This window comes from Ursus arctos, unplaced genomic scaffold, assembly GCF_023065955.2.
Source record: "Ursus arctos isolate Adak ecotype North America unplaced genomic scaffold, UrsArc2.0 scaffold_26, whole genome shotgun sequence".
Lineage (NCBI taxonomy): Eukaryota > Metazoa > Chordata > Mammalia > Carnivora > Ursidae > Ursus > Ursus arctos.
This window is the reverse complement of record NW_026622941.1, coordinates 11039906-11092993: the sequence shown is the minus strand read 5'-3', so window position 1 is coordinate 11092993 and position 53088 is coordinate 11039906. Positions and strand designations below refer to the sequence as shown.

The window sequence follows — 53088 nt, the reverse complement described above, 5'->3', positions numbered from 1 at the left end:
AGTAAAATTTTTTAATTGAAGTATAGTTGACATTAATATAAAATTAGTTTCAGGTGTACAACATAGTGATTCAACAATTATATACAATAGAAAATGCTCATCACTAAAAGTGTATTACAGTACTATGGACTGTATTCATTATGCTGTACTTTACATCCAGTGATTTATTTATTTTCTAACTGGGAGTTTGTACCTTCAAACCCCTTCACCCACATTGCCCTCCCCTTTGGCAACCACCAGTTGGTTCTCTATACTTATGAGTCTGTTTCTCTCTTTGTTGTTGTTGTGTACTGACTCGTGATTATGACTCTTGGTCGTCCTGTATTTTGTGATTCTATTTTGAACTTAGTTTCTTTTTTTTTTAAAAGATTTTTTTTTCCATTTTGAGTGAGAGAGAGAGAGCATGAGCAAGGGGGAGAGGGAGAGGGAGAAGCATACTCTCCGCTGAGCCGGAAGCCCAACTTGGGGCTTGATCCCAGAACATGGGGCTCCATCACAGGACCCCAGATCATGACCTGAGCTGAAGGCAGATGCTTAACCATCTGAGCCACCCAGACATGCCTGAACTTAGTTTCATTAGAACTTTAGCTGTGGCCTTATGGCACATTCTGCCAGAAAGGATTTAACTTTGCTTTGAGGCTGACAGGCACTACCACCTGCCTTGTACTTCTTCAAATTAAAATTTCAGTTTGTAATTTTTTAGGCTATATAGTTAGTACAAGTTCTGGTTGCAAATATATGTATGTGCAAATCTTTTTTTGGAAATTCTCAGAATAACAAATCTTTTAAATTCTCCCTTTAATTCAGTGTGGTTGACAAGTAAATACCCCTAATTTTAACCTTTTGCTGGACATACAGTATTTTTTCATTCACTTTTAAGGAACTGCCTCTCAGGGGGTCTTGGTTTATTGATAGCTCTTGATCTCACTTCTTTTTTTTTTTTTTTTAAGTATTTGGGAGAGAGAGATACAGAGACAGAGATAGGGAGAGAGAGCATGAGCTGGGAGGAGAGGGAGAAGCAAGCTCCCCACTGAGCAGGGAGCCCAACTCGGGGCTTGATTCTGGGACTCCAGGATCACGACTTGAGCCGAAGGCAGACACTTAACCAACTGAGCCACCCAGGCGCCCCAGTCTTTCAGTTCTTAAGTTCCATTCCTTTGAGGGTGCACGCACGAGATTCTCCAGTTTCATTTTAGATTGGGACCCTTCCACATGTGTGATGTAAGCGGATAACGTCAGGGGAGACTGAACTGGCCGAGGGGTATACAGGAAGTCTCTGTACTATTTTCACAAATTCTCTCTAAATCTAAAATTATTCCAAATCACAGTATTATTAAAAATAATGTGCCTAGGAGATTATTGATTCAGTACACAGGGAGATTTCCCATTTGTTCTTATCACAGCGTCGTACTTCATCATATGGTTTTACTATTCAGGCATACCTCATTTTACTGCACTGCACTTTCTTGTGCTTCACAGATACCGTTTTGTTGTGTTTTGTTTTTATAAATTGAAAGTTTGTGGCAAGCACCTGTCAAGCAAGTATATCACCCAGTGCTCGATCTCACTTCTAATCTTGGAGACGCCCAAGCTAGGCACCTCATCCTACATGCGTATGGTCCTTTAACATGTATGCTCTAGTTTAAAGGAAGTTGAAAATGCCCCCAAAACTCTACTTTCAGCATTACTTCAATAGTGAATGAAAGAATGAAAAACTGCATATGATGGAAACTTACTCCATTGTTAGTTCATACATCTTTAGTAAATAATAAAAAAATAAGTTGTTGAACCATCACTATTATATTGCCATATTTTATGATTTCATGTAACTATCACGAAGCTTGGAATTTGTACAAACATAGGGAATTGTAATTAAGATGCATCAAGAAAGGCTCTATAGCAAAACAATTTGATCAAAGTGTCATGATTTTTTGACTTGAGTGCCAGGAAATTCAGTAATCTAGTACAAGACTTCATTAATCACAACAATTCTATGAGGTAGATATTATTTTTAGCAATGTTTTACACAGGAAAAAAGTTAAATACAAATATCATCAAGATTTTATATCAACTCAGTGGTACTTGTGAACTACTTTGCTCAGAAAATTAGTTACAGAAACCATTTCTTGACATTAATAACTACCCTTTAACAAGTATGCAAAAGACAATAATTCACAAAATTTTTTATTTTAACTATTATTTTAGTTCATAAACTCTTGAAAAACTTTGACTAGTCAATGCCTTTCAATATGAAACAGCAATAGATGATATTCTGATCCAACTATTTTGAACAAAGGTGAAACAAATGAGACTCTTTTGACTTTTTTTCCCATTCTGTTCTGTTTATGTTCTGTTCTTAGAACATACATTAAGCTTCACTTTAGAAAAGTTTTTCAATGAATAAAAATCTATAGTATTTAATTTTAGTTTTTCCCAAATTCTTGGTATAAAATCTTTGGTTAACTCTACTCTTTTCAGCCACAGTACACAAATTTATGATGTTTCCATAATATCTTATATTTCCTAAAATATTTCTGAGAGACTGACTCCTTCATCTGTATTTGATAACTTTTTTGAGAATTAACAAATATATTTGTCTAAGCTTTTTTCCTCAAAGTTCCAATTAATACTATCAACTAAGCTCCTTTTTTCAGCATCTCTGTATTTATTGATTTGAAATAAAAATTTTATTTAGTAATCTTCTGTGTTGTCATAGGTCATCAACATTTCTATTAATAATATTATTTGAAATTAGCATTTCCTTTGCTTCTGTCATCCTAAACATAGTAATGACAATTTCCATGCACATTCATAGAATGAATGTTCCTGCAATTTTATGTGGCATTCTTCACTTTAGCTATTGTGTAATTTTAATTAGTTTTTTTTTTTACAATCAATCTCATTCTTTTGTAGAAATGTTCATAAGAGAACTTTATTTTATTTTATTTTATTTTTGGATGAATAATGGTTTTATTTATTTATTTATTTATTTATTTATTTATTTATTTATTTATTTTTGATGTAAAGCTCCATGATTCATTACTTGCGTATAACACCCAGTGCACCATGCAATACGTGCCTTCCTTAATACCCATCACCAGCCTATCCCATTCCCCCACCCCCCTCCCCTCTGAAGCCCTCAGTTTGTTTCCCAGAGTCCATAGTCTCTCACGGTTCATTCCCCCTTCTGTTTACCCCCTCTTTCTTCTTCCCTTTCTTCTCTTACCGATCTTCCTACTTCTTATGTTCCATAAATGAGTGAAACCATATGATAATTGTCTTTTGTGTTTGCATATTATTCAACATTTTCAAACATTCTCCACATACAAATTTTACTTTTTGTTGCAGATAACTACAAAAAGCTGTCTTGATAAACTTTGTACTAACTGAAATTGCAACAATAACTCAATCCAGAAAAAAAAAATATTACTAGAGCCTTACAGTTACAGGAAACTGAAAATAAAATCCATTTATATATTTTTTATTATAGAAATATAGAATAATTAATAAATGGCTTTCTAGAATAACAATAGGATTCATTCTGTCGGAGAAGTAAAATGAAAATAAACCTTTAAATAAATAGTAATTATGTACAGTTTCTGACATAAATGATAGCTTCTTCATATATTTTAAGAGGACAATTGTGTATATTAAATTGTTATTGTATTTTGGTACTAGAGATCTATGTTTATAAGAGGGATGTGAGTTTTCTAGTTCTTCTAAGACAATGATGGCTACTTAGATGTGATCTCTTAGTATTTCCTTTTAGAAACCTCTTTTTAGATGCACCTGGGTGGTTCAGTCAGTTAAACGTCTGCCTTCAGCTCAGGTCATGATCCCAGGGTCCTGGGAGAGAGCCCTGCATTGGGTTTTGCGCTTAGCGCAGAGTCTGCTTAAGACTCTCTCTCCCTCTCCATCTGCCTGTAGCCCTACTTGCTCATTTTCTTTCTCTCAAATAAGTAAATAAATCTTTTTTTAAAAAGCAACCTCTTTTTAAAAACATTAAGAAGACCAGGAAAATAAAAATAATCATAACCTAAATCTTTAGTGTGACCATAATGTGTAGAAAACCTACTCATTACAGTTTCAGTGTAAATGGGTGGAGAACACCTGAGGTGAACACAGTGAGCCAAAGAGCTCATGCTGATGTCAGAATTCCAGTTGATCTTTTCAGAGAAGCAGAGGATTTGGAAGGACCCTAGAAGTGGCAGAACTCAGATGCCATCCATAAGGTCCACACCCTAAGAAAAGACGAGTTACACTGTTTGTGAACTTCACTTATCTACAGAAGAGGATCAGTGAAGTAGCAATGCAAAATGCGTGGGGCAAGAGGATATATTCAGGAAGGCAGTGCCTCTCAGGGAGAGAGAGGAAGACACCACAGAAAGCTGAAGCAGTATCAAGAATTCTTGAGAGATAAGCCAAGACCAAGCAAGACAGAAACAAGATAAAACTGGAAAATAACAGGAAGTCTGTACGCAGAACAATGACATATAATAATGAAAATGTCGAAACTGTGGTAATCAAGAAGATCCCAGCACTGAGAAATAAATAAAACAACATAACTTCAACTTTAGCTCCCCAACTGTTAAAAAATCATCTTTCTAGTAGTTGGTGAAGGAATATCCATAAGATTTAAAGAACCACCACCAGAAAAATCACAACAGCAAAAATAAAATATCTGCATACATACATGGCTACACTCACTCACGCGCGCGCACACACACACACACACACACACACACACAAACACACAAAAGGAAAACCAACCTTTTCGGCATTTTCAGTATGTGAATATATCCTAGAAAAGTAACAACGACAAAACAAAGGAAGATTGATACAACATGCTAGGATGAATTAAAGAGAATTAAACAAGCGAAAAACACCATGAAGCATAAATGAAACTCTCATACAAGATATGATCAAACAATAGAAAGATAGGACACAAAAGCTGATAGAAATCAAGAAAAAAATTTAAAGAGTTAAAATCACCTTAGAAATGGAGAGAAATTTCAATGTGTATTAGAGCACACAGATCAATCAAAGGTATTGATAAAGGAGATAAAAGAAATGAGAAAGAAGAAAGTAACACAGAAATCATAAAAGACAATAATATTAAAGAGAAAAAGACAAATACAAAAAGCAGGCCATGATAAAGAGACACATGAAAAAGTGCTCAACATCACTCAACATCAGGGAAATACAAATCAAAACCACAATGAAATACCACCTCACAGCTGTCAGGAGGCTAAAATTAACAACTCAGGAAACAACAGATGTTGGCAAGAATGAGGAGCAAGGAGAACCATCTTACACTGTTGACGGGCATGCAAACTGGTACAACCACTCTGGAAGACAGTATGGAGGTTCCTCAAAAAGCTAAAAATAGAACTACCCTATGACCCAGCAATTGTGCTACTAAGTATTTATCCAAAGGATACAAACAATGATTCGAAGAGGCACATGCACCTCAATGTTTATAGCAGCAATGTCCACAATAGCCAAAATTTGCAAAAAGCCCACATGTCTATCAACGGAAGAATGGATAAAGAAGTGGTGGTATAGGTGGTATAGGTATATATATACACTCATATATACATACATACATGCTGGTGTGTATATATCTATCTATATCTATCTATCTATCTATCTACATACTCAGTCATCAAAAAAAGAAATCTTGCCATTCACAAGGATATGGATAGAACTAGAGGGTATTATGCTAAGTGAAATAAGTCAGAGAAAGACAAATACCATATGATTCCACTCATATGTGGAATTTAAGAAACAAAACATAGGGGAAGGGAAGGAAAAACAAAATAAGGTACAAAAGAGAGGGAGACAAACTGCAAGAGACTCTTAACCATAAGAAATAAATTGAGGGTTGTTGGAGAGGAGGGGGCTGGGGGGATGGGGTAACTGGGTGATGGACATTAAGGAGGGCACTTGAGGTAATAAGCACTGGGTTTTGTATGCAACTGATGAATCACTGGATTCTACCTCTTAAACCAATAATACAGTATGTGTTAATTAAATTGATCTTAAATAAAAAAAATCTTAAAAAGCAGGCCATGATAAACAAATAATTGGATCTCTGAAGAGAAAAAACAAAGTAAGGAAATGAACTAATACTTAAAAAGAGGATTCAAGAAAGCTTTTTAAAAATAAATTACTTGAGAGACACCTCAAATAGTCAGTTAAGCATCTGCCTTCAGCTCAGGTCATGATCCTAGGGTCCTGGGATTGAGTCCCACATCGGGCTCCTTGCTTAGCAGGGAGCCTGCTTCTCTTTCTGCCTGCCATTCTCCCTGTTTGTGTGCTCTCTCTCTAACAAATAAATAAATAAAATCTTAAAAAAATAAATTACTTGAAAAAAATAAGATAACAAAAGTAAATTACTTGAAGTCATATGTTGGAATGACAACATACATGGGAAGACTGATCCAGAAAGTTCAGCTCAGAGACATATTCCACTAATCACGTTAGACTTTAAATGTGAAGATTAATTTCTCTGAGTTAACAGGCCAATAGGACAAGTCACTTGAAAAGGAAAGAAAAAAACCTGATACCAAACTTCTCAACATTTGTCAACAACATGAAAAAGAAAGCAAAATTAACACTAAGCTTAAGGAAAAAAGTGTGAGCCAATAATTTTTTATCTAGGCACACTGTCTTTCAAGTACCAAGGTGGTTGGGGGAAGGGAGAATGTTTTTAACACAAGAACTTAGGAAATACTGTATCTACCAGCCATTCACAAAAAATAGATTAGAGGCTGACATCAAATAATTAAGAGATATCCGGGAGAACTTTGGCAAAAAGAATGGTGGTGGCATTTAATATATTTAACTATAGATAGAAGCTTAAATAAAAGAAGGAGGGCTAGTGAATGATTGCAACCTTACATTGCAATAATATATAGACAGATGACAGGAGATTCCGTCTCCTGGGTGTCTTGTGAGGAAGTAGGGAGAATGAGCTGAAAGTTACAAACACCTCCCTTCGCTTCACTTCAGTGGGTGATGGAGTGTGAGAGAGATAAGTGTTGCCTCTTGAAAGGCTGCAGGGAAAGCAATGTCCTTAGAGTCAGGATTTAGTTGTGAGGTTGTAAAATAAGGAGTCTATGGATAGAATTGAGGGCTCTATGAACTTGTAGGGCCACCAAATTGTATCTTTCTTCCTATTAACCTTTAATTTAACCCTAGCATTCCTCCTAGGTATGAAGGTCAGTAACAATCACAGAAACATCAGCAGTACCTATAATTTTTCATCTTTAGAAATCACAGATCACTACTGTTACAGATACCTCAAATTATCTTTACCTTTCTCACTGCTCTTTCTGCCAGATATTATTATTGAAAAGAGAAGCACAGGGAATACCAAATCACATTAAAAATATGTTTTAATTGTGGCTCCTGGCTCACTCAGTTGGAAGAGCATGTGACTTTTGATTTCAGAGTCATGGGTTCAAGCCCCATGCTGGGTGTGGAGATTACTTAAATAAATAAGCCTTAAATACATATATATATATATACACATACACTTTAATCTATCTGGATTCCTTTAAAATTCCATGTATTTTCATTTTATTCACTTAAAAAAACATTCTTCTGAGGACAACATAGTCTTCACCAGTCTGCCAAAATAAGTGAATCTTTCAGACCCACCATAGATCTCTGGTTTTCAGATTGTCATGAGTCTGAAATCTCAAGTTGTCATCAGTTCTCCTTATGCTGTTAGAAATAGCCATGCCACTCACAGTCCTTTTAGTCATTACTAATGCATTAGAAGTCAAGAGCAGTAGCCGCTTGATCTGTAAATACAGAAGGGAAATTATCATTTAAATTAAAGTGACCTCTCACGCAGGAGTGCAAGATGGATTACCAAATCAATATTATTGAAACAAGTGGATACCCATCTTGAATCCATAAATCAAGTTGGATCCACACTTGACAATATAGCCAAATATATATGCACATATATATTGCCAAATTACTTAAAATGTTTTTTTTATTGTGGAAAAAAAAGCAAACCATGAAAGTAATAGAGAAAAATATCAGAAAATTTCAATGGAGAAATTTTCTTTTTTTATTAATATTTTTTATTATATTATGTTAGTCACCATACAGTATATCCCTAGTTTTTGATGTAAAGTTCCATGATTCATTACTTGCGTATAACACCCAGTGCACCATGCAATACATGCCCTCCTTAATACCCATCACCAGCCTATCCCATTCCCCCACCCCCACCCCTGAAGCCCTCAGTTTGTTTCCCAGAGTCCATAGTCTCTCATGAATCAATGGAGAAATTTTCTAACAATAACTCAAAATCCAGAACTTATAAAGACTGATAAATATAACTATATGAAATTTGAAAACTTCTGCTTGCATTTAAAAAATACAAGAAAAGGCTAAGGACAAATGACAAAGTGGGGAAATATTGTCGATACAAATATGCTAATTTCTGTAATATATAAACACCATAGAAATTCATAAAAAGGTAGAAAAATGAGCAAAAATATAAACAGTCCACAAAAAAATTCAAATGGCTTTTAAATATACAAAATGATACTTGACTCCCAACCCACCTAATGGGTGGGATTCTTCGTCTCCAGTACCTATACTCAGCGTCTGTTGTCACCAATACTCTTAAAACACTTGTGCAAATGATGTTGGGCATTTGGTTGAGATAATTACCTCAAGTCCTTTTCCTCTGACAGAGCAGCTCCTCCAGTTACAGCAAAGCCTAGAAACTTCCAGTTTACATGTTAAGTTGGCGAACTATTAAAGTCAATGTGGGAGAACATTAATATGGCTTGGTTTATTGTTTTCTGGATTTAGATGCTATGTGTTTTAAATCATGAAACAACCGAAAAAGTATACAAATAGTAAAAATATGATCCAATATGTTTTGTCTTTGAAATCGGTATCCATTATTATAAAAACATGATAAAGAAGATTGCACTCAGGTTTTAATATAGGCTGCCTACAAATACAGGTTCTGAGGTCAAATTCTGAGTAATAGGCACACTGGTATATCTTCAGTGCTCAGGGCGGAAGAGCTGGTAATGCAAGTAACCGTCTCTACAAGAAAATTGAAAACCACTGCTGCTCTACCTGAGTTACCCTAATTAATGAAGTGAATACGTTGCTCTAAGGCTGAAATTAGTTGTGTTAACTGTCTACACTCTAAATCCACAATTATTTTTAAGTTCCAAAACATGAATTTGCACTATATGAGCCATAATTTGGGGCTACTTTGTAAGTCATCAGAGATGGTAATGCTGCCACATCTCCAAATTAAATTGGATCCATATTTTCCAAGTATTTAGCTTTTTCTTGAAGTTTCTGGTCAAAAGCTTAAATCCAATGACTCTAAAATACACAGCGCTTAAAATGAGAAAGAGTGTGCAAATCCAAGAAATCAGATCCATTCCTATTTGCATCTTGGAGGCTTTCAATCATCACTGCACATGAAAGACATTACTGGCCAGTCAGTGAAGTCTTTAGGTAGTTCTCACCGGAGCAGAACTGGCTCTCTCACTGACCTGGATCAAAGCCAACAAAGAGGACAGAAAAAGACAACTGCAGCAAGACCTAAGTGACCGACATATACACCATTCTTCACTGGTCAGTTGAAAGCCAATTCATCGTCAGTAATATCCCAAATCAGAACTCTCTGCTGACATGCTAAGTACAATGGAGGTAATATACATGATCTTGATCGCTGGTGAATTGACTATGGGAATTTGGGGAAATGGATTTATTGTACTGGTTAACTGCACTGGCTGGCTCAAAAGAAGAGATGTCTCCGTGATTGACATCATCCTGGTGAGCTTAGCCATCTCCAGAATTTGTTTGTTGTTTGTGATATCTTTAGATGGCTTTGTTATATGTATTTCTGGAGATACATATGCTGGTAGCAAGCTAATGAGCATTGTGGATGTTTTCTGGACACTTAGCAATCATTCAAGTGTCTGGTTTACTTCTTGCCTCAGCATCTTCTATTTACTGAAGATAGCCAATATATCCCACCCATTTTTCATCTGGTTGAAACTAAAGATAAACAGAGTCGTCCTGGGAATTTTTCTGATGTCCTTCCTTACCTGTGTAATTATTAGTGTTTCATTGAATGAGGACTTCTGGGATCCCTTCCAAGTCAGTCATAAGGAAAACATAACTTGGGAATTCAAAGTGAGTAAAATCCCCAATGGTTTCAAACTGGTTATCCTGAACCTAGGGGCTATCATTCCTTTTGGTCTTTGCCTAACTTCATTTCTCTTGTTACTTTTCTCCCTATTTAGACACACCAGGCAGATGAAACTTTATGCCATCGGGTCCAGAGACCCCAGCACAGAGGCTCACATGAGGGCCATAAAGGCAGTGATCATCTTTCTGCTTCTCTTCGTTATGTACTATGCAGTCTTTCTTGTAGTAACCTCTAGCTTACTGATTCCTCAGGGAAAATTAGTGGTGATGTTTGGTGGCATGATAGCCGTCATTTTCCCATCAAGCCATTCGTTCATCCTGATAATGGGGAACAGCAAACTGAGGGAGGCTTTTCTGAAAGTGCTAAGGATTGTGAAGGGTTTCTGCAAAAGAAGGAAACCTTTTGTTCCACAGAGAATCCTGAGTACAAGGAGAAAGAAATCAACAAAAGACCCTCTCCCTTGTCCCAATTGATTACATTCATTTTTTAATACATGCTATTAGAAATCATTAATATCTATCATTATCCTAAATTTTCCTTTGTGTTCCTTCACATTTCTGGCCTGTTCAACTTTAAATGAAATGTTATCGAACCACATATATTTCTTTGTCTTTACAGGAAAAAATGAATCCAAATCCCACGTTAACATTTCATATCATTGCCTAAATGCAGAGAGATTCTACTTTCTGTTGTATCTGGTAAAGGCCTTGAACTCAAAAAGTAGAAGAATTTTAGGCAAACAGACTGTGGGGAAAAGATTTTAAAACATATCTGTCCTTCCTATAAAGTCAATCATGTAAAAAACTGTCTACCTTGAGCTGGAAGTCAGTACTTTTCTGCCCTATCCTCTCCATTTCTAGAATGGTTCATCCTCATAAGAAGTGAGAAAGAACACTAGTGAGATCCTCCCTAGGGTGAAATATAATGTAAGAAAACAGGGGTGATTTCAAGAAAAGGTTTGACCAGGAAAGGGGACAGGGGTGTACAGTTAGAAATATGTGTATCAAAACCACCCTACCTGGTGATGCCAGTTTTAGGAGTCAGTTCTCAAAGAGTCTTTGGAATGTTTTCCTACCCTTTTAGATTAAAGCATTTTTGACATTTCCCCCCCCCTTAACATCATTCTCTTTTCTATTCTGTTTCTGGTAATGTTTTACAGATAACTAGGTTTCCTTAAATTTTCAATTTCATACTTTCCTATTACACACTAGCAAGCATAAGAAATAGGAAAAATACTAGATATGTTTCTTGCAGTATAGAAGTACTTAAATACAATTAGAAGAACCCTAGTTTATGTGATTTGTATTACCTAGATTTAAATTTATTGTGGGCTAGCTCTCCAAAGAAAGAATAAATCAATTTAATAGTAGAATTACTCCTATTCCCTGGAAATATAATTCAGTAAATATTTTCTTAAAAATAAAGAAATGACTACAATGTAGAATATGAGATTATAAATCGTATAAAAGGAGCTGATTGCAAAAAGAATAATTTAAAGTGTGTTTTCTTAATTTTATGTGAAAATGTTCCTTATTCAAGAGATGACATTTCAGGAAGTGAATTGTCATGGACAGCATTTCCCATATTAAATAAAACTAAACATAGCAAATCTTTATCTAGCATCTTTCACTTCTGTTAAAAAAACTCCAGAGAAAAGATGTTTAGTAAATATTGCCATGTGCCTGCCTAATTCACATTATGTCATTTATAATTAGATTTGTATCATACCCTTCTCTAATTAACCATTTATATGAAAAAAATTATTATCCTCTGACTGAAAGTTTATTTTCTACAACTGACTGTACTGATCATTTCCAAAATTAAAATTCGTTTCCACTAGGAAACCTGACATTTGATTAATTGATAATATATGGTAAAGAAAATGGACTTTCATTTACACATTGTGATTTTTATGGAATACACGTTTTTGTGTGCTTTCTGGGGCTCCATATTTGAAATTCGATTTGACAGGTCAAAATACACAGAACTTAACAGCAAGAAGCCTGTAGCAAATTCGTGAAATATAACCTCTTTTAATTTGTATAAGAGCAGTTTCAACTGAACAGTTCCCTTATCACTCACTAAAGGGTCATGATTATAATTTGCCCTGGCTCAAAGCTAGTCAAACTGTTTGGAGCAACCAGTTGGTTTAGTCCTCGTGAATGGAGAAGAAATTCTATTTCAAAAGAGAGCTGGGTACTTCTGGAATTATACCAAAGTCAAAATAGTGGAGGAGATGAAAATATTATCCCGTGATTTGAAGAACTCATTTACCAGGCTCCAACTGAGAGTCTGTAAATTAGCCCAACCGCAGTGATACTGGAGATCAGGGTGTTCTTCCTACCAACATGCTCAGTATGGAAGACAACATCTTTGTGATCATTTTAACTGGAGAATTCATAATAGGAATGTTGGGGAATGTATATATTGGACTAGTAAACTGGATTGACTGGATTAAGAAGAAAAAGATCTCCTCAGTTGACTATATCCTCACCAGTCTAGCCATCTCCAGAATTTGTTTGCTCTGTATATTGATACTAAATGGCATCATAATGGTATGCTACCCAGATTTTTATGAAAATGGTAAACTACAGGCGGTCATTAATATCTTCTGGACACTCACCAACTACTTAAGTACATGGTTTGCCACCTGCTTCAATGTCTTCTATTTGCTCAAGATAGCCAATTTCTCCCATCCGCTTTTTCTCTGGCTAAAGAGAAGAATTGACAGAGTGATTCACTGGGTTCTGCTGGGTTGTTTGGCCATTTCCTCTTTGATCAGCCTTATACTAGCAACGGCACCAAATTATGATTTTGAATTTCAGAAAATTATAAATCATAAAAGAAACTGCACTGAAATGTTCTATGTGAGTAAAAGTCAATACTTCAGCCTGTTGACTCTCTTTAACCTGTTGGCAATTGTCCCATGTGCTGTGTCATTGATCTCATTTTTCCTTTTAATTATGTCCCTAAGGAGACATATCAAGCAAATGAAAGTCAGTGTTACAGGCTGTGGAGACCCCAGCACAGAGGCCCATGTGGGAGCCATGAAAACTATGACTTCATTTCTCTTCCTCCTTTTTGTATACTATGGGGCTTCTCTTTTGGCGACTTTTCACTACCTTATGAAAGAAAGCAAGTTAGCTGTGATGTTAGGAGAAATTATAGCAATTCTTTATCCTTCTGGTCATTCACTTATTTTGATTATTAGAAATAACAAGCTGAGGCAGGCATCTATCAGGGTGCTGAGATTTGGAAGAACAGTCTGCATGATGTAAAATCTTAGCTCTATAAATGGATTTTGCTAATAAAAAATACATTCTCATTTTTCCAGTTATCCTGTTTATCTTGGGTAACATCTTTAACTGTTCTTGAGACCTAGTAGCACGTGCATGTATAAATCCCCTTAGTCTGTGTACACTCCAGATTCTCATCTTCACGTGCCCTTTCCTCCAAGAGTTTGAGAGCTCACACTTCCCTTTTTGCCGCCTTACTGCAGATGTTAAACACGTACTGCCTAGTTAAGTTCCTTTAAGATTTTTTTAGGCCCATGATAAAGAGCACTGAGCTGCACTAACTGTTTTTTCATTTTTTTCCTATATACATTTTTTCTTTTTTTTTTTTTTAATTTATTTATTTGACAGAGACAGCCAGCGAGAGAGGGAACACAAGCAGGGGGAGTGGGAGAGGAAGAGGCAGGCTCCTAACGGAGGAGCCTGATGCAGGGCTCGATCCCAGAAGGCAAACGCTTAACGACTGCGCCACCCAGGCGCCCCCTTATATACATTTTTTCATTACTGGCCCTTAATTTTGCTTCCTTCATGTCTCTGTCGGGTCACTCCCATTTGGCTTATTAACTACAAACTCAGATCTCCCCTGTCCCATTTCTGGTTCAGTGTCCCAGTTATGTAACTGTCTCCTCCCAAGTGAGTGATGCTTTAGGTGGTCTCCTAGATAATATTTTCTGGTTGACCTTATTCTGGCTACTCATTCATTTTCCTTGAAATTAAATTTCCTTACAAACAACTTGCTGTTCAGGCAGCAATAGGATGGGAATAGCTCCCGTTCAAGAATCTCTCTCTACGGACATTCTTACGTGTTCTTCACAATCTGGATAAAAGGATGGGACAATTAATTTCAATCAGACTTGCTTTACTCAGGGTCCTTTCTTAATACAACCTGCAGGAGTTCTTTTCACTCAGGACTTGAGAAAAACAATTAAGAAGAAATTAAGACACATTATGGAATAACTACATGCTATCACTAGAAAAGCAATAAGTTATAACACATACAGAGTAAATTACAAAAAATAATAAAAAATAAGAGTCACTACTAAAATGTTGTTCTACTGTGAACATCAAATCCTTCCTCACTAGAGTAGTGTTGAAACACTTGATCTGGCATGTCTAAGTCCATGTATGTTCTGATATGGCTGTGCATTTCAGGTCCCACCATTGCTATGTCAAATTCAGGTCTATTTCAATCTACCCATTTTGTTTTGTTATAACTAAAATATTAATTACCTGAAGATAAGCAATTTTTCTGCATATGATGATACAAAATTCACTCTGGAAAGTCCCAATATTTACAGTCTTAAGTACATAAACTTGATCAACTGTATTTCTAATATCTTAGCAATTAAGTTGCTATTTGTTGTACAAGATAGGAGAATTGATAGTCTTTTGATGGAATATATTAGTATATTCTGCAAAAGACCTGTTAATCCTACGCTGGAATGAACTTTACATTCTTCTGCAAGTTTAGATGAAATAAGTGTTTTGTAAGATTAGTACTTCTGGGAAGGTTTCCCTCCATTAGTGTGAAATCCTTTTTTCCATGTTTAGTTTTCTGTATCTTCAGTGTTTGAAGTACCTCCACTGACCACCAAAGTTCAAAGTAGTTCAAAATAGTGAGGGTTCAAAGTAGTAAGTTCAAAGTAGTAAGGTGACAAAACGCTCTCTTGCAAACTTTTTTCTCTTTTCTTTTCTATTTTTTTTATTGTAGTAGGGCATTTAATATGAGATCTATGCTTTTAACAAATTTTTAAGTGTACAGCACGGTGTTGTTAACTACTGGCATAATATCATAGTGCATATCTCTAGAATTTTTCATCTTGCGTAACTGAAACTTAATATTCATTGAATAGCAATTCTGTATTCTTATCTCCCCTCAGGTCCTGGCAACTGCTATTTTACTTTTTGCTTTTATGACCTGACTATTCTAGATACCTGTATAAGTGGAATCGGGCAATATTTGTCCTTCTGTAACTAGCTTATTTAACTTAGCATAATGTCCTCCAAGTCCACGTAGGCTTTTGTACATTGCAAAATTTTCTTTGCTTTAAGACTGAATGATGTCCCATTGTCTGTATGTAACACATTTTCTTTATTCACTCATATGCCAATGGGCAGTTAGGGCTTTTCTACATTTAGCTGCTGTTCATAACACTGCAATAAACATCAGTGCTAATATCACTTTGGTATCCTGATTTCAATTCTTTTTGATAAACACCCAGGTTTGGGGATGCTGGATCATGTGGTAGTTGCATTTTTAATCTTTTGAGGAACTTTCATTCTGTTTCCATAGTAGCTGCACCATAACTTACATGCTATACAACACAAGTATACAGAAAATCTATACTTAGCTGCAAAAAAAACAAAAAACAAAAACATATCCTAAGATTTATTCGGGTAAAGGTATTATCATAGTTACTGAAGCCCTTTATTTACCAGGGCACTATGGAGAAGAAAATGATGTGCTTGGGTCAGGGATAATTTCTAAGATCAGAGGAAAGCAGTTATCTGTGAACATAGCTACATAATGAGATAGTTTGTCCAAAAGTCAGAGCTGCATTTTAGGAATGAAGGTTTGTCCTTTAAGGAAGGATGGGAAGATATGTGTTCCCAAAGAAAGTATCATCACCCCAGAATTATTCCATGGAAATACTATATAGCAAAGTATTTCTCAGTAAGTCTAAATTAGAGAAGCTACTTCAAAATAAGAGTAGTTTGTAAGCGTGAGGTAAACTTAATCGTTAGTCTCTTGCCTGATAGTCTGGAAGGGCCAAGGATCTAGATTCTCAGATGCAATTTGGCATGGTGGAGGGTGGGGAGTAGATCAAAACACAGGATTTTAATCTCTTCTCTTGTATGTGCAACAGCTCTTGAGAACATTTTAAATGAAAAGGGAAAATATAAAGGTAATCAATACTCCATTAGGGCTCCTTCATCTTATTATATATATCATCACAAACTAAATTACCATTAAATTGAGTTGACTACGAAGTCAATGAATTATTTTAACAGACCTTGTGCATGTAACTGTTCATCTGAACAACCAAGATAAATGAGCTAAGATGTCTTTTTAGACCTGTACAAGCTATATTTAGTGCTAACTTTTTAAATTCCCTGAAAATGTACAGTTCTCAATGTTAACCCAAACTTTGGATTTTTAGCAAAAATCAATATTATCATTTAGCAAAATAAAGATTCCTCTACAAATTTCAATTTTGGCCTGTTTTCTAATTGCTAGAAAATCCTTGGAGTTTAGATTTGCCAGATAAAATACAGGACACCCAATTAAATGTGAATTTTAGTACTTCTTGGAAGTACTAATCTCATGCAATTTAGGACATAGACAAAAAAAAAATCATTCATTGTTTATTTGAAATTCAAGTTTAACTAAGTGTCCTGTATTTTTATTTGTTAAATCTAGCAGCCCTATTGAGGTTACTAGTATATGTTGTAGATTAATGAATCCAAAACTTGCAAAACATAGCCTTGCAACACATACACAGTGCAGGACCATGAAAGGGAACAGGTCTAATTTGCATCCTAAAATGTAGCTCAGCCTAAATTAACCATATGTGGAAAAGTAAAGCCTGCTGGTACAGGTTTTACATACAGGTGATACATGCAGTGGCCAGGCCAGGGACTGCCAACCACATTTGCTTCTCAAGACTAATTAGGATTTAATGATGATAGCTACAGTCTTCATTTCTCACTCCAGTCTCTACCATAAGACAGACTACAATAAGAGAGGCAAAGAAAATTACAACAAAATCTAAGAAGTAGGTGTACCTATCAAATTACATCAGTTCAACTAGAAACGAATTGGATACTTCTGTATTTTAACATGCCGGATAAAGTGGAGACCACCTTAATGCTGATAGCAGCTGGAGAGTTTTCAGTGGGGATTTTAGGGAATGCATTCATTGGATTGGTAAACTGCATGGGCTGGATCAAGAATAGGAAGATCGCCTCTATTGATTTAATCCTCACAAGTCTGGCCATATCCAGAATTTGTCTATTATGTATAATATTATTAGATTGTTTTATATTGGTGCTGTATCCAGATGTGTATACCACGGGTAAACAAATGAGAATCATTGACTTCTTCTGGACACTAACCAACCATTTAAGTGTCTGGTTTGCCACCTGTCTCAGCATTTTCTATTTCTTCAAGATCGCAAATTTTTTCCATCCCCTTTTCCTCTGGATGAAGTGGAGAATTGACAGTGTGATTCCGAGGATCCTGCTGGGGTGCTTGGTCCTCTCTGTGTTTATTAGCCTTCTTGTCACTGAGAATTTGAATGATGACTTCAGGTATTGTGTTAAGACAAAGAAGAAAACAAACCTAACTGTGAGATGCAGAGTAAATAAAGCTCAATATGCTTCCATCAAGATTTTCCTCAACCTGTTAACGCTATTCCCTTTTTCTGTGTCCCTGATCTCATTTCTCCTCTTGATCCTCTCCCTCTGGAGACATACCAGGCAGATGAAGCTCAATGCCACAGGGTGCAGAGACTTCAGCATAGAAGCCCACATGGGAGCCATGAAAGCTGTCATCTCGTTTCTCCTCCTTTTCATTGTCTACTGTTTGGCCTTTCTTGTAGCCACTTCTAGCTACTTTATGCCAGAGACTGAATTAGCTGTGATCATTGGTGAGTTGATAGCTTTAATCTATCCCTCAAGCCATTCATTTATCCTAATTCTGGGGAGCAATAAATTAAGACAGGAATGCTTAAGGGTGCTTTGGAAAGTAAAGTATATCCTAAACAGAAAAAATTTCTAACACCATAAGCAGATCTAAAGGCTAACTATCATTTACTAGGACAAAGTAAGACATGATGTTTCTTAGTTGTCTTCAGTTCTTCCATTAATGTTGTTTTCATATGGTTAATTACTCTTAAATGTATTTAGTATATCTATAATTGTAACTTAAGAAATCTCATGTAGAGCTGATTTTGCCTCTTTGTCTCTGACTCTCCCTCTCTCTCTACCCCTCCCTTCAGAGTTTTTAAAAACATGTTTCAGAACATATAAAAGTTAATATCTTAATATTAACTATCAGAAGAGAATTTTCATAGTTCTAAATCATTTCTCTAGATGCAAAATTTTATGAATAATTCAGAACAACTGTAATAGTATCTAGTTGTTATTTGCATTCCTATGAAAAGTAGTTCACTCATCCCCACAGTCCCAGTTAGATTTTTTTCTCAGATCATCCATCTTTGGAAAAAGCTCAGTATGGTGACAGTTCTTAATCAAATGTTATGCAATTCTGTGAATGCAGCAGAAATTAATACTGATTATAATCACAGTTAAGATACATATTGTGATTAAAGTAAATATTGTCACAACAAGTTCAAAAATTACTTTAGGACTATAGATCAATGAAAGAAAGACACTTTGTAAGTGTGAGAGGAGAGTTTATATAGAAATTTTCTATAAAACAAAGTTGGCTAAAAAAGGAATGATTGATTGCTTATTGAAGTACATTTCTTCACAAAAGACACTTGTAAGTTTGCTTTTAGCACACTAGGACTGTACCAGGCACTGATTGTCAAGATACCCTTATAAGATGAGACCTTCAATCAAAAACTTATGTACTGAGATGTTAAAACTTCAAAACTGTTAAAGGAGACATTGATTCAATACAGATCATCGCTACATGCCAGGAGAATACTATTTGGATTATACATATGTTATCTATGAAATATCTCTTTGGGAAATTCCAACAAAAGCAAATCATTTATGTTGCAGAAAGGATATTTTGGAGTGATTGACTCTGTTACTAACCAGCCTAGAATAGCCATAAACTTTGTGTGTAGAAAAGAAAATGTTTGTAAATATTCTCCTCAATATGTGGCAAAAATAAAAATTACGGGTGCCTGGGTGGCTCAGTCGTTAAGCGTCTGCCTTCAGCTCAGGGCGTGATCCTGGCATTCTGGGATCTAGCCCCACATCGGACTCCTCCACTGGGAGCCTGCTTCTTCCTTTCCAACTCCCCCTGCTTGTGTTCCCTCTCTCGCTGTTTCTTTCAAACAAATAAAATAAAATCTTTAAAAAAATAAAAAAAATACAAATTAATTCTACATTAGTTTCATATGTTAATTTTTCTTCTCTGAATCTGACAGTGCAACATACACATTGATTAAATTGATAAATTTAAGAAGATTTATATTGAGTGCCTTGTAAGTTAAAGAAACAAAAGAAAATTAGGTGCAGACACTGAAGCTTACATTCTTTTTAATATGGTCTTAAAGAATATCTGTCCCCACCTCCCACCTATGTGGAGACCAATATATTTGAATTTATTAAGCATGGAAAAAAAAACCCGGAGAGTTAAGGGAAATCTTGGAAACTCCATATTTGATGTCTTCATGTTGTGGACCTGAGAAATTTGATCATCTACTTATATGAGAAACATTAACATCTCAACATTCAATCTCTCTGTGAACAGTAGCCAGGCAAAGGATATTAATGTGGAAACAGAAGGCATACTAGAAATCTCTTACTGTACATTATTCTACTTACTGGCATATCTAGGATGAAAGTGATGTAACCAAAGCAAGTAGTTTATCTTCTGAGATTATATTAGTTCTGAGAAATAAGGCAACAATGATAATACCTCAGGGTTGAAAGAAGACTTGTACTATTTCTTTTACTCCCAGTGTTTGGAGTAGAGTTTTTCAGGCTTACTCTAAGAGAATGAAGCAAACAGTTTACAGAGAATGCAGGCAAATTCCTTCTTATTTTTATCCCTTGTTTAGAAAGTACATATCCACTCACACATTGAATATCTGAGCATTATACACAATCCTGTATGCTGTAAATACAGATGAAATGTGACAAAGTCTGTGCTCTCATGTAATGCACAGTCATGGAAAACATCATGGAAGACAGATAATGATCAAGTAAACAAACTCAGAGTTACAAGTGCTGATTGATTGAGAATAACTGGAGAAGAGGAAGAGCTTTATAGAGTGTGGTCAGAATAGACCTTCCTGAGAAACTTAGATTTCAAACTGAAACAAGAATCACAAATATAATCCAGCCATGTGCCATCCTGGACAAATAATCTTCCAATAAGATGGCACTGCAAGTGCCAGTACCCCAAGGAACAAGTGTTTGAGAAGAGCAATAAGATCTGAGTGATCAGAGAGCATGGTGAGCAAGGGGTGACTGGCAAAATCATGGAAAAGCATTTTATTTTTATTTTATTTTTTTAAAGATTTTATTTATTTATTTGACAGAGAGAGAGACAGCCAGCGAGAGAGGGAACACAAGCAGGGAGAGTGGGAGAGGAAGAAGCAGGCTCATAGCGGAAGAGCCTGATGTGGGGCTCGATCCCAGAACGCTGGGATCACGCCCTGAGCTGAAGGCAGACGCTTAACCGCTGTGCCACCCAGGCGCCCCTGGAAAAGCATTTTAAGTCATGAGAGGGAATTTAGATTTAAGTGCAGTGGGAAGACATCAAAAGAATTGAAACCACATGTAACATAATTTGATTTGTATGTAGATTTGTTTACTTTGATTATAAGAACAATGGATATACTATGTAGTATGTGTTGGAATGGGCAGGAGTACAATTAAGGGGACAAGCTAATATGTTATGGTATAGTAAGTGGTCCCTATGAGAAATCATAGCAGCTCAGATTTGGATGGTGGTAATAGAGTTAAGACAGTTTTTTTTAAAGATTTATTTATTTACTAGGAAGTGGGAGCAGAGGGAGAGAATATCCAAGCAGATTTCTACTAAGCATAGAGCATGTAAAAGGTCTCTATCACACAACCATGAGATCATGACCTGAGCCGAAACCAAGAATCAGACAATTAATCCACTGAGCCACCCAGGCACCCCTAGATTTCTGACATTTTTAAAAAGATGTGTTCTATTCTTGTTGATATGATCTATCATACTGATCAATTTGCGAATGTTGAGCCACCCTTGCATCCCAGCGATGAATCCCACTTGGTCATGATGGATAATCCTTTTAATGTACTGCTGGATCCTATTAGCTAGTATCTTGTTAGAATTTTGGCATCCATATTCATCAGGGATATCGGTCTGTAATTCTCCTTTTTGATGGGGTCCTTTCCTGGTTTGGGGATCAAGGTAATACTGGCCTCATAGAATGAGTTTGGTACTTTTCCTTCTGTTTCTATTTTTTGAAACAGCTTCAGGAGAATAAGTATTATTTCTTCTTTGGATGTTTGGTAGAATTCCCCGGGGAATCTGTCAGACCTTGGACTCTTGTTTTTAGGGAGGTTTTTGATCACTGCTTCAATCTCTTCATAATTAATCTGTCTGTTTAATCAATTTCTTCCTGTTTCAGTCTTGGTAGTTTATAAGTTTCCAGGAAGGCATCCATTTCTTCCAGGTTGTTGAATTTATTGGCATAAAGTTGTTGATAAAAGTTTCTAATGATCCTTCCTATTTCATTGGTGTTGGTTGTGACCTCTCCCTTTTCATTCATAATTTTATTAATTTGGGTCCTTTCTCTATTCTTTTGAATAAGTCTTGCCAGTGGATTATCGATCTTATATATTCTTTCAAAGAACCAGCTTCTAGTTTTGTTGATCTGCTCTACTGTTTTCCTGGTTTCTAATTCATTGATCTCTGCTCTAATCTTTATCAACTGCCTTCTTGTGCACGGAATCCTCTCAATTGATGCAGAAAAAGCATTTGACAAAATACAGCATCCTTTCCTGATTAAAACCCTTCAGAGTGTAGGGATAGCGGGTACATTCCTCAATTTCATAAAAACCATCTATGAAAAGCCTACAGCGAATATCATTCTCAGTGGGAAAAAGCTGAAAGCCTTTCCCTTAAGATCAGGAACACAACAAGGATGCCCATTCTCGCCATTATTATTCAACATAGTACTAGAAGTCCTTGCAACAGCAATCAGACAACAAAAAGGGATAAAATTATCCAAATCAGCAAAGAAGAAGTCAAACTGTCTCTCTTCGCAGATGACATGATACTCTATATGGAAAATCCAAAAGACTCCACTCCCAAATTACTAGATGTTACAGAACAATTTAGTAATGTGGCCAGATACAAAACGGATGCTCAGAAATCAGTTGCATTTCTATACGCGAACAATGAGACAGAAGAAAGAGGAATTAGGGAATCTATTCCATTTACAATAGCACCAAAAATCATACGTTATCTCGGAATTAACTTAACTAGAGAGGTAAAGGATCTATATTCTAGAAACTACAAATCACTCTTGAAGGACATTAAAGAAGACACAAAAAGATGGAAAAATATTCCATGCTCATGGATTGTAAGAATAAACATAGTTAAAATGTCTACACTACCCAGAGCAATCTACACTTTTCAATGCCAACCCGATCAAAATACCAACGACATTTTTCAAAGAACTGGAACAAACAGCCCTTAAATTTGTGTGGAACCAGAAAAGGCCCTGAATTGCCAAGGAATTGTTGAAAAGGAAAAACAAACCTGGGTGCATCGTGTTGCCGGGTTTCAAGCTGTACTACAAAGCTGTGATCACAAAGACAGCATTGTATTGGCATAAAAACAGACACATAGACCAATGGAACAGAATAGAGAACCCAGAAATGGACCCTCAGCTCTTTGGGCAACTAACCTTTGACAAAGCAGGAAAAAACATCCAGTGGAAAAAAAGACAGTCTGTTCAGTAAATGGTGCTGGGAAAATTGAACAGCTGTATGCAAAAGAATGAAACTTGACCACTCTCTCACACCATACACAAAGATAAACTCCAAATGGATGAAAGAACTCGATGTGAGACGGGAATCCATCAAAATCCTAGAGGAGAACATAGGCAGCAACCTCTTTGACATCAGCCACAGCAACTTTTTTCATGACACATCTCCAAAGGCAAGAGAAAAAAAAGATAAAATGAACTTGTGGGACGTCATCAAGATAAAAAGCTTCTGTGCAGCCAAGGAAACAGTCAGAAAAACTAAGAGGCAGCCCACGGAATGGGAGAATATATTTGCAAATAACACTACAGATAAAAGAGTGGTATCCAAGATCTACAAAGAACTTCTCAAACTCAATACACGAGAAACAAACAAATCATAAAATGGGCAGAAGATATGAACAGACATTTTTCCAATGAAGACATACAAATGGCTAACAGACACATGAAAAAATGTTCAAAATCATTAGCCACCAGGGAAATTCAAATCAAAACCACACTGAGATACAACCTTACGCCAGTTAGAATGGCAAAATAGAAAAGGCAAGAAACAACAATTGTTGGAGAGGATGTGGAGAAAGGGGATCCCTCCTACCTTGTTGGTGGGAATGCAAGTTGGTACAGCCACTCTGGAAAACAGTGTGGAGGTCCCTTAAAAAGTTAAAAATTGAACTACCCTATGACCCAGCCATTGCACTACTGGGTGTTTACCCCAAAGATAGAGACGTAGTGAAGAGAAGGGCCATATGCACCCCAATGTTCATAGCAGCATTGTCCACAATAGCCAAAGCGTGGAAGGAACCGAGATGCCCTTCAACAGATGACTGGATTAAGAAGTTGTGGTCCATATATACAATGGAATATTACTCAGCTATCAGAAAGAACGAATTCTCAACATTTGCTGCAACATGATGGCACTGGAGGAGATAATGCTAAGTGAAATAAGTCAAGCAGAGAAAGACAAATATCATATGATTTCTCTCATCTATGGAACATAAGAACTAGGATGATCAGTAGGGGAAGAAAGGGATAAAGAAAGGGGGGTAATCAGAAGGGGGAATGAAGCATGAGAGACTATGGACTATGAGAAAAAAACTGAGGGCCTCAGAGGGGAGGGAGGTGGGGGAATGGGGTAGACCGGTGATGGGTAGTAAGGAGGGCACGTATTGCATGGTGCACTGGGTGTTATACGCAACTAATGAGTCATCGAACTTTATATCGGAAACCGGGGATGTACTGTATGGTGACTAACATAATATAATAAAAAATCATTAAAAAAAAAAGAAACTATTGTAATAGAAAAACGCTATTGCTTCTCAAGCTCTCAAATTTTAGTCACGTCGATTCATTGACGGAAGAGGAAGCTGGGTCCCTTTGAAGAGCGACCTTGCTAACTTCTCATGGTACATGTTTTCCCAAATTCAGGCCTCCCCCAAGTAATTGCACTCAACTGACAGAGTAACGGTGAACTGGAGAAAGAGATAATTAGATACTTTGAGAGTTTGTCAGGGGCAGATATGACTGAACGGTAACAGCAAAGCAACAATAATGTCACCATGATCTTCCAGGGACAGTGGATGTTGAGGTGTGACAAATCCTTCAGTTAATCCAGAGGGCCCAAACACCCACCCTGTGGTTACCTACCTCCTTCTATGTATAAAATTGGGATAGATGTGCTTAGCATCTGTCAGAATGCAGTACTGACATTTTTAAAGTTTTGGTTAACTAGAAAGTGTCATCTACTGGATATCAACCAGCTTTGACTTTCTTAATACCGTATTTATCTGTCTGCACTCTGTGAAATTCTGAGCCAACCACATTCCTCAGGCTGCCGGGATAAGTATAGGAAAAGGAATATACAGGGCAGAGGAGACCTGGAAGAAAGACCCATGGGAGGTAGAGACAGCTCCTTTCCATGACACAGAGGAAGAGAGAAGCCACCAGAGACAAGGCAAAGGAGCCCCTTGGCCTCTGAAAGCATAAAGTCCAGAACGGTGTAGGAGAGAACCTTTGCTTCAGAGACCGGTTCCTGGCATAGCCAGTGATGAGGCTCCCAAACACAGCCCCAAGCATAGCCCGAGAGCCAGATGCCCCCACTGTGGCACTGATGTAGGCCCACGGAACTTGGATGCTCTGTCAATGTCCCTTGAAATGGCCATGGTTCAGCAGCTAGGATTGGGACTCAGTGAGGTCAGGGGACATGGGGCTGCCAAGCTGCTGAGGCTCTCATCTCTCAGTGTCTCTGGTGCATTTAGCACCGTTGCAGAAGCGATCGCCCCAAGAGCTGAGAGGTGCTCCTGACCAAGAAGGGTGTACAGACCAACTTTGCACAGGCCAACACATCCAGGGAAAGCGGGGTAGGAGAGCAGCTCTGAGTGCAGAGAAGACAGAGCTCCAAGCTTCTGTCTTAAGCCACTCAAAGACAGGTACTAACTGGGTGCCAAAGAGGTCGAAATACACATAGGTTTGGGTTCTGCTAAAAGCAGTTCTTGCCTAGTGAGGTGTACATGGTCAAGTTTGGGATCAGTCTTCTTCTTGGCTCCCTGGGAAGACACTTGTGAACACCATAGTCGCCCTGCCTACCTTGGAACCAATGATCTAAGTTCATTTCAGAAGACAAAATATGGACAGATAACACATCGTGAGTCTCATTCAGGCCCATCATCATTGCATGTGAGGAAAATTCTTCCCCAACTCGAATCAGGATTTCTAAATTTCTAAGTATCTAGGAAAGAATAAGATAATTTGGTATTTAACTTTTGTATGGTAAAATTTGAAACACGTGATAAAAAGTTGCATGCAAATACCGACTTCTATCTTTCAAATCTGCCTGGGTAGTAAGAATCCTCTCTGTGACTTGCATTGAAGAGGTACTGGATAAAAAGGCTCTTCCCAATCTGCTAGAAATGTGTTGCTTGGTATGGCAGAAGAAATTCATCCTTAGGGACCATTTCTCTGCTCTGGTAGAATTATATAATTAAGCCCCAAAATCAAAAGCATGCAAAACAACAACTTTGGCATTGTCTTCTCCATTGTCCTTAAATAGCACTATTGTTCACACGGAGGACATGGAGGTACATGAAACATCGTTCCTGTCCTTAAGGCATGTAAGATCTAATGGAAGATTTAGCTTTGACATAATGACGAGCACTATCAGAAAAGTGGCAAAAGAAGGAATTACGGAAGTGCAGAGCATGGGAGAGGAGGAGGGCGTCCTACAGGAGGTGCCATGGGATGTGGACTCTGCAGAGCAGTGAGGAAGAAAGCAGAGTAGAAGGCATGGCTCAATCTATGCATGTAGCATTGTATTTTCAACGGTCTAGGAACAGGAATGGTCCAGTGAGATTGAGGAGAAGATCGGAAGATAAAGCTGGAGTTGTGGGCTAGTTCCAGATTACGAAGAATGTTGTGAATGTCAAAGTGAATCTGTGATCGATTCTGTGGGCAACCAAGAAATTTTTGGAGAGTGGGAGTCACATGATCATTTCTTTGCAAATACCTCAGACCGGGATAAAACTTTGACGTAACGTTGTGTTTTAGGTGGAGGACTACCTCCTTGATATATTGTCATGTGAATAAACTGGAAGTTCCTACTGCTGGGCTGGAAAAGAGTTCTCTTGAAGGATATTAGGGGTGAAGAATTGGGGAGGAGAGCTCTCAACGGAAGATAATATTGCTAGGCACGCAGGTTTTAACAAGGAGACCCAAGTTTGGGGGTGCGTGGGTGGCATAGTCGTTGGGCGTCTGCCTTTGGCAAGGGCGTGATCCCGGAGTGCTGGGATCCAACCTGCATCGGGATCCTCCTCTGGGAGCCTGCTTCTTCCTCTCCCATTCCCCCTGCTTGTGTTCCTTCTCTCGCTCGCTGTCTCTCTCTCTCTCTGTCAAATAAATAAATAAAATCTTTTTTTTTTTTAAAAAAAAAGGAAGACAAGTTTGTGGATCTCTTTCTGAAAACAAAGCATGCCATTAAATGGGACACTGGTAAATGTCCCTACCTGCTCACTAGTCTTGTATTATGCAATAGCGTATTGATTTGGCTACAAGACTGTGAGCTTTGCTGCCCAGTATTTGGATCGAAATGAGAGTAACCCATTATCTAGTAAGTTATTGTCAATTATCTTTAGTACCTTGTGTTATTAGGAGGCCTGTTTGTTTTTGTCTTTTACATTTTTCCCCCCTATGCTTTCAGTAAAGGGTGGAAAATGGGTAAAGATCACAGCTGGGCCTCCTCACCTGCTTGATGGTGAAGAGAAAGCTGCTAAGTTTTCCTTGAGTCCTCACCCAAGTCACTTTCAAATATTTCCAGTGTCAGGTTGATATGTCTTAAAACATTTTGCGTTGTGAAATGTACACACCTCCATCTACAGAATGGTCATGTCCCTTCAGAAATTGTAAGCCAAGTCTAAGGGTTTCCTTAGAATGCCAGCAACCAGAGATGAATTTGGCTTCCAAAGAGAAGGTCAGCTCTAGGTCTGATTTCTGAACTGAACATGGCAGGGAGTGTGGGAATAAACAGAATTATACATGTTTCCATCATGTCTCTTATCCTGAACTCTAAATTCTCCATTAGTGCTAATACTAAGAGCAAACTTCTCATATTTTTAATAGAAATGTCCACTAGAACTTTTCTTCTTTATCCTCACCTTATTTTGTAATCAGCCTTTTGGGGCCGCCTGCATTTACATGCATGAGTTTCTGCAGGTGTAATCCAATTTGGACACTCAGAGAAACAAAAGCGTCAAGGTGAAGCACAGTTCCTAGGGCCACCACCTGAGGGGTGCTCCCCTGTAAAACCTCTTTCTGTTGCTCTCCACTCAGAAGCTTCTGAGGTCGATGGAACAGGTCTGTTGTCATTGGTCCAAGTGTTGCCCTTCACTGAAATATTCTGGTAATTAGATTTTCTCACTGGGTTACTTGGATAGGGTGGCTGTAACAATATCCTACAAAGCAAGTGGCCTAAAGGACAGAAGTGTATGCCCTCACAGTTCCAGAGACTCAAAGTCCAAGACAAAGGTGTTGGTGCCGTCTGACAGCTCTCAGGAAGAATCTGTTCCAGGTCCTTCACCCAGCTTCTCCTGGTTTGCTGGCAATCTTTGGTGTTCCTTAGCTTCTGCCATATCACCCCAATCTCTGGCTCGATGTCACACGGCATTCACCCTTTGTACATTCGTGTGTCCTAATTTTCCCTATTCATTTTCGTTTCTTTTCCAGTTAATTTTCTCTTTTGAAAAATACTGCCGTGTAGTTAACACACCATATTACGTGAACTTCATGTATGCAAGGTAGTGATTCAACATTTATACAGCAAAACACCAGCTGCCGTCTATCGACATAGAAAATTCATAGATATTACTAACTGCAGTCCTGTGTTCCTTGAGTGTAGGTAGTATCCTTGTATTTTATTGATTTATACATATATGTTTGTACCTTTTCATCTGCATTTTCATCACTTTTTGCACATCCTCCCACCCCCTGCCTTCCAGTACCACTGTGTAATTAGTTCTCTGTATCTATGAGTCTGTGTCTGTTTTGTTTTCTTGGCTCATTTGTTTTGGTTTTTAGCTTCCACATGTGCATCAAATCACATGGTATTTGTCTTTCTCGGACTCACATCTTTCACTTAGTACTATACTCTCTAGATCCATCTCTGTTGTCACACAGGGCAAGATTCCTTCCTTTTCCTCACTGAGTAATGTTCCATTGTGTCTACATACCACATCGTCTTTAGCCATTCACGTATCCATGGATACTTAGGCTGCCTCCATATCTTGGTTATGGTAAATAATGCTGCAGTGAATATGAGGGGCGCATGTATCTTTTCAAAATACTGTTTTCCTTTTCTTTGGAGACATACCCAGAAGTAGACCTGCTGGACTGTATTGTCATTCTAGTGTTCAGTTTTTGAGGAACATCCATACAGTTGCTTATAGTGGCTGCACCAGTTTGCTCTCCTACCAACAGTGCACAGTGTTCCCTTTTCTACACACCCCCACCTCGTAATATAACAGACATACACTGAACGACTACCAGAAATAAAAGGACTTCACAAGGTAATTTTCTCTCTGTTTAAGCTAAGAAGAGGGTGTCCATATTGGTTATCGGAACGTGGCCAACTCCCTTACTGGTCTCAAAAATACAATTATTTTGCTTGGTAATATTGGTGGTAGCTCAGTCACTCACAAAATAATGAAAATCTGAGCTATGTAAAGCTGCCCAATGCACAACATTTGGAGTTCACTCAGGGCTTTGGATCTCCCAACCTGTCCTTCCTGTCCCAGAGACTAGGAACAATGGCCCTAGAAGGAAAACAAGAGCCGGGCTTTAATGCTGATGACTTTATTGATGATTTGATGTCAGAGAAATCAAAGGCCAAATTTCCACCACTGAAAACTCCATGGTCACCAGTTGATCTCTATCCATTTCTAAACAAAGAGAAAAATTTAAGGCAGAAATATTAATTGGGCTTGGACATGATCTCTGTCTGTATTTTTACTAGTAGGTAGTAGAAGACATCATAAAACATCATGTTAAGAGAGAGAGAAGAGGCAGCAGATGTGAGAGGAGGAGGCCAAGAGAGAGTAAAGAGAAGGGAAGAGAGGAGAGGAGAGGAAAGGCTTGGGGAGGTAGAAATTGGGAAGGCTGTAGGCTAATATAAGAATGAGGGAGCCAAGAAAAAAAGAAAAAAGAAAAGAAAAGAAAGAAAGGGAAAGCTCAGGGTGGAAAGAACACTGGCCTTGATAATGGAGCAGACTTTTCTATGGGGAAGGCTGATGCAAGGAGAATCACAAGGACAAGAAGTTTAGGAGTGATTAAAGCCAAGGCTTAAATGAGACCAGAGAACAGAAATAGGAGAGAATGAGGAAACTGAAAACTAGAAATTCACTAGATCAGTGGATAAGAATACACTTAATACCTAGAGAATCACTGGCAGGCTTCCTTGGTTTTTTTTGTTTTTTATCACTGGCCTTCAGGTTGACCACGCTGCTCATTGCTTCCCTTCTGATCTCCCTGGTCACCAGGGCCACCAGGACCACCTGGACCACCTTGGCCGCCTGGTCCTTGTTGGCCAGGTGGTCCTTGTGGGCCAGCTGGTCCTTGTGGGCCCCCTGGACCACCTGGGCCACCTGGTCCTTCTGGGCCACCTGGACCACCTGGGCCACCTGGTCCTTGTGGGCCACCTGGACCACCTGGGCCAGCTGGTCCTTGTGGGCCACCTGGACCACCTGGGCCACCTGGACCCTGTTGACCACCTTGTGGACGACGTTGGCCACCTGGTCCTTGCGGGCCACCAGGTCCTCGTGGGCCACCTGGTCCTTGTGGGCCACCTGGACGACCTTGGCCATGTGGGCCACCTGGGCCACCTCTGCCTGGTCTTTCCGGACGTCCGTGAACACCCTGGTCATGAGTCTTGTTTGGGTGACCATGGCCTTTATCTTCCGTTTTGTTTTTGTGATGCCCATTTTCTTCTTGAGGTTTGACTTGTGACTTCTCCGGCTTTTCCTTCAATAATTCATCATCTACTTAGGAGCAAGGGAGCACAGATTCAGAAATGAACAAACAAAAAGAAAGGTTAGCCACCAACTGAAATGAGGACGTATGGAATGAACAATAGCCTAAATGTAGTTTAAATTGCAAATTCACTTTGCCATTTATAACATCCTACACAATATGAAACAAAGCCACATTTCCAGCTCTATCTTCCTAGATTCACTTCAACCTTACTGATCACTTAGTGTTCTTAGATTAGTGAAGACAGTGTATGGATAGATTTATCCTTGCATTTCACTCTGCTCTCTCCCACGCCTCCACTCTCCAGGGTCCAGATCACATGGCATCTCCTGTATGAGGCTTCCCCTATTCTCCCCTGTCCTGAGCTTCTGTAATCCCTTATTTTGCCACCTTTTGGACAGTGATCATTCTTATGCCCACGTCAAATCTTCCATTAGATCCCGTGTTCCTTAAAGACAGGAATAATGTTTCACTTACTTTTGAAGCCTTGATACCAAGTACAGGATCCTGCCATGGTTTCTGTGAAGTATAGGATTTTATTGAACCAATGATGGGGTAGAGCATGAGGATGATCAAACCACTCTTCTTTTGCCACTTCTTCGGTGGTGTGACTTACAATTCATTAGCTTCCCCATGGACTCTTGACCTTTCTACACACATTCCTACCCACATCATTAAGACTGACTTCAGTTTTTTCTCATTTGAAGGTTGTCCAACTAAACCTGGCTTCACATTTCACTTGCTCTGAGAAAATTTACCCTCTCCACAGGTATCAAGGCTAAATACCAAAGGAATTAAGCATTAGTGCTGAAAATGAGGAAGGTTTAGAATGGTAAGCTTACCGATTGAACAACTAAGTACTTGAGTTATATTACATAGTATCTTTATGATTCAAACTAGTTAAATGTCAATAGAGATAATTCCCTTACAAATGTGAGGATTTGTGTCAGTCAATCATTAGCCATTGGCTGTAGAAGGATTTAGAGAAAAACATTTACAAATGAGTAGGGTGTCTAAGAGAAGCCAAGATATTAAGAGGTTTGGATCCAATGGAGCAACATTGCCCAAGCTACAACCCTAGTCCTGACCAGCGGTTCTGAAGCCCAGGTGACAGAGTCATACAGTTTTACAAATTCTGCATCAGGCATAAGGAAGTGAAGAGCGGCAATGAGTGTAGATAGATGGAAGACAGATTATGTGACCTCTTGCAACAGAGAAAGTTGGAGACCTGAAACCACACAGTTTACTGGCTACATTAACGAGGCTCCACCTTCCAGAAAGCTCTTGCCCAGAAAGAGAAATGTTTCAGATATTTGCCATTTATTTCAGGAACTTGCCCCAAACTCCTTTAGACAAACATTAATTTATAGAGCTTTTTAATGGCATCAGCTAGTGACTGTCCAAGACTCTTCCCAGCACTCCAGTACACTTCTCCCCTACACTCTTAAATCAGCAACCTTACTCATTCCTAATAAAGTCCTCCTACAACAAGACCCTTAAAGCTTACTTTTAAAGATCCCAAATTCCCCCTTTCCCCTCAGAGGCACTCTCCCTTACCAAAGGAAGGATAAACGCATTTTTGCTTTAATGTCATCATTTCGGTGGTATTCTGGGGACATCCTATCTTTAACCATGTTTTCGGCTTCATTTTACCAGTTATGGTACTCAACATTTTGATAAAGCTTTCATGACATACTCAGGGAAACACAGCACTGCACTTTGTGAGATTGTAACGCTGCCCCTGGGAATTGGGTGAATTAGGGACAGAAGTCAAGACAAATCAATTTGGGAGCTAGAAGGGATAGGCAGCCAAGGAATTGATGTGTTGAATAGCCCGGATGTTAACTTATAAACATTCAACATACTTCAGAAAACTCAAAATCATTTCAGATGAAGTAAAAGCTAAAGCAGAAGTCACAGGTGAGGTAGAAACGTCGTGGGCTTTGAAATTGGACAGGGCTGAGTCTATAGCATAGCTTTGTCACTTTCTGATTATGTATGTTCTGCAGAATATTTAATCTCCAGAGTTATGGTGCAATTGTAAAGTGTGAATAATAATATCTACTACAAATTGCTGCAGTGAATAATTAATGACATCAAACATATACAAGACCAGGCATCAGCTAAATTCCCTGTCCATGCTATTTCAAAAAGAAAATCTTTTCCAAGGAATGTTACTGTCATTTCCCACTTAGTATCCAAACTATTACAAATTATAGAGTTTGAAGCTCAAATAATTGATCAAAAATACCCTTTTCTAGATTAAACTTTATAGACCTTTCAGAAAAGTCAGTAATTACCATTTTAGCATTTTGAGCTGCAACTTTGTCTCAGCAGATGGGCAACAGGTTGAACACTCGAACGATCAATTAGAATTTCATGCGTTTAAGGTTCCTACTTTCTTGATTTAGGCTGCTTCTATGCTATGACCAACCATTTAATAAGAAATTAACATTTATTTCAACTTCTATTCATTTGTCTTATAAGAGGTCTAATATCTGGATGTTTGTAGTCATTTAAAAATTATCTGGATTTTTATTTTATATCTGGATATTTGGTCCTTTAAAGATATGCCATCCATCTTTTCTCTTTCAAAGAGCCACAGATCGATAGAGAACTAACCTTTATTCTTTTTAATGTGTACATTTATCCCTCATTGCCTGAAATTATCCATGTCTAGAACTTAACAGTTTTCCAATACATGCATGCCTGCCAAATCATCCCCCAATCAGACATAGAAGTATTTAAAAAGAGAAAAAAAGGCAATAGAATAGAGAATAGAATTAATAGTGCCTACTTGCTATCAAAATGTTGTTGGAATAAAGACAATTTAATACAAATTCTCCATGTTTTTAAGGGGCCAAGTGTTTGATGTCAAGGAAATGAGATATCTAGATGAATTTTAGAATACTCACGCCCTTTAGATGACTTTTTCACACAAACAGAGTGAAAGTCCATATTTCTAAAAACGGCAAAGGTCACACCAGGACGATCCTGATCTGGGACTTAAGCCCAGGTGTTCAGAAGATATTTGAAATCAGGGGAAAACAGAAACGAATGTTTTGTCCTCTTTTGTTCACCTAGTCTCTGAATAGAAAGTACTCAGTTCAAACTTCCTCTTTTCCATGAATCATAACCTCAGGCTTGTATAAACACGCTTCTCCCCAGCTTACCATCACTGATGCCGTGAGCAGAGCACAGGGCGACCAAAGCCATTGACAGCAAGAGCAGCAGCATCTTGGTAGAAGTCATGGTGTCTCTGTCTTCCACTCCTGGTACTGCAGGAAACTCAGACAGACCCCTGTGTAAAACCCAACAGAATGATATCACCTTTCAAACCCATGCATAGACGCCTCTCACCGACATCTCATTTGCCTCTTGGGCCTCCATCGGCTGTTGGGCTCAAGGTCTGCTCAAGCTCTTCATTAGAAAACCATAAGTCAGTCGGGTTGATTAAAACAGTTGTTCATCCCCCTCAACTATTAGTTATAAATATTCCGTTCTGTAATACTCACTTCAGAACTATGGTTCTGTTTCACTACCCTATTCAACATCGGTTAAGCTGCCCAAACCTCAAGTACTTCAGGCCCCTTTCCTATAGAATGAGCCAAGAGATTCATCATGACAGAAAAGGCAAAATTAACAGAAATACCATCCATGCAATGAAAGAACAACAAAGGGTCAAGACAGGCTAATAGGAGTTCTCTCACTTGAAACATGCTGGAAAAATGAAAGCAGCCCTCAGGAAGAGGCTCAAAGCAGCTTCAGACTCAGAAAATTATGGTTACTCAGAATCCATCTGAGGTCATGTGTTCACTGGAGTGTGACATTGAAACATGCCCAGAATAATGAGTGGGGTAGAAAGAATACCAAGCAAGGAATCCTTGAGTGAATTAGAGTGTTCAGCATGGAAAGACTGGGATGTGACTAAGGGTGATAACTGCATTTACCTACAGAGAACAGAGAGGAATTCTGTGTGTATAGTTCTAGAAGATATAAAAAGGAAAGAGCTGTTCAGCTGTTTTCAGAAGTGTTGCACACTGCATTTTCTCTTCCTCGATCCAGTGTGAGATTATGCATGGCATTTAGTTGTCAGTTCTTTGTCTCTCCTAACCTAAAGTTATATTTTAAAGAAATATGTCATCTTTTTACTTATTTAAGATTACAAAACTTTATGGCTTTTCACCAAAGCCACAAGTATATGAATAAGAAATCTTGTCTTGATTACTTCAATTACTTATGAGAAATCCTATCCGAAATACACCAAATTGCTCCCTAAAATCTGAATAGCGTATGATTAAAGTGATAGCACACAACTCTTTGGAGGCGATGAGAGCAAGTTTAGACAACTTAGCGCATCCTAGGGATTAGAGTACTTGACATTCCAAAAAATTGATGGAAAGATCAAGAGACTTAAAGAACAAAGACGAAGAGAAATCATGGTTAAACAGATTATCTGCTGAGTAAATTATTCCTTGCCAGTGGGTGTTTTGTAATTGGGGCTGAGATATTAATCTAATTCTGTCACTTCTTTTTCTCTGTTTTCTCTAGATAAAAGGAAAGCAAAAATAATGAGTGAGGGGCACTTGACCTGGGTGGCTCTGTTGGTTAAGCATCTGCTTTAGTCTGGGATCATGATCTCAGGTTCCTGGGATCGAGCCTCATGTCAGGCTCTGTCCTCGGCAGGGAATCTGCTTCTCCCTCTCTCTCAACCCGGACACTGCTAATGGTCCCGCTCTCTCCCTCTCTCTCTCTCTCTCTTTCAAATACATGAATAAAATCTTAAAATAAAAAAGAATAACAGAGACAGTCTAGTTGCTACAATGGCTGCTCATTGGAACTTTACCATACCTGTTATCATATCAGACTTACCTATCCTGATCATATGCCTTTTGCTGGGCTTTGCTCAAAGCCAGGAGGACAGCTTAAGGCGGAGGAGGTGTGGGAGTTAGAAAAGAAGAGGAGGAGGAGGAGGAGGAGGAGGAGAAGGAAGAGGAAGAAGAAGATGAAGATGAAGAAGAAGAGGAAGATGAAGGGGAAGAAGAAGGGGAAGAAGAAGAAGGGGAAGGGGATGGGGAAGGAAAAGAAAGTGAAGAAGAAGTAGGAGAAGGAGGAAGAGGTAGAGAAGGAGGAAGAGAAGGAGAAGAAGAAAAATTAGAAGAAGAAGAGGAGGAGGAGGAGGATGTATAGGGAGAAGAAAAATGGGGAGAGGGAGAGGGAAGGAGAGGGCAGGAGGAGGAAGGGTTGTTACTTATCTTTAAATTAGATTGAAGGTACTTACCTTTAAATTACAGTTACTCTCTTCTTTCTTCTGGAGAGGTGTGGAGTTTCTCACATATATAGTTTCTAAAGAACAATAGGAGTATTGCTGCTACATAGGAAGAACCTCCAAGATTCAAGCAGAACATTTCCTCTATAGGAGTTATCACTAATCTCATTGTGTTCTATATTGTTAAACTGTCAAGTGATAAGAAATCTTCCACTGTCCTTCTTATCTATGATGACAACGACAAAAAAATGAAAGGTTAAGAAAATGCAAATGTAATTGCTTGATGACACAGGAACTACTTTGGGAGGAGGATTTAGGAAGAACGTTTTGATTTGTCAGGAGAGCCAGAGGAATGACTAAGTAGTGCCACGGCAAGAGTCGACAAACGAGAGACCCACATTAATGTAGTATACTTAATTTAGAATTAATTTGGTTCATAGAGAAATAATAAGTGAAGATAATGTATGACATCAAATTCCCTTTGCAAACATGTTGGAAGTGGGGAGTTGGACATTGTAGAGAGGGACGGGTGAATCATTTGGTGGGGAATGGCACTTTCCACAGCACCTTGGAAGGGAATTTAAGAAAACTAACTTCCATGGAAGGGAAGTAGGGAAGTAAAAAATTAATAAATAAAAGTTGGCTTTTTAACACAAACGTGAAAGGTCAACTCCAGTGATTTCTGTGAACTTAGGACTTGGCTCCTCCATTTATTGTCTCTTTGGACTTGACCGTTAAAACCTAAACACTTGATGAGGTGGAATGAGAAACAAATGTCAACATAACAAACCCAATTAAAAATATTCCGTAACTCTTTTTAAAAAATCCCAAAGGACCTAAAGAGGTGAACAGAATGTTCTCTGAAGGTATGCTTCTGTCACGTGCTAGGAGTCTGAACAGAGGTTCTAAGGATAGAAACTGCTATTTTATCAATAGTCACTGGAAAAATAAAAACAAAATACAAAAACCCCAAACCCCATCCTGTTTCATAGCACTAGGAAAATGCTTGATTGGAAGAATACACCTAAAAAGGGAAACTCCTTTGGTTCTAAGGAGCAGCATACAGGGGTTAAAATTGTGCCCTGGTTAGACGTGGTTTCAAAATCTGTCTTCATCACGTATTAGTTGTGTAATCTGGGAAAAATGCTTAACCTCTCAAACCTGATTCTTTACAGCTATAAAAGAGAAATAGGAGACAGTAGCTTACACCGTTTTTGTGAGAATTGAGGGAGATGACACACAGAAAGTGCTTATCCTGGCCTACCTGAAATGTTCAATAAGTAATAGTGATAAGGAAGCTGGTGAGAGTGACGTGATATTTCTTTTTTTTTTTTTAAAGATTTTATTTATTTATTCAACAGAGATAGAGACAGCCAGCGAGAGAGGGAACACAAGCAGGGGGAGTGGGAGAGGAAGAAGCAGGCTCATAGCGGAGGAGCCTGACGTGGGGCTCGATCCCATAACGCCGGGATCATGCCCTGAGCCGAAGGCAGACGCTTAACCGCTGTGCCACCCAGGTGCCCCACTGACGTGATATTTCTTAGAACGTATGAATTGTTTCTTCTGGTGTTAACTGCTGGATGAAAGAGAGGTTGACCTCCCATCTAATGAGCCTCTAGTAGTATAGAAGGGATATGTGCGATGGGGATGGGTGCTGGGGAGTTGAGGTGGTAAGGGAGTCAAGGAGAAAGTGGAAACAAAGATGTGAGCCAAGGCAATAAAGACGGTGTGTTGAGGGTGGGGTGGTATTGGCCGAGCAGAATCATCTCCTCAAGGAGGGAACATTGCAGCTGTGGGGGAGGAAGAAGTTCCTCTGCCCTTCAACATCCTTCTAGCTGACCTAAGACTCGAATTGACATTGTCACCGGGGCCCTAGGGTCGAGAACACCTACCTGCAGGGGTTCCAAACAGATCAGGTTTGGACACTTGCCACTGATAAAATCCAGAGGCAGGGAATCAAGCGGTGATGAAACAAGAAAGGAATTCATTTCAGTGAGGCTGACACTGGGAAGACACATACTCAAATCTCAAAGACTACCTCTGGGGGCACCTGGGTGGCACAGCGGTTAAGCGTCTGCCTTCGGCGCAGGGCGTGATCACGGTGTTGTGGGATCGAGCCCCACATCAGGCTCCTCTGCTATGAGCCTGCTTCTTCCTCTCCCACTCCCCCTGCTTGTGTTCCCTCTCTCGCTGGCTGTCTCTATCTCTGTCAAATACATAAATAAAATCTTAAAAAACAAACAAACAAACAAACAAAGACTACCTCTGAAGTGTTAAAACGACTTCTTGGTTTATGAGGCAAATGTGGGACAAAGGTCAGTGGACGTGCATGTGGGCAGCATGGTCAGCTCAGTCATTGTCTTGAGATCAATCATGCGGGCTCTTGATGACATCAGAGCGGTCCTTATTGCTTGAGGCGCCAGTTTCTGTTCTCATCACAGGATGCTTTGCGTACAGGGTCCTTGGCCTGAATTAAAGGATAAGCCGTAAAGAAGAATCAGAAAGGACAGATTAAGGTCAAAACTGAGGTAAAGTCTTCTATCAACATGAGACAGATTAACAGGAGAAAATAAAGTTTTATTTTCTACACATGGGGAATCTACACAGACATGAGGATTGCAATCACATGCAATATGACATATATATGTCCCTCAGCACTAAGAAGAAGGGAGTAGGCATCTGCAACATCAAAGGGACAGAATTCAATTTACAGGAAGATGAAGAAGAGTAACTGTTTGATAAACAAATGTTTGGCCCCTTCAGAAACATTGGCACATGGAGGACTTTGGTCAAACAGGACTTGTTAGGTTCTTCTGTGTCTTCCATACTTAGTTATGTAAGTATCTTTGGTGAAAGTTCTCTTCCTGGAGTGAGTCCTCTAGCTAAATGTTTCTTAGACAGTGGAGGGAGAGGTGAAGAGCTTTCCCTGAATCGGCTGAGCTTTGGTTGCTTTTTAACTAAAAAAAAAAAATCTTCATACCAAAGATTTTCATCTAGGGGTGGCTTGTCCGTGGTGCTTACACAGGCAATTGCCCTTCTGATTCTACCTTTTACGTAAGGTGAGAGCAGAAGTTATTAAGCAGGATAGTCAGTGTGAAGAAGTGTGTGGAGGGCAGTATAGTACTGTTTGAGGTGGGCAGTTGGTGGTAGGGCACAGGGGCAACTGTAGTGGTGACCCAAGTAGCTTTAAAGCTCAGTGACCATACGAACATTATGGTATCCTTCATGTCTCACAAAAGTAGGCCCAGCAGGTAACTGAGTAACGGTAATTATAACCATGAACCAATTCCACATTGTGGTTTCACTACTGCCTTTTGTTAAATTCTGCATTCTTATATCGATGTGGTCCTTTAGATGAATTCCTATGGAAGTCTTAAGGCTTAATCCAAATATCTATTTCAACCTTTTCATTTTCTTTGCTGTTTCAAACAGCAATATGTATCAAGCGTATGTGGGGCATGCACTGTGCAAAGGACTTTCTGAGCTTATCTCATTCAATCCTTACCAAAATGTCATATGTACTGTTATTGTTCTCATTTTCAAATAGGAACAGTAAGACCTGTCCAAGGTCACACAGCTAAGGATTAGTGGGACTCAGGCAATCCAATTTCAAAACCCTAAGCACCTAGCTCTTATTCTGGTTGTAAAGGGTACCTGAACTATTTAATATTCAATATAAGACAAGCTGGAAAATAGTAAAGAAGAGAAAACTAGCACATATTAAGCACTACTATGTACAAGGCCCTGCTATCTCCTTAGGCCTTGTAAAAACCACAAAAACTCCGTGAAATGTTCCCCATTTAATGGCTAAGGACACTGAAGCTCAGAATTGTCCAAAGACATACGGTAATCAACTACCCTATAAAAAGAAAAAATCCAAGGTGTTTGTGGTTTGTAAACTTCCTTCTCTTCCTATATAAATCGCCACAGCTTTCCAAAGTGCTACTTCAGAATATCCACCTCCCGTTGTTTCAGATCGTTCCTTTGTCTGTTTGTTTATTCATTCATTCAGTCAGTCAGTCAGTCAGTCAGTCATTCAGTCATTTATTTAAGTAATCTTTATACCTACTCTGGGGCTCAAACTCACTGCCCCAGATCAAGAATCACATGGTTTTTGGGCTGAGGCAGCCAGGCAACCTCCACCTCATGTTTCTGAAAGAAGAGATTCAACAACAGGGCTGTGGTTCTTGCCCTGAATCTGACGCAATTTGAATAAAAAGATTTCTGGAATTTCATTTTAGAAAATGTTAAGGGTTGTTTAGTAATCAACTGAGCAGTATAAAGGGAATGAATAAAGCCAGAAATAGAAGAATGGGAATATCAGCAGCCTGGTTTAACACCCTGTTTATTCAAGACCGATTTAAAAGAGCCCTTAAGAATAAGAAAAATCCTTTTGGGGGGGTCAGGAACGGGAACTTTTGTGAGGATGGGAATCTTCCATTTCAAACCTGTCTTCAAAGTTCCATCTCCTGAAACGCACCTCCTCCAGGGGCACCACATCATGTGCAAATTTGAGAAAGAGCAGTGTGCTTTATCCACGGACAATCAAACATATTTTCTAAAGGATTTCTACAACTTGTGTGATGTTTATAGAACAATGTTGTTTCTGATGTATATCAATAAATTACCTACGACATAATAAAACGACTTATCTCCAACAAGATGTAGTTCTTTCGTTTTCTCCTTTAAAACATAAGTTTAAATCAGCTTTGTTAATCTACACTTTATCATAAAATAATGATTTTAAAATTAGTATTAGAGAACAATTTTTCTAGAATTTTTAATCCTAATATGAAGAACGAGAAGTAAAGCCCAGAGTGTTTTTATGATACTTCCACATTCACATTACTCACTAGGGAAGAAAAATGAGAAGGAAAACTTGGGTCTTAACACCCAAGAACGCTTTCTTTCTATGTGCCATATATATTTAGGACAGTTTGCAATAGGCATCACTACAGATGATTTGGGGGTCTTTGGCCCTATCAGTGTGCTTCCTTGAGTGGGAAGGCTGATCTACTGTGCTCTGTCTCTCATTTAAAAATGGCTAAGTGACCAATACAGCCTTTTGGGAATTGTATACAGATTTTGGTACTGTATACAGAATGAATTTATGAGATGTTACCTAGAAATCATAAAACATCATTTGACAGGGCCACAGGTCTAACTATAAAACAAACAATAAAGACATTTGCTATGCAAGTCTTTTAGAAGGGCTTGTGTCCAGAGGTTAGAGAAAACTCCTTCAAATCAGTAAGAAATATGAAAATCCCCATAATAACAGGTAAAGGATTTGAACACATGCTTCACAAAAAACCTAATCCAAATGGCCCAGAACATAAGAAAGGATGCTCGTCTTCATTAATCATCGTGTAAGTGCAATTAAAATAACTAGGTTAGATATCCTTGAGAAAATAAATAGAGGCATATCTTACAAAAAAGGAAAAGAAAAAGGGAAAAGAAAAAAGGAGACAGAAAATGGAATGGTAGGAACCTATTCCAGTTCTTTGGCATAGGAGCTGGAACAGAAATATTTCTGTTGCTCCTGAGGTAGTACAATTTCCTCAGGGCCTGAAAAAGTCAGAAGTGAGGAGGACAACTTGGCTGGGGAAAGGAGAGAGCTTACAGAAAGGGATCTACTGCTTCTCACCTAGACCTGGGGGCACCGACTTTCCTCCAAACCATCAAGAGCAAAATTCAAGAACAACTGAGAAGCTCTTTAGCTTGACTGGGGAGGTGGTGGTAGAAGAATATCCATATGTAAAATTTTATCAAGCCATCCAGTTAAGATCTATGCTCTATAGTCTATCTAAATTATTCCATAAAAGTCATTGGCATATAAATGGGATGACCTGAAATGTTCTAGGGAAGTGACAGCAGATTTGAATCCTGAGAAACTCAAATATTTAGAGCGTAATACAGAGGAGTCTCAGTAAAGGCAAACAGAAGGGGGAATGAACCAGGAGAAACTATGAACTCTGCGAAACAAACTGAAGGTTTCAGAGGGGAGCACGGTGGGGGGATGGGCTAGCCTGGTGATGGCTATTAAGGAGGGCACATATTGCATGGAACACTGAGTGTTATACGCAAACTGAATCATGGAACACTACAACCAAAACTAAGGATGTACTGGATGGTGACTAACATAACATAATAAAATTTAAAAAAAAACCACGAGGAGATTATAGGAAGGTAAGAAAAAAGCAAGGAAATATCTGGTGGAATGGATATAGGAGATGTCATTGTGTTAGGTGGAGGGGGAGATCAGCTTTCAAATGCCTCTGAGGAAAACCGTAAAATTGATATAACAACATAACCATCGTATCCGGCAACTTGGATGTGATCAACACCCAACAAGAGCAATGTTAATGAGGGGCAGAAGCCAGGTTTGGTGAGAAAGGCTAAGAGGAGAATGAAACAAGAGAAAGCAGAGAGATGGAGAATGTATCATTTTTTAGTGAGTTTTGTTTTTAAGGAGAGTAGAGAACGGAGCATGGGAGCAAGGCAGAATTTTAGTGCTATCAACTGTTTTGCTTATAAGTGGGATGAAAGAGTGAGTGCATTCAACCTGAAACAATTCAGTAGAGAGGAGCATAATAACATAGGAGAGGGGTGGTAATAGCTGGAGCAACTATGTTACAATCGTTCTCTGACATTAAAAGGTAGAACCCTCAAACCTGAGAGAGAAATATTCAGGTGGATGAACCTGAAACAACGAGAGCCCCAGATTCCCTGGAACCTTCAGGGCCACCAAGAGCAAACCCTTACAACCTACAAGGGCAGGAGAGCCTCCCCACACCTGAAAACTGCTCAATTAATTGGAAGGAAGGTAACATGGATTCTCCTAAAGATAGGCCCTAGCACTCCTCATTACCTCAGGACAAAGTTTTAACACAGCCCGTTAAGTTAGATACAATTGCCATTCTAACAAAACAAAACAAAACAAAGCAAAACAAAACAACAAAAGAAAACAACAAAACAAAACAAACTAATACACATATTGCTAACAGATCAGGAAAAATAAGAGAATATGCAGGAAATGGGTCCTGAGGGTGATGGATCATAATGTTCTCTATATTCAGTCTGGGTATGGAGAATTTATCGAGCTGGGGGCCCTCAATAATGACTGGCAAGGGCACATAAATCCGGCCCTAATAATCCCTTGGGACAGCTCCACGAAAATTGGACACAATGCTGGCCTCGTGTATAAGGTAGACATGCTGCAAGTCCTTTGACATAGCATTAAAAAGGATCAGAAATTTAGGGAGATAGTAATGTCAGAAAGGATTACTACAGAAAACCCAGGAGACCTATGTTCCCCAGGAGATCCCTGAGGATATCTTCTTCACTGAGGCAACAATGAATGCTCTGGTAAGGGGAACACTCACACCACTGAGAACTCAGTGATGGGATGTCCTCTGCAAGAGGACACCTATGTTCCCCAGGAGATCGCCGAGGATATCTTCTTCACTGAGGCAACAGTGAATGCTCTCGTAAGGGGAACACTCGCACCACTGAGAACTCTGTGATGGGATGTCCTCTGCAGGCCAAAATTGGCTGATGGGAGAGCTGGCCAGGAACCCGGGCTCCACGTATTCATGAGTACGTTGGAATGGTCTGTTGTAGCACAGAACTCTCATCAGCATATCGAGCAGCAAGGCCAGCCAGAGCGCTAGTCATCGTGTACTGATCTGTGGGAATCTGTGGTCACCACTCAGAAAAATGGTAATCCTAGGATTCTGAAAGATAGTTAAGTAAGGTACTTCTTGGATTAGGTAAGAAAAAACATTCTAAGAAACTATTGCAATAGAAAAACGCTATTGCTTCTCAAGCTCCCAAATCTTAGTCATGTCGATTCATTGACAGAAGAGGAAGCTGGGTCCCTTTGAAGAGCGACCTTGCTAACATCTCGTGGTACATGTTTTCCCAAATTCAGGCCTCCCCAAAGTGAATTGCACTCAACTGACAGAGTAATAGTGACCTGGGGAAAGAGAGATAATTAGATATTTTGAGAGTTTGTTAGGGGCCGATATGACTGAAATGTAACAACCAAAGCAACAATAATGCCACCGTTATCTTCAAGGGAGAGTGGATGTTGAGGTGCGACAAATCCTTCAGTTAATCCAGAGGGCCCAAATACCCACCCTGTGGTTACCTACCTCCTTCTATGTATAAAATTGGGATAGATGTGCTTAGCATCTGTCAGAATGCAGTACGGACATTTTTAAAGTTTTGGTTAACTAGAAAGTGTCATCTACTGGATATCAGCCAGCTTTGATTTTCTTAATACCGTATTTATTTGTCTGCCCTCTGTGAAATTCTGAGCCAACCACTTTCCTCAGGCTGCCGGGATAAGTATAGGAAAAGGAATATACAGGGCAGAGGAGACCTGGAAGAAAGACCCATGGGAGGAAGAGACAGCTCCTTTCCATGACACAGAGGAAGAGAGAAGCCACCAGAGACAAGGCAAAGGAGCCCCTTGGCCTCTGAAAGCATGAAGTCCAGAATGGTGTAGGAGAGAGCCTTTGCTTCAGAGACCGGTTCCTGGCATAGCCAGTGATGAGGCTCCCAAACACAGCCCCAAGCTTAGCCAGAGAGCCAGACGCCCCCACTGTGGCACTGATCTAGGCCCACGGAATTTGAATGCTCTGTCAATGTCCCTTGAAATGGCCATGGTTCAGCCGCTGGGATTGGGACTCAGTGAGGTCAGGGGACGTGGGGCTGCCAAGCTGCTGAGGCTCTCATCTCTCAGTGTTTCTGGTGCATTTAGCACCGTTGCAAAAAGCGATCGCCCCAAGAGCTGAGAGGTGCTTCTGACCAAGAAGGGTGTACAGACCAACTTTGCACAGGCCAACACGTCCAGGAGTTGCAGGGTAGGAGAGCAGTTCCGAGTGCAGAGAAGACAGAGCTCCAAGCTTTTGTCTTTAGCCACTCAAAGACAGGTGCTAACTGGGTGCCAAAGAGGTCAAAATACACATAGTTTTGGCTTCTCCTAAAAGCAGTTCTTGCCTAGTGAGGTGTACATGGTCCAGTTTGGGGTCAGTCTTCTTCTTGCCTCCCGGAACACTATTGAACACCGTAGTCTCTCTGCCTCCTTTGGGACCAACCATCTAACTTCGTTTCTGAAGACAAACTATATACAGGTAACCCATCGTGAGTCTCATTCAGACCCATCATCACTGTGTGTGAGGGACGTTCTCCTCCACATCGAATCAGGATTTCTAAGTTTCTAAGGATCTAGGAAAGCATAAGATGATTTGGTATTTAACTTTGGTATGGTAAAATTTGAAACACGTGATTAAAAGTTGTGTGCAAATACCCACTTCTATCCTTCAAATCTGCCTGGGTAGTAGAATCCTCTCTGTGACTTGCATTGAAGAGGTACTGGGAAAAAAAGGCTCTTCTCAAACTGCTAGAAAGGTGTTGCCTGGTGTGGCAGAAGAATTTCATCTTTAGGGACCATTTCTCTGTTCAGGTAGAATCATATAATTAAGCCCCCAAAGTCAACAGTATGCAAAACAACAACGTTGGCGTTGTCTTTTCCACTGTCCTTAAACAGCATTGTTCTTGGCACTGAGGACAGTGAAACCTTCTTCCTCTCCTTAAGGAATGTAGGATCTAATGGAAGATTTAGCTTTGTCATAATGATGAGCACTACCAGAAAAGTGGCAAAAGAAGGAATTTCGGATGTGCAGAACACAGGAGACAATGAGGGCATCCTACAGGAGGTGCCATGGGGTCTGGATTCTACACAGCAGTAAGGCAGAAAGCAGAGTGGAAGGCATGGCTCAATCTATGCATGTAGCATACTATTTTCAACAGTCTAGGAACAGGAATGTCAGTGAGATTGAGGAGAAGATCAGAAGATAAAGCTGGAGTTGTGGGCTAGTTCCAGATTACGAAGAATGTTGTGAATGTCAAAGTGAATCTGTGATCGATTCTGTGGGCAACCAAGAAATTTTTGGAGAGTGGGAGTCGCATGATCGTTTCTTTGTAAATACCTCAGACCGGGGTATAACTTTTAACATAACGTTTGGTTTTAGGTGGGGGTATACCTACTCGATTTCTTGTCATGTGAGTAAACTGGAAGTTCCTTCTGCTGGGCTGGGAAACAGTTCTTCTGAAGGATATTAGGGGTGAAGAATTGGGGAGTAAAGCTCTCAACTGAAGATAATACTGCGAGGCATGCAGATAATACTGCTAGGAAAGCCAAGTTTGCGGCTCTCTTTCTGAAAACAAAGCATGCCATTAATGGGATACTTGTAAATGTCCCTGCCTATTCATTAGTCTTGTATTATGCAATAGGGTATTGATTTGCATACAAGACTGTGAACTTTGCAGCCCAGTATTTGGACTGAAATGAGAGCAACCCATTATCTAGTAAGTTATTGTCAGTTATCTTTAGTACCTTGTGTTATTAGGAGGCCTGCTGGTGTTTGTCTTTTACATTTCTTTTCCCCTGTGCTTTCAGTAAAGGATGGAAAATGGGAAAAGATCACAGCTGGGCCTCCTCCCCTGCTTGATGGAAAACAGAAAGCTGCTACTTCTTTCTTGAGTCCTCACCCAAGTCACTTTCAAATATTTCCAACCTCAGGTTTATATGTCTTAAAACATTTTCCATTGTGAAATGTACCCAACTCCATCTATCCAATGTACCCAACATCCATCCAGGATAGTCACGCCCCTTCAGAAATTGTATGCCAAGTCTAAGTGGGTCCTGAGAATGCCAGCAACCAGAGATCAATTTGGCTTCTGAAGAGAATGTCAGTTCTGGGTCTGATTTCAGAACTGACCCTGGCAGGGTGTGTGAGAATAAACAGAATTGTACATGTTTCCATGGTGTCTGTTCTCCTGACCTGTAAATTATTTATTCATGCTAATGCTAAGAGCAAACTTCTTATATTCTTGATACACATGTCCACTAGAACCTTCTTCTTTATCCTCACCTAGTGCTCTAGTCAGCCTCTTGGGGCCGCCTGCCTTTACATGCGTGAGTGTCCACAGGTATTATCCTATTAGGACTCTCAGAGAAAAAAGAATGTCGAGGTGAAGCACAGTTCCTAGGGCCATCGACTGAGGGTGCTCCCCTGAACAATCTCCTTCTGGTGTTCTCCACTCAGAGGCGCCAAGGTGTTTGGAACAGGTGCATTGTCATTAGTCCAAGTATCCCCCCTTCATTGAAAAATTCTGGTAAGTAGATTTTCTCACTGGGTTAGTTGGATAGGGTCGCTGTAACAAAGTACTACAAAGCAAGTGGCCTAAAGGACAGAAGTGTATGTCCTCCCAGCCCTGGAGACCAGAAGTCTAAGGACAAGGTGTTGGTGCTGTTTAGGGCTCTCGGGAAGAATCGCTTCCAGGTCTTTCACCCAGCTTCTCCTGGCTTGCTGGCAATCTTTGGTGTTCCTTAGCTTCTGCCACATCACCCTAGTCTCTGCCCCGATGGTCACTTGGCATTCTCCCTTTGTACTTTCGTGTGTCCTAATTTTCCCTATTCATTTTTATTTATTTTCTGGTTAATTTTCTCTTTTGAAAAATATTGAAGCTCAGTTGACATACAATATTTAGGAGCTTCAGGTATACAACGGAGTGATTCAATATTTATACACATTTTGAAGGATCACCTGGAAAAGCCAGCTACCATCTATCGATAGAACGTTGCTAGATATTACTACCTGCATTCCTGTGTTCCTTGAGTGTAGGTAGTATCCCCGTATTTTATTGCTTCTATAAATGTATGTTTGTACCTTTTCACCTGTGTTTTCATCTCATTTTGCACATCCTCCCACCCCCTGCCTTCCGACACCACTGGATAATTAGTTCTCTGTATCTATGACTATGATTCAAATCACATGGTATTTGTCTTTCTCGGACTGACTTCTTTCCCTTAACACTATACTCTCTAGATCCATCTGTGTTGTCACACAGGGCAAGATTTCCTTCCTTTTCATCACCAAGTAATGTTCCATTGTGTCTACACACCACATCTGAAGACCACGATGGTCTTAGCCATTCATGATTCCATTCATACTTAAGCTGCCTCCACATCTTGGCTATGGTAAAGAATGCTGCAGTGACCATGACGGGTGCATATAACTTTTCAAAATACCGTTTTCCTTTTCTTTGGGGAAATACCCAGAAGTAGACTTGTTGCACTGTATTGTCGCTCTAGTGTTCAGTCTTTGAGGAACGTCCATACTCTTGATTGCTTCCAGTGGCCACACCAGTTTGCATTCCCACCAACAGCACACAGTGTTCCCTTTTCCACACACCCTCACCTCACAATATAACACACATGCATTGAATGACTCCCAGAAATCAAAGGAGTTCACCAGGTAATGTTCTCTGTGTTTGAGCTAAGAAGAGGGTGTGCATGTTGGTGATCAGAACTTGGACAACTCCCTTACTGGTCTCAAGAATACAAATTTCTTTTGCATGGGAATATTGATGGCAGTTAGGTCCCTTACAAAATAATGAAAATCTGAGCTATGTAAAGCCGCACAATGCACAATATTTGGAGTCCACTCAGGGCTTTGGATCTCCCAACCTCTCCTTCTTGTCCCCTGCCTAGGAACCATGGCCCTAGAAGGAAAACAAGAGCCACGGCTTTAATGCTGATGACTTTATTGATGATTTGAAGTCGGAGAAAGGAAAGGCCAAGTTTCCACCACTGAAAACTCCATGGTCACCACTTGATCTCTATGCATTTCTAAACGAAGAGAAGAATTTCAGACAGAATTATTATTTGGGCTTGGACATGATCTGCGTCTGTATTTCTACTAGTAGATAGTAGAAGACATTATAAAACATCATGTTAAGAGAGAGAGAAGAAACAGCAGATGTGAGAGGAGGAGGCCAGGAGAGAATAGAGAGAAGGGAAGAGAGGAGAGGAAAGGCATGGGAACGTACAAATTGTGAAGGCTGTAGGCTAATAAAAGAATGAGGGAGTCATTCTTAAAAAAAATATATAAGACAGGAAAGGAAAGGAAAGGAAAGGAAAGGAAAGGAAAGGGAAAAGAAAAGGAAAAGAAAAGAAAAGAAAGGAAAAGATCAGGGTGGAAGAAACACTGGCTCTGATAATGGAGGAGACTTTTCTATGGGTAAGGCTGATGCAAGGAGAATCACCACAAGGACAAGAAGTTTAGGAGTGATTAAGCCAAGGCTTAAATGAGACGAGAGAACAGAAACAAGAAGAGAGCATGAGGACACTGAAAAGGAGAAATTCACTAGATCAGGGAATAAGAATACACTTAATACCTAGAGCATCAGCGGAGGTCCTTTTTAGTTGGTATTCCTTCTCACTGGCCACCAGGCTGACCACGCTGCTCATCTCTTCCCTGTTGGTCTCTCTGGGCACCAGGGCCACCAGGACGACCTTGGCCACCTGGTCCTTGTTGTCCAGCTGGTCCTTGTGGGCTACCTGGTCCTTGTTGTCCAGCTGGTCCTTGTTGGCCTCCTGGACCTCCTTGGCCACTGGGTCCTTGTTGGCCAGCTGGTCCTTGTGGACCACCGGGACCACCTTGGCCACCGGGTCCTTGTGGGCTACCGGGTCCTTGTTGGCCACCTGGACGACCTTGGCCCCTGGGTCCCGGTTGGCCAGCTGGTCCTTGTGGGTCACCTGAACCATTTTGGCCACTGGGTCCTTGTGGACGACCTGGACCACCTTGGCCACCGGGTCCTTGTTGGGTACCGGGTCCTTGTGGGCCACCTGGATGACCTGGGCCACCTGGTCCTTGTTGGCTACCTGGTCCCTGTTGGCCAGCTGGTCCTTGTGGGTCACCTGAACCATTTTGGCCACCGGGTCCTTGTGGACGACCTGGACCACCTTGGCCCCCGTGTCCTTGTTGGCCGGCAGGTCCTTGTGGGTCACCTGAACCATTTTGGCCACCGGGTCCTTGTGGACGACCTGGACCACCTTGGCCACCGGGTCCTTGTTGGCCTGCTGGTCCTTGTGGGTCACTTGAACCATTTTGGCCACCGGGTCCTTGTGGACGACCTGGACCACCTTGGCCACCGGGTCCTTGTTGGCCAGCTGGTCCTTGAGGGTCACCTGTACCATTTTGGCCACCGGGTCCTTGTGGACGACCTGGACCACCTTGGCCACCGGGTCCTTGTTGGCCAGGTGGTCCTTGTGGGTCACCTGTACCATTTTGGCCACCGGGTCCTTGTGGACGACCTGGACCACCTTGGCCCCCGGGTCCTTGTTGGCCAGGTGGTCCTTGTGGGTCACCTGAACCATTATGGCCACCGGGTCCTTGTGGACGACCTGGACCACCTTGGCCCCCGGGTCCTTGTTGGCCAGCTGGTCCTTGTGGGTCACCTGAACCATTTTGGCCACCGGGTCCTTGTGGACCACCTGGACCACCTTGGCCTCCAGGTTCTTGTTGTCCAGCCGGTCCTTGTGGGCCACCTGGTCCTTGTTGGCCAGCTGGTTCTTGTTGGCCAGCTGGTCCTTGTGGGCCACCTGGACCACCTTGGCCCCCGGGTCCTTGTTGGCCAGCTGGTCCTTGTGGGCCACCTGGTCCTTGTTGGCCAGCTGGTTCTTGTTGGCCAGCTGGTCCTTGTTGGCCTCCTGGACCACCTTGGCCCCCTGGTCCTTGTTGGCCAGCTGGTCCTTGTGGACCACCAGGACCACCTTGGCCACCGGGTCCTTGTTGGCTACTGGGTCCTTGTGGGCCACCTGGACGACCTTGGCCACCTGGTCCTTGTTGGCTACCTGGTCCCTGTTGGCCAGCTGGTCCTTGTGGGCCACCTGGACGACCTTGGCCACCTGGTCCTCCTTGGCTACCGGGTCCTTGTTGGCCACCTGGACGACCTTGTCCACCTGGTCCTTGTTGCCTACCTGGTCCCTGTTGGCCAGCTGGTCCTTGTGGGCCACCTGGACGACCTTGACCACCTGGTCCTTGTTGGCTACCTGGTCCTTGTTGGCCAGCTGGTCCTTGTGGGCCACCTGGTCCTTGTTGGCCTCCTGGACCACCTTGGCCCCTGGGTCCTTGTTGGCCGGCTGGTCCTTGTGGGCCACCTGGACCACCTTGGCCACCGGGTCCTTGCTGGCCACCTCGACGACCTTGGCCACCTGGTCCCTGTTGGCCAGCTGGTCCTTGTGGGCCACCTGGACGACCATGACCACCTGGTCCTTGTTGGCTACCTGGTCCTTGTTGGCCAGCTGGGCCTTGGGGGCCACCTGGATGACGCTGGCCGCCTGGACGACCTTGGCCACCTGGTCCTTGTGGGCCACCTGGTCCTTTTTGGCTACCTGGTCCTTGAGGGCCCCCTGGGCCACCTGGGCCTTTGGGGCCTCCCTGGACACCCTGGTTATGAGGCTTCTTTGGTGGACCATGGCCTTTGTCCCCAGGTTTGCCTCTTGGATCTCCATTTTCTTCTTGAGGTTGGACTTGTAATTCCTCTGGGTTGTCTTCCAATAATTCATCATCTACTTAGGCAAGACAACACAGATTCAGAAAGGAACAGAAAAAAACATAGGTTAGCCACAAACTGAAAGGAGGCAAGCCTGGGATGTACGATAGCGTCAGTGTAGTTAGAGGAAATACACTGTTGGTTTCTGAGGTGTTAGGTAGTGACCAGGGCCTAGAATCAAATCCCAGAGGAGAAGGGGCACAGAGACCCTGGCCTCGTGACAGTGCATGTACTTAGCTTAGCGGGTCTTGTTTGCCCACTCTGCTTTTGGGGTGCTTCTGCTGATTCTGTATTGACATATATTCCGAACGTGCTGTGATATACACCAATTCATCTATAATCACCAGATATCTCATGATATCTGGGAAAAACCACCAGACAGGTTCACTGTGTCTACTCTTCACAGTGGTACAGCAAATCATAGAACACCCACCTGCCCTTTCTTCCATCCCCTTCTACAAGTTGTGAGGTCTGTCGCAAACAGAAGCTGTAAAGAAAGCCTACCTTCTATTGTTTCCCTTTGCAAATTTCTGTTAGTTATACTCGATTACAAGCCCTCACCAACTCTCTTTCTGGTTTGAAGATTTTGTTTTTAAGGAATCTCTATACTCCACATGGGGCTCAAACTCTCAACCCTGAGATCAAGAGTCCCGTGCTCTACCAACTGATCAGCCAGCCCCTCCCCCCTTTGCAAAGATTTTAAGTAATCCCTCACCATGTCTTGCATCCACTCTCAATCATTTCTTCATCGTCTCCTGGCTGTCTCTCTCATAATCCTCCTCTTCCGGTTTTGTCGTATATTTTATGCAATGCCCATATACTAAATTGCACCTTTTGTCAGATGCAAAGATGCCGAGCTTAACAGACACAGTCTGTGCTCTCAGGCTCCTTACTCCTCATTGTTGTCAGACCGACAGCGAAATCGGTGTGTCACTTGCTTTTTCAAAACTCTCTCTGTTGCCCACGGAATAAATTACAAATTCACTTTGCCATTTATAATATCCTGCACAATATGAAATGAACCCACATCTCCAGCTCTATGTTCCTAGATTCACTTCATCCTGACTGATTATTCAGCGTTCCTAGATTAGTGAAAACAGTATATGCATAGATTTAGCTTTTGCTCTGCTATTGCCCATGCCTCCACTCTGCAGGGTCCAGATCACATGGCATCTCCTGTATGAGGCTTCCTCTTTTCTCCCCTGTTCGGAGCTTCTGTAATCCCTTACTTTGCCAGCTTTTGGGCAGTGATCATTGTTATGTCCAAGTCAAATCTTCTATTAGATCCTGTGTTCCTTAAAGGTAGGAACAAAGTTTCATTCACTTTTGAAGCCTTGATACCAAGTAAAGGATCCTGCCATGGTTTCTGTGAAGTATAGGATTTTATTGCATCAGTGATGGGGTCGAGCAGGTGGATAATCAAACCACCCTTTGAGGAATCCTCTGATATGCCTGCCCTTACAAAGACAACCAAGGCCAGGTAACTGAAGCAGGGAAAATTCAGAAGGAAAGCGGTGAGCACACTGTCTAGATCTGAGACAACTCTTAAATCCAAAGCAACGCATTTCCTCCTGCTCAACTTCTTTCCCCCCCTTTTGGTCTTTGTGCTCCTCCTATATGGAGTATGATAGCTGAAAAAGGAAATTTTAAACCTAAGGATGATTTTTTAATGCAAAAAAGTCATTGAAATGTTTGATTATTTCTATG

General features: G+C 40.3%; 4 protein-coding genes and 1 pseudogene across 5 annotated transcripts; 3 read left to right on the top strand and 2 right to left on the bottom strand.

The window, feature by feature from the left end:
- The first annotated feature begins 9687 nt into the window (after positions 1–9687).
- Positions 9688–10683, top strand: TAS2R9 (taste 2 receptor member 9). Its single transcript, XM_026502799.1, has one exon. It carries the CDS (start codon positions 9688–9690, stop codon positions 10681–10683), a length of 996 nt encoding a protein of 331 aa, XP_026358584.1.
- Positions 10684–12558: 1875 nt separating this feature from the next.
- On the top strand, positions 12559–13488 carry TAS2R8 (taste 2 receptor member 8). The gene has a single exon (XM_026501582.3). It carries the CDS (start codon positions 12559–12561, stop codon positions 13486–13488), a length of 930 nt encoding a protein of 309 aa, XP_026357367.2.
- Positions 13489–17344: 3856 nt separating this feature from the next.
- On the top strand, positions 17345–18283 carry TAS2R7 (taste 2 receptor member 7). Its single transcript, XM_026501584.1, has one exon. It carries the CDS (start codon positions 17345–17347, stop codon positions 18281–18283), a length of 939 nt encoding a protein of 312 aa, XP_026357369.1.
- Positions 18284–24972: 6689 nt separating this feature from the next.
- Positions 24973–28046, bottom strand: LOC113258077 (ATP synthase F(0) complex subunit C2, mitochondrial-like; annotated as a pseudogene).
- Positions 28047–29517: 1471 nt separating this feature from the next.
- LOC113257885 (uncharacterized) lies at positions 29518–36450 on the bottom strand. 2 transcript variants are annotated; one of them, XM_026502431.4, is made up of 4 exons: positions 35983–36450; positions 33875–34002; positions 30106–30712; positions 29518–29614 (listed from the first exon to the last, which is right to left on the bottom strand). In XM_026502431.4, exons 3-4 carry the CDS (start codon positions 30650–30652, stop codon positions 29529–29531), a joined length of 633 nt encoding a protein of 210 aa, XP_026358216.1. In that variant the 5' UTR covers positions 30653–30712; positions 33875–34002; positions 35983–36450; the 3' UTR covers positions 29518–29528. The 2 variants fall into 2 exon arrangements, with proteins under 2 accessions (XP_026358216.1, XP_048072614.1); XM_048216657.2 differs by having other exon boundaries at positions 30106–30709.
- Between the last annotated feature and the right edge of the window lie 16638 nt (positions 36451–53088).

Excerpts from the sequence above, each read along its gene's own strand:
- TAS2R9 (XM_026502799.1), top strand. The coding sequence starts at position 9,688 with ATGCTAAGTACAATGGAGGTAATATACATGATCTTGATCGCTGGTGAA.
- TAS2R8 (XM_026501582.3), top strand. The coding sequence starts at position 12,559 with ATGCTCAGTATGGAAGACAACATCTTTGTGATCATTTTAACTGGAGAA.
- TAS2R7 (XM_026501584.1), top strand. The coding sequence starts at position 17,345 with ATGCCGGATAAAGTGGAGACCACCTTAATGCTGATAGCAGCTGGAGAG.
- LOC113257885 (XM_026502431.4), bottom strand. The coding sequence starts at position 30,652 with ATGGGCATCACAAAAACAAAACGGAAGATAAAGGCCATGGTCACCCAA. Across the intron at positions 29,615-30,105 it reads GCCTGCCAGTGATTCTCTAG|AAATGGATAGAGATCAACTG; the intron begins GTATTAAGTGTA and ends CTCTTTGTTTAG.